The sequence below is a fragment of the Amblyomma maculatum genome, unplaced genomic scaffold, assembly GCF_055883805.1.
Source record: "Amblyomma maculatum isolate TAMU_Amacu unplaced genomic scaffold, ASM5588380v1 scaffold_20, whole genome shotgun sequence".
Lineage (NCBI taxonomy): Eukaryota > Metazoa > Arthropoda > Arachnida > Ixodida > Ixodidae > Amblyomma > Amblyomma maculatum.
This window is the reverse complement of record NW_028146745.1, coordinates 3,143,603-3,215,691: the sequence shown is the minus strand read 5'-3', so window position 1 is coordinate 3,215,691 and position 72,089 is coordinate 3,143,603. Positions and strand designations below refer to the sequence as shown.

Genomic DNA, 72,089 nt, shown 5'->3' with positions numbered 1-72,089 from the left:
CACAGTAACGCGTGAGATGATCAACGCACACGATGACCCAGCGATTGCCTTTGGACGAGCGGGGAAACGGGCCTATGAGGTCAACACCCATTTGCTCATATGGTGTGGTCGGTGGTGTCACCGGATGTAAGTGGCCCGGCGGAGAAGTGGTGGGGAGCTTGAACCGCTGGCACTGCACACAGGAGTTCACGTAACGCTGAGCCGTTCGACGCATATTTGGCCAGCAGAAACGTTCCTTAATGCGCGTAAGAGTCCTGGCAAACCCCAAGTGCCCAGCTGTAATGTCATCGTGCATAGAGTGTAGAACAGAGGAGTAGAGGCTAGCCGGAACGACTAGCAGAAAGCGTGCACCGCCAGACGAGTAATTTTTTCGATACAGCAAACCATCGCGAATGCAGAAAGGGTTCGCAGATGCCGGATCATGAGCTTTTTCAAAAAGTGCTACGAAGTCTTGATCTTTTCGTTGTTCTCGCTGGAAAGTGGCAAGATCCGGAAATTATACGGAAACGGCGGCAAGATAGTCGTCAAAGTTGTCATCGCAGAGGGTAGTTCGAGAGGCAGCCGCGAGAGGCAGTCAGCGTCAGCGTGTTGGCGGCCACTTTTGTAAGACACTGTAAAGTTGAACAAGTTGAACTCCTGAAGGCGCAATGCCCAGCGGGCCAGCCGACCGCAGGGGTCGCGTAGATTCACCAGCCAGCAAAGCGAATGATGGTCGGTGATGACTGTAAAGGAAAGTCCATAAAGGTACGAGCGAAACTACTGTACGCCAAAAACGACGGGCAAGGCACTCTTGCTCCGTCACGGTATAGTTGCGTTCAGACTTGCTAAGGGTGCGACTTGCGTAAGCGACAACGTGTTGGTTTCCGCCATGCCGTTGTATGAGCACAGCACCCACGCCGATGCCACTTGCGTCAGTGTGGAGCTCAGTGGGAGCTGTCGGGCTGAAATGACGCAGTATGGGCCGCGAGGTAAGAAGAAACTTGAGCTGGCGAAACGCAGAATCACATTCAGGAGTCCATTTGAAAGGAATATCCTTCTGCAAGAGGCATGTGAGGGGGTAGGCTACTTCAGCAAACTTAGGGATGAAGCGTCAAAAGTAAGAGCAAAGTCCCAGGAAGCTCCTGAGTTCTTTCACAGACTTGGGCTTTTTGACGCAACTGACAGCTTCAATCTTCTGTGGGTCAGGCCTAACACCGTCTTTGTCAACCAAATGCCCAAGCACAACGATCTGTCGTTCACCGAAGCGGCACTTCTTAGAGTTCAGCACAAGACCCGCTTCCTCCATGCAATTAAGGACCACAGCTAAACGGCTGTTATGCTCGGCGAAGGTCCTCCCGAAGATCAATACGTCATCTAGGTAACACATGCAAATTTGCCTCTTCAGTCCACGCAAAAGAGTGTCCATAAATCTTTCAAAGGTGGCCGGAGCGTTGCATAGGCCGAAAGGCATCACGCTAAATTCATACAACCCATCGGGAGTCACGAATGCCGTCTTCTGCTTGTCTTTCGGATGCATCGGTATCTGCCAATATCCGGATCGTAAATCAGCAGATGAAAAGTAGGAAGCTGAATAGAGGCAGTCAATGGCATCATCAACACGCGGGAGCGGGTAAACATCCTTCTTGGTGACAGTATTGAGGCGGCGATAGTCGACACAAAATCGCCAGGTGCCATCTTTCTTTTTCACGAGAATCACAGGGGCGGCCCATGGGCTACATGATTCCTGAATGATTCCTCTTTGCATCAAATCACGGGCCTGTTCGTCAATTATCTTACGTTCTGAAGGTGATACACGGTATGGCATCTGTCTAATCGGGTGTGCAGATCCAGTGTCGATCGTGTGATGGGTGCGGGAAGGCGGAATCGGTGGTGGCTGATCTCGAGCAAAGTCGAACATGTCCGCATGTTTCATAAGAACCTTCATCAATATTCGGCGATCGTTGGTGGGTAGCGATTGATTTATCATGGACTGAAACTGGGAATCAGCATGATCTGGACGTCTAGTTGAACGAGCAACGCCGTCACTGAACGCGGCGATATGCATAGAAAGGCGTTCTTCAAAGTCGGCGAGTTTCAAACCACGCGGCAATACGCAGGTTCATTCGTATGGTTGACAGTCCAAAGCGTGGCACGGCCCTCGTTCATTCGAACAACGCTGCGGGGTACCAACACACTCTTTTTAGCACCGGAAAGGGAAGCGGGTTCCACCAGAGCGTCGAAGGCATTGGGAACCGTGCCCGAAGACACAACTGGGACGAAGATGGCGGACATCGCCGGAACGACGGTATCCTCGAAGACAGAAAACACTTGGACAGCCCGCGGAGAGCCGTCTATGAGGGCCGATCGAAGGCTGGGGCTTATTGATATCTCGCCACTGTTGAAGTCGAGAGTTGCGCCACACTGCTGTAAAAAGTCAACTCCTAGAATAACGTCGTGCGTAGAGCGAGGGAGCACCGTAAATTCAGTTCTAAACTCGTGTCCAGCCATCGCTACATTTACATAACAAATACCAAGTGGAACCAATGATTCTCCCCCTACACCTCGAAATATAACAGTTCTATCCCAACCAAACATAATTTTGCGGCCGAGACGGTTCTTAAAATCTAAGCTCATCACGGAAACTGCAGCACCCGTATCCACTAACGCCATAACACAAACACCATCCATTAACACTTCCAAGCGGTTCTTCAGCATAACGACCGGTAGAGGAATTGGCAATATCGATGACCTGGCGACCGCACCTCCATCGGCCGCACACGCTAGTTTCCCGGTGGCGGAGAAGATCGGCGGGGAGAAGGCGATTGTCCGGAGCGGCGGGCAGGAGGTGTCAGGCTGCGATCAGAAACTGGTGAGTGGTTGCGTGGTGGTACGTAACGGTAGGAGCCCGAAGGAGGGGGATAGGTCGTGTCACGGACATCTGGACTCACGGTAGAACGGCGATTCCACAATTGGCGCTGGTAGCGTGGTGGCGGGTTTCGGCGGCGGCAGAATCTGGATATGTGGCCAAGCATACCACAGCGGTAACAGACGGGTGGTTCACGAGCACGGTCCAAATAGTCCTCGGTAATAGGATCGAAGCGATCAACAAAGTCCAGCCGCTGGGGTTGTTGCGGAGGAGGTGGCGCCCTGTTGTGGGTACGAGCTGGGAGAGCAGGGCCATATGAGTCGTTTGGGTGGTTACGGATGGGAGGAGGAGCGGTAGAACGCCGAGAAGAGCGCTGGATGGGAGCTGCCTGCAAGGAGCAGCTATCACAGGGGATTGCACTGCGGTTCACATCTTGATGGCGGGAGAGCTCATCACGGACAATTTGGCGAATCATGTCGGCCAAATGCGGGGGCTCATGTGAATGCTCGTGAGAATCCACGCTTGCAACAGTGGTCACGTTAGGGAGACGGCCGAATTTCGGGGTTATGCGACGCAGCTTTAAAGTTTCGAACGTACGACAGTGCTTCATCACGGCCGTGGGAGAATCCAAGTTTTCTTTTGTAATTAAAATGTTGTATACGTCCACCGCGATGCCCTTTAAGAGGTGGCCAACTCTGTCTTCGTCGGACATGCTCGGATCCACCGCTTTGCAGAGTTTTAGGACCTCTTCTATGTACATTGTGCATGTTTCACCAGGCCCTTGGGCTCACTGGAATAAAGTCTGCTCAGCGCATTTCCGTTTTGCCGTGGTGTCCCAGAAACAATTACGAATCTCCTCTTCAAAACGCTCCCAGCTCGTTAAGGACGCTTCATGGTTCTCAAACCATGTCAGGGCTGTGGAGTCCAAGAAAAAAACAACATTTGCCAGCATTACAGTGGCATCCCAGCGATTGTACTTGCTCACCCGCTGGTACTTGGTGAGCCAGTCGTCCACGTCTTCGCCAGCCTTGCCAGAAAAGGTCCGCGGCTCACGGTAATGCTGCCATGCGGGTGCCGCTGGACCTGGCTGCCGTGCATCGCCGTCTTGAATCATTGTGGGTGTCAAAGGGGGGAGCCCAGCGAGTCGTCGGCTCGAACGAGGTAGAGAGGTATCCGTGGTGATCTTTCAGCACCTTCCACCACACTGTTAAGGTTTATTTACAGAATGGTTCTGCACCTTAGCCTGATATGCTAACCAACAGATGGTGAGCTTCCTCTTCTTCCACTTCTATCCCGGAGAGCCTCTTTTTGCACTTTGTTCTCTTCTCTTCGCATGCCTAACAATATATATATATATATATATATATATATATATATATATATATATATATATATATATATATATATGCATTTTAGACTCCGTGTAAGATCTTTTACATGTTCACTTCCGAAGCTACCGTTTGCTGAAGAAGGTATTTATATTTCGGAGGTTATTGTGCTCTAAAAACTCAGCTACTATCTGCCCCTAGTATTACAATCAATGCAATAGTCACCATTTCTAGGTCTCCAGCTTTTTCCTTATCTTGGCAACGATTTCATTTATTAGTAAAGTATGCTGTCTTTAATTTCCCCGTTGCCAAATCTGCATCTTCGTAGAAGTTTTCGGCAGCTTGGCAATCGTGACTACATGTAGGCTCGTAGGCCTGTATAATCTTCAGTTTATACTGCCTAATAGGCTTAATTTCGATGCATGTCACCGTCTCAATAATGCTATAGAGTTCCTCTATATTATCACCTATATTCTCATTGAGAGGGAACCCTACTCCTAGTTCTCGTCTCTCCGGTAAACTTCGCTAACGCAATACATGTCGGCCATACAGTATAGTATATGCCTCATTTCGCCTCCTAACCTCACTGAACCCTATCACCACACCAATTGTTACTCTCTAGTTCCTCAAACAGTACTGCTAATTCCCGCAAGGGCACCTTGTGCAAACTAGGTGTTGGTGCTTGGTGCCACCACGGACCCTGAGCCTCCATACCGAAGCTGTAATCCGTACCGTGGCAATAGGTTGAGAGGTGAAGGGAAGAAACCTTGAACGGTGGCGGTCGAGGCCATGGTCAAGCCTCGGCCGATGGGCTCCACGCCTGTCCACCAGGCGAGGGGCTCCGGGACCTTCCTCTGCGTATAAGGGTGAACCAGAGGCGACATATATTAGGACCCCTTAAAACAATTCATACTGCATGGAAAAACTACCTTTAAAAAAACCTGATCGACCCCAGAAAAGGAGTCGCACCGAAGTGACGCAAAAAATCAGTACACCAACTGAGAACTTTCCAAAATTTCTTGTCTTGCACTCTGTAACCGAATCTCAACCAGTAAATGCACTGTCAGTCTTTCTGATTGCCAACTCTCTGAAGGCCATCATTGGGGCAAACTACAGAGCGAAAAAACTAGGATCTGGTGACCTGCTAATAGAGGTATCAGACAAAAGTCAATCTGACAACCTTCTCATAACAAAAACGTTTGCTCACCTTGACGTTCAGGTATCACCCCACCGCAGCCTTAACAGCTGCCAGGGAGTTGTCTCTGAGCGAGACCTCCTAAACAAAACAGAATCAGATCTCCTTGAGGGCCTACAGAACCAAGGCGTAACAGCAGTACGAAGAATAACAATCAGGCGAAAGAACGAAGAAATAAAAGCGAAACATATTGTTCTCACCTTCAACCAGAGCACACTTCCTAAATTTGTCAATGTGGAATTTATCCGATGCAAAGTTAGCCCGTACATACCAAGCCCCCGCAGGTGCTTCAAGTGTCAGCGGTACGGGCATGGTAGCCAGACATGTCGAGGACGCCTTACCTGTGCAAAATGCAGCGCGCATGACCATGCAACCGATAAATGCAGTGCAACTGACTACAAATGTGTGAACTGTGAGGGCACCCACCCTGCATACTCACGGTCCTGTGCAGCCTTTCAGGCCGAAAAAGAAGTAATCAATATACAGATAACTAAGAAGATAACATACGGAGAGGCCCGAAAAAAGCACAGAATGCTTTCCTCCGCTCCCTATGCTAACGCAGCCCGCAGAGGGGCCAGGCCGCGTCTAGTAACGGTGGGCACGCAGTGCAATGCTGCTGACGTGCTCCCACCACGGCTCCTCACTAAGCAGCCACCGGCTGCACCAATCTTTGCAATCCCGGAGGTCACTTTCCCCCAGACGTCCGGGACACCAAAGACATCTGAGGGACTTTGTTCCTCTTGAAAAACCTCCTGCCTCCATGCCTTCACCAGAGGCGATGGAGGTGAGCACAGACTCCGCAGCGTCAGCGGCGCCTAGGGAGTCCTCCAATGAGAGGCGGGGCCTGCTGGACCGTCTCAAATAAAAAAAAAACATACACCAGTTAAGCCCCCTGATAAGGGCGGCGAGTCCTAACCCTATTCTATATTCCTTCCACACCTACCAAAATGGCTACCGAGAGTATCATTTATTGGAACTGTCGAGGACTCCTAAAAAATCTGGATGACGTATATGAAATCCTCGCCGAACCCCAACCAAACATAGTTTGTCTGCAAGAAACGCATCTGAAACCAACAGACACAAGTTTTCTCAAGCAGTATCGTATATTCAGGAAAGATAGGCAAGGCAGTACTCACCCCTCCGGTGGCGTTGCCATTATAACACAAAAGTCAATCGCTTGTCGAAACGTCTCGATTAACACAGACTTAGAGGCAGTGGCATTACAAGCCTTAATATTCGGTAAAATAACAACGGTATGTTCGCTGTATATTCCGCCAGATCATAGGCTATGCAACAAAAATTTTGAAAAGCTGATTGACCAACTCCCAGAACCATGGCTGCTGGTCGGAGACTTTAATGCCCACCACCCATTATGGGGATGTACAAGAACGGACTTCCGAGGTGCACTAATTGAAAAGTTCTTGTTGTCCTCAGGATCATGTTTACTCAACTCAAAACAGCCAACATACGACAGCTCAGCTCATAATACGTACACAGCCATTGACTTAGCCATTGGCTCTCCGATGCTCTTGGCAGCTACAGAGTGGGTTGTTATTGACAATCTATATGGAAGCGACCATTTTCCCATCTCTGTGAAGTACACAGGCAATAAAAATGTAAATGCATCTAGTCCCAGGAAATTTAAAGAATATGTGGCCAACTGGGAGATGTTCAGGGAACACTCAGCTCTGCCCTGTTCATCAGTTACTGGCTTAGGCGTTGAGGAATCTCAACTCTTGATCACGCTGCACATTATAGATGCTGCAGAAAAACACATTCCACAAACATCAAGTAAGCAACGAAACAAACGAAGGCCCTGGTGCAATGCAGAATGTAAAACTGCCTGTGAAACACAAAACAAGGCTTGGTCGAAGTTACGCCGATACCCCACGGCTGGAAACCTAATAGAATTTAAGCGCGCAAAGCCAAATGGCAAACGTGTTCGACGCATCTCCAAGCGAGAAAGCTGGTCATCATTCCTTTCTTCTGTGAACTCTTATTCTGATTCTCACAAAGTATACAACAGAATAAGAGCTCTCAAAGGAAATAACACTCTCCCAACACCCCTTGTCAGCACAAGTGGTGACTCTCTTGAACACCAAGCAGACACACTAGGGCAACACTTCGAATATGTATTCAGCTCAGCTCACTATACAGATTCTTTTTTGCGGCACAAGGTAACTGAGGAGAGGAAGCCTATATGTGATAAAAGACCGTGCACAGGAGGGTACAATAGCCCTTTCACCATGCAGGAGCTGAAGATTGCACTTGGCACATGTGGGAACACAGCACCAGGTCCTGACAGGGTCACATATGGAATGCTCAAACACCTGCATACGGGCATGCTTGAAACCCTACTTTGCCTGTATAATAAAATATGGGCCACAGGACCCTTTCCTAAAGCATGGAAGGAAGCGATCATTATCCAGATATTAAAACCCGGAAAAGAACCCACTCTTGCTGCCAGTTATCGGCCTATTGCTCTAACCAGCTGCTTATGCAAGCTTTTTGAAAAAATGGTAAATCGCCGCCTCCTACATTTCCTCGAATACAATGGTCTTCTCCATCCAAACCAAGCTGGTTTTAGAGCTGGGCGGTCAACTGCTGATCAGCTCATTGCATTCGAGTCATATGCAAGGGATGCTTTTGTACATAAACAGCATTGTTTATCTGTCTTTTTCGATCTCGAAAAAGCATATGATACCACTTGGCGTTATGGTATCATCCGCGACCTCTTCTCTCTTGGCATCACAGGGAACATGTTGAATACAATTCGAAGTTACTTGTCTGAGCGGGCCTTCAAAGTTCGTGTTGGCAATGCATAGCCAAAGCAGTACATACAGGAAAATGGTGTCCCTCAAGGTGGTGTTCTCAGTTGCACACTTTTCATAGTCAATATGAACTCTTTAAAAAGTGTGTTGCCAAAAACCATTTCTTGCTCTGTATATGTTGATGACATCCAGATAAGCTTCAAATCTTGCAACATGGCCATATGTGAAAGACAGATTCAGCTAGGAGTTAAGAAACTGTCCAGGTGGGCTGATGACAATGGGTTTAAATTTAACTCTGAAAAAAGTGTTTGTGTACTTTTCTCTAAGCAGCGTGGCATAAGACCTGACCCCAACATTACACTGAATGGTCAGAGCCTTGCCTTTAAAAAGGAACATAAATTTCTTGGCGTAGTTGTTGATGAAAAACTCTTTTTCATTGCCCACATAAAACAGTTGCGACTGAAGTGTCTCAAAGCAATGAATCTGCTAAAAATTCTCTCTCACCGGTCATGGGGTACAGATCGCGACTGCCTTCTGAGCCTTCTGAATAGTGTAGTTCTATCACGCATAGACTATGGCTCGATGGTCTATGGGTCAGCATCATCCTCTGCACTAAAATTACTCGATCCCGTGCACCACCTCGGCCTTCGCCTCGCTATGGGCGCTTTCCGAACTAGCCCAATTGCTAGCCTCTATGTCGAGGCGAACCGATGGTCACTGCAACGAAGGAGACAATTTACTTCTGCATCTTATGCTATGAAGGTACTATGCCAACTGGACCATCCATGTCGTCGGCTTCTGCTTGACAAAACTGGCACAGCACTTTTCTCAAAAAACCATCTCTAACACCACCATATCCAATCAGAGTTGCCACGCATATTGAATATCTGAATGTTTCGGTTACCAGTCTTCATACAACTTCCATAAAAGACCTAATTGCTCCTTGGAAAATGCACGGTGTTAATTGTGACCTGTCGTTTCTTGAAGTGGGCAAACATACATCCCCTATTGCCATACAGCAGCACTTCATGTCACTTCAGGAGAAGTACACTTGTGATGAATATTACACTGATGCTTCGAAGTCTGCTCAAGTCTCCTGTGCAGCACATGGACCACAGTTCTTACAGTCAAAAACCCTGAACAGTTATACTAGTATATTTACCGCTGAATGCCATGGCATCCTTTTAGCTGTGAGACACATTATAGAAAATAAAATACAGACATCAGTCATCTACACAGACTCCCTCAGTGTTTTAACATCCCTATCCTTTTGGAAATTGCATAATAAGAACCCAGTCCTGAACTCTCTTTATAACACCCTTATGTTTGCCCATGAACTAGAAATTAAAATTACACTGTGTTGGGTGCCAGGTCACCGCTTTATACCGGGTAATGAGGCAGCTGATAGGCTAGCTGCGTCAGCTGGCCTTCGAAATGGCACAGACACTGATAAGATAACTTATCATGACCTCAAACCACACATAAAAAACATGATTCGACAACAATGGCAAGAGGAATGGGACGCAGCATCAGAAAATAAACTACACACAATAAAGCCAAGGATAGGCAGATACACCACAGAAAAACAAGACAGATTTAAAGAAGTAGCCCAGTGCAGGCTAAGAATTGGTCACACATACATAACCCATACATATCTTTTAACCAACTCTCCTGCACCGCACTGCTCGAGATGTGGTGATCGGCTCACTGTTATTCATGTTTTAATCATATGTGTACAACTGGAACAAGAAAGAAGACGTCATTTTCCCTCTTTGTTCACTCATCAAATACCTGCACACCCATCCATTTTTATTGGCGACAACCCAATGTTTCCTTTAAACCAGGTGCTTGCATTTTTATCACAAGTAGGCTTTTTACATGAAATTTCTTATCGACGTGGGTCTCAGCCCGCTCCTCCTTAAGAGGACGGATGAGATCCTTTAAAACATCTACTTATACATTGCGCATCCATTATATATCGCAAATGAATTTTAGGCCCTATACACCATTGCTTTTAGCAATTTTACAGAGCGAATACATTTTTAGGCCCTATACACCACTGTTTTTTATTCTTTCATGAAAAATCACAACTATTCCATTATATAAACTTGAGTACACCGTTAACCTTGAATCTGGCGCTCTTTGGCCTGAGTCGCCCTTGCGCCATTAAAAACCACCATCATCATCATCATCAGTACTGCTAAACTAGCCTGACTAGATAAAGTTCTAGCGTTAAACTTTGCCAGGGTCAGTTTCCATGGGGTGACCTATCCGAGCCATACATTTATAGCACCTTTTGCTGCGTTATAGCTTGGACAGCCGCCGTGGTCTGTTGCTTCCCAGCCGCTCTGAACAGAGGAGCTGCGTTTTTTTAGGGTATTCACAGGAGGTTGTGGCGCATTGCTACATTAGGGTGGCCGAATGCTGTTCTGGTGATCGAGTGCGTTTCTGGAGGCGTTCACCGGTTAGCTCGCACTCTAATCGAATGAAAAGTCAATAAAACTCAAAATAGCACTTGAAAAGGATGTCTACCAAGTAAAATTTGCAGATTTATTTCGCGCGTTTATGTCGTAAAATCTACTTTTTGTTGCAGCTAAACTACCAGAACCCTGGTAATGAAACGGCAAATAGTTTTGTTTATAACGCTACAATGAAGAATGCAACACTTTATGGAAGCATATATTGCAATTCGTCTTTCTTCGCTAAAACACATTTTATCTTCTAGAAATCTGAATTAGGATTCAGCCAGAAAGTTGCATAACTCGACAAGAAAAAAGGCTGCGAAGAGGCGAACGTGTGCGAAGAAAGCACACGTTCTTGGCACTTGCTGCACTCTTTGATAACCAAGATGCTGGAGGAATACTTAATATCTCTTCTTGCCGTTGCTGGCTATTTTCTAGGCCTGGCGACGGAACCATAACCATGGCACAGCCCTCAGCTCTGACAGCGGGCAGCCTTAAATCTGACAGTACTTGCAGCTCTGGTGCGACTCTCATTGCCTGTTCTCAAAACGGTGAGCTGAGTATTTTAAGGCGAAAACGTTTCTAGGCTCACAAAACGAAATGCCATGCGCGGGAGTTGTGCGCGACATATTTTGAAAGCTCCACAAGATCAGTTCTTGTCTAGCTTTCCTCCCATCTGCAATGTCACACTTCAATGCCCTCCACGGAACGCCACCCGACAGGAGCAAAGGCGTGCCGTCCAAACTCATATTTGCGGGAGAAAGTGTGACAGATACTGCACATTCCCTTTTCTCTAAACCAATTTTAATTATATATAGCAGTGCAACGAACACCCATATGAGGCCGACAATGAAATGAAAATGACCGGAGAGTAAGGGCAGGCTTTCGCCATTCATATCTTAAAAGATGTTTAAATCACCACCGAACTTTGCAATATGTTCTCGTGTAGGCGCACGAAGAGTAAGCGTCTTACAGAGAGTGGCTTCAAGAAATTTTGATGCCAATTTCTAATCCGTTATATACCCGCAAGGCCCCTGATCACTCAAATGCACCCAATCCCTTATACTTCAAATCATGCGGTTTCGCACAACGATGGCTGCTTTGTCAATAGCGAGAAGGCGGCATAGGATCACCTGATATGGCCACACGCTGATTCGCCGGCTGCCTAAGGAATTTAAGGATTCCAGGTGACATGAAAGGGTTAGCAGATATTTCAGCCAAAACTGGAATATATTTTGTAGTCCCTAAAATATAGAAACATCACTGACAAAAGTCATAGTGATTATCTATTTGACATAACTGCTGTTAACAGGAGGCTGATGGAGAAATGGATGGAGGCAATTTGTATTCAACCAAAGAAACAGTACGATTACAAAAAACAATATTTGCACTACTGCTAAATGGTAAGCTTTTGTTTACATAGTTGCAAATTGCTGTTTCCAACCAATAGACTGCGATAGCGTTCTAAGTGCTTCGAAATGAATCAATCGCTTTAAGCGCCTTGCTTGCAACCTTAACACGAGATCAATAAGCGATATATTTGTATTGCCCCATCTTTCAATAAAATACAGTGGATATGGTTGAAGGATAGAGAAACATGATGTTTTTAGTGTGTCATTCTCGAAACAGTAGCATGCCCGCGCTAATATACTACAGTAATACGATACTTTCGCCTACGGCATCAATGTATGGCTTTATGGCTAAATGTTTAGCCTAGATCACTCCTAGATACAATTTATAGCTACCTGCTATAGCTCACTCCTTTCAACAAGCAACCTTACGCGACGACAACTATTAATATTCATAGCTTCTATAATATAATAATGCGTACAAGTATTCTTTACAAAATTATATCTAATTTTCTCTACTGTCATCTATGCTAATGCGAGCATCGTTGCCTCGTGTGTGACATTCAATGTTTCGGTTTATGGAGTTTAACATCTCAAAGCGAATCAGGCTGAGAGGCGTTGTACTATAGGATTCCGTGCATTTCGACCTCGTAGAGTTCTTTAAAGCGCTATGACATCGCGCAACACACAGGCGCCTTGCTTTAATGTGGTTGGTGCAGGTTTGAGTAAAAACTTCTTACATCTATGCATAATACCTCGCATGGACATCTTCGCTCTGGAATCAATTATAATTGTTGGGCAAGAGGTCATTGTCACTTATGTTCTGAAGCTTTTAGAACTATGTGTTCCAAGCGTTCTCCATGTCAAGCTAAGAGTCGTAATAGTGCGAAAATTTCCAAATCTAATTTCTCCCTTAGCTTCATTTTGGACAGTACTTTTCATTTTTTGGGAGCGAAGGACTAACCCTTTTTTGCCAGTATTTGTTGAAGTACTTCGTGATTATCTTATAGACGCATCTTCTAAATTTCTGTGTCGTTGTTAGGAGCCCTCTTGCTTTTGAGCGAAGGAAGGGTTTATTAAGAGACATTGCAAGTATTTTTTATTTATATGCATAGCCTGGTGCGTATCTCGGTGGCATTCTCCTTACCGGTAGAAATAAACGCCGAAAAAATTAACATTGGTACTGCAATGACTCGCACAAACTTTCATCCTAGCACAACTGCCTGGAATTAAGGCGTATCCGAATTGTATTACTCGGGTCGTAGGACTCATTCAACGAGAATCTATGCAACTGAGGAAGGTTCTAGCGATAGTTACCGCGACCGCACCAAGAAAGGAATTTCAAAGTCATGGTTAGACAAGGCAACGTTTCTTTCAAAAATTGTTGCCATGAATTGCTGCCATAATTGTTCAAAACCATCGCTGATCAATGAAGCGGAGTGTGTCAAAGTACTAAATCGTAAACTATCTATGTATTCATCAGCCAAATGTCGCTGTTGAGCTTGATGTGCACTTGTGTACTTTCCCTCCCAGTAGCGGAGTAATTTCTAAATGGCTTCCATGTTTGTATCTGCGTTTTCACATTTGCGTCTCATTAGCCTCATTCATGAATCTCGATTGCTGATGGACCCCCCTAACTTGCAGTACCAAACTTCGAACTATAGCAGATAGCTAACATGCGCGGAAAAGCACAAATATGAAGTGAGACATTTATGTCAGTGAACACTTCGATTGTCCTCTACAGTAGCGCAGTCTGTTTGTACCTCAAAAATATAAAAACACGCGCTACTGAAGGCCATTGAAATATCAAACCACGAAAGCCCTTACAGCGCTACCAAGACACTTTAATTCGGATAATAAATTGGATGTTAGATTAAGCGACAGCAAAATTTATCAGTGTAATGTGCAGTATAGAGCTTCTTTTCGGGCTATAAATAGGTTGGTATGCGCTACACCGTTTATTCGCAGACTGAGAAATGGATCCTTAAATCATAGCTAAAGTACTAAGTGCCGCTGCTTTCGCATCCAGGATATAACAAGAGATAGCAGATGGTTACCGGGTATGAAAAAGCACTGAACAAGGGTTTAGGGGGAGGTGCAGTTAGTAAGACGAAATAACGTTTAGACAAGCGGTCTTGTCCAAGGGAAGATAAATCCCCTTCGCGATGTGTTGCCTCGGCTGGCGAACTGCGGCTCCTGTCATATATTGCTCGTGCTCTTTCATGCTGTTTTGGCATTTTATACTAAGTGGTTCTGTTCAAAGATTAGCTTGCTTAGCAGCGCAACTTAGGAAGCTTTTGGTGCCGAGGATGTGAGAACTTGAAGATTTGAATTGCATTGGGAGGCATACGTTACGTGTTTTAGAGAAGGATAGCCCAAGCAATATAGCCATCCGGTCTGGTATCGAGTACCCTACGAGCGCAGTTGCAGTGCGAGGTTCCTGCATATGCGAAAGTCATGCTGGTACCCTATGGCGGCCTTGGGATACTTTATATATAACACTGAAAGCGTGTAGCTCAATATCTGTAAAATGTACAAAAACAAGAAATGCAAAGTTATCAGTTACGAACGCTTTATGCACTTGCTTCGTTGCACGTGCGCGCAAATCCCCAACCGATGGGTCATCTGTTTAGTCTATTTAAGCTCCAAACATCACAGGTATATTGAGCGCAAGCTGTAAATAATAAAGAGTGAAACCTGTCTGAGAATACAGTGCGCCTGCATCTATTATACGAACGCCAAACCGAGCCATAACTGTCGTACCGGTACAAGCGCTCTACGGGATCAGGGAATTTCAGCTTTTGACCGAGGTTTAGGCTTTTCAAACGGAACCGGCATCTAACATCCTCATCTCTATAAGGTTGCTTCCTTCCCGACATTCTTTTTTGTGGGCAATTATATCTGAAGTCTGTATTGGTGGATCTTTGGTTTATACCAAATAAAAAGAATGACGTTTGAGAATGGCTATGACTGTTACAATCACTTCAGTGAACGCGTTTACTGCGACGATCTTATTTCAGATTTTTGATTTGCATCTATTTGTTTAACTCCGTTCCGGACTGATGGGCACTACTGTATAACACTGTATAAGGTGAGCGGGTACGTGTAATAAAGGCCATGAGAGAAACTATTCAATAGGCTCAAAATTCTATGGCATCAAACCGATATTGAAAACTGAGTACATGGTGGTGTCCTTTGAAAATTTAAGTGCCAGCGCCATGTTACTTCAACCGCATTAAATCAACAGATCCGCTGGAGTGTACGAAGAGGAACAGCCCTAGCAGCCTCTATTTTAAGGTGATACACTGTAAAAACAAAAACACCTTATTAGGTGTTTTCCCATGTCTATAACTAACACCCATGCACCCTTGAAAAAAAGTGGCTTCAGAGTGCCAGTACACCCTCAAAGATGGTGCTTCGGTTGGTCATAACACCCTTCTATGGGGGCCTAAGCACTGGGGTGTTTTCATCACCTTTACACCATATTGCAGGGTGGAAGCAGTGGCATTGCACCCTTACACCCCTTGATAAAAATCAGTGCGGATAACGTCCATATATTGCATTCCCTAATTAGGAATTATTTTTGCCACTACACGTTCCTTAATGCTTTTCCTATGTGCACATTTGCAATCAAGCTTAATGGTATTCCTTTTAACCACCTGTAATGCCAAATGAGCATGTAAAGAGATGCTGCATGCCATTATTTTGATATCTCGAATGGCCCATGCCAGTATGATTGTTTTTTCAAATTCACAGAGCATGTTACAAAAAAATGTCACACAGAAGGAAACTGGAAGTCTTTTATTCGGCATAGAAGGGTCAGGGTTCGGGCTAGTGGGTGCTCGGGTGCTGGTGGAGGGGGGGGGGACAGGGGGGCACTTGTGTTCTGTTTCTTCATTGATGCGCGCTATGGAACCTCATTTATTTAACAATGCTGCCACTCTCCACCGAGAGCCTAGCAGACGGGCAAAAACATACATGGTATGTACGTAAATACCTAAAAAAATGAAAGCTAAACAGTTCCAACAAATGCAGACAACAAAGTATAAAATTTTTTTCAAAAACAGAACCGAACAATGAACACAACAGCATGGTGACATTTCTTAAAAAACAACAACAAAACTTTTAGTCGTGGGCAACAATAATCGCAGTACACAATATTAATACTATGCTTTGTCAGTGTCAACGCGTGCGCTTACATAAAATTCGGCCTTAAGCGATGAAATAAAGCGTCGTGCAGCGCATCTTGGCTTCGACACGCAGACGCCCAAAAAGAGGTGCTCTATAAAGCAGCACAAATTGTCGGACCCCTTGTCATATGTCAGATTGAACAGCCAAAATCGACCCATTATTGGAACAATACCCTAAGTAGAATCAATGACTCGAAGAAGCTTCCGCTGCTGAATGAAGGGGAAATGCTCTTCAGCTTCTTTGATGCTGCTCCCAGTATATCCGACGCACGGCGTGGCAGGCTTTTCTTCCTGTACCTTGATAAAATTGTAAAAGAAGTGCATAACAGAGCAGCTGTATAAATATGCACTGCACCTGGCAAAAAGCAAATTCAACATATTTTCTACTCTATATTTAGAATATGCCAATGCCCCTTTAGTGTACAGCAGTGTGCTGGAAAAGGGCCCTATCGGAAACCACTGGTGGATATCTCACAATTAACAATGCAGAGTATACTGTTATGGTTGGTTCAGGAGGCACAAAGCCAGCAGTCTGATCAAGTCATAAATGAGAGCACATAAGGTCAACTCATTTTTATTCATGCAGCATGCTGTTGCATGGTAATTTTAGATTATGCAAGCTATTTTATCAAACAAAAATGGCCACACTCATCAAAAGCACCTGGGTTAGAGAACTTCTATGCTGCCCCACGAACTTTTCATTTCACATGAACTAGAATGCTTATTATGATAGTTAAAAATGTAAATAAACAATAAACAGCACTGGAGCACGGTGTTTACTACTAAAATATTAACAGCTGGCTCAATTGAAGGCTTCACACAAGGCCTACAGCATACCCTGCACTGGCCAAGTAGATACTGCAGAACCAAACAAAAAAAACGCGGAAAGAGCATACTTAGTGATGGGGCACTACAAAAAAAAAAAGTGCATGTAATACATAACACATACTTCATTTCTGAACTTTTGCACGTCTTCTTGTGCTAAGTATGAACCAGCCAAGCCCTAGGTCATCGCAATGCTTCCTGAAGTGTTTACATTTAAGGTTTAGTAACAAGGAAAAAGTGTTCTCGCTGCTCTATGTGGCAGTTCTGAAACTTCATCACACATTATTCATTGAAAGTGTACACTGGAGCTTTGAGTTGAGCGACAATTACATGTGCAACAGCAGAGCATTACCAAACAACCAAACAGCAGAAACTCTAAAAAATGTCAACACTGAAGCATGGCATGTTAAAACGTTTTCCACGCATAGCACATTGTATGCATAGACATCCAGAACATCAGTGGTGAGCCTCAAGAGGCGGCAGGAAGCTCAAGAAGTTGTAATCGTTATAGCGGCAGGCAGTCTGAGCACTTTGAAATACTAAAGGTTCGAATACTAAAAATATGTTGACTAACTTGAAATGCAAAAATAACAATTTGGATTTATTGAGAATGTTTACTATAATTGAGAATGTCTATGACAGTGCCACATGGCTAATGCATGAAATGTTAGCATCTGTAGTTGAAGGCATTATATTTATACAGCATGAACCTTGAAACACAGCAGTATTTTCTCCCAACCAATGTGGTAAACCTAATCTCAGAAAAATTAAAATTATTACATCATTTCAAACTTGGCTAGCAAATTACAGCATTTTTTTAAACTGCATTACCCACCTTCAGAAGCCTGTAGGATAAGACAATGTGGCAAATATTTCTTTTGAAGCAGTCTCAGATTATATATTCCAGACATTAGGAACATGTTAGGTACTAGCATGCATGAGCAGGTTGAGAGACCCCTTTCCAGCAAATGCTAAACCCCACCAAGCTGCCTGCAAGAGCCATCTGATGAAGCACTGCTGGTCCACTGCAGCAGAGTGCTTAGTCAAATGGCACACTGCACCAATCTTGACATTACCAGTGCTTCATCAGGTGACTCTTGTATGCAATACGACGTGGTAAGCATGTGATGGCAGGAGTCTCTTAAAAGTGCTTTTGATTGTACTTACAGTGCAAATAATCCTTTCACAGCAAAGAATTCACAGTTGTGATGAAAACTTGTGTAGTATTTCTATTTGAATTATGAATCACTAATACATATTACAAGTTAGACTGTAAACCATTTTAGAAACAAAGAAAATTCGCTAATAATGTCGGTTTCAAGTAGGCTTCCTGAATATTCAAATGACAAAGAGAAAACTTACAAATGATACAAACAACATCCAGAGCTCCCGGCTGGTTCCCAATGTTTGCCAAGAGTTGCAGAATGCATACTGTCTGTACATCTACAATAGAAATAAGCAACACAACAATGGTGTACCTCCTTGCAGGTAAAAAGAGACAGCTGAGTTTTGAGGCGATTATTTATTGTCTAATTTAGGAAGGCAAATAAACAAAATTGAAAACATGTAGAGGCACGCAAACTGAAAGCCAAACATCTGACAGCAAAAATTAGCAAAGCTTGTGAAGATTTGAATCAGGTATCACCTAATTCTGTGCTACTAGTTGAACAGATTCGAAAGGCTGCACCATTACAATGGAGAACAAGAGGTATATTTAGCTAATGCGAAAATTGTTACACAGGAAGAAATGCACAGGCTAGTTATGGTTTTATTATTCTTTCTGATGCTCAGCCATGTTTTTAGTATATCTATAAGGCAATGCAAAAGGGAAAAAATGTAGGCATTTAGCGAAAAACTGCCAATTAGATAGCACATGCAGCAAACAGAAGGAAACAGCTTAATACTTACGCTTCTTTCTCCTTTCACGCATTCCCTCAGAACATACTTCGAGCACCCGGGCAATGTCCTTTTTTCTTGCACGAATGGTGTCCTTCATAACCAAGACAAGTGTCTTGTTAAGGCCAATTTCAACTGCCTCTTTGCCGTCCTTCTTGATCAGCATGTTGACGTCATGTAAGAACTGCAAGTTTGTGTGAATGGTAGCCATAAAGAATTCATTTTACTCAATGTTTCAAGTAACTGAATATTAAAAAACATTGTACAAAAGCTAAGGCAATTGATGCCTTTGTACATATCTGAAAAAAAAAAAACTGGCATTAGCAAACAGCAAATACAAATATTTACTAAGGTTAGAAAACTGCAAAAACCATCAGTATTTTGCCACTGTTCGCCAAACTGCAAGCAATATTAAGGAAAGTCTAATATAAAAAATAAAGCAAAAATTATGATCCTCCTTCCCTCAACTTTTCACACGGCTGAATGGCAATAAAATATGTAATATATCTCTAAACTGAGGGTCCCCGCTCAGCTTTAAAAAGTAGGCTTAAATTCTTAGAGACAATCTACAGACATGCATCGTTAGGATATGAAAGTCAAATTGTTTTCTGGGCCCTTTAAATCAGTAAACTGCTTTCAACACATACATTACAAATTTTTTAATAGCAGTAAGTCATAAATTTGCCTGCAATATGCGCACTGTGATGAGCAAAGAAGGTAAACATATGCGACTAAGGCTATGATAACCGCTTCATATGTACATTTAAGCAAAAGACAAAAAAAAAAGTAAACATCTGGTCAGAATCAAACTCTGTAATAGCAGCATCCGGTACAATATTTGGCCACAGAATTCAAGCTGTCGACCTCTACTTGAATGCTGAGGCATCAGTATCGAATATCCATTTATTCTAGTCTAAAGACACTACAAAAATCAAGTAATGCGGTCAAACAGTTATGTTGAAATGTGACCACAAAATTAATGAAAACTGGATGGTTTGAACCACATCAGCTGACATAGCATGTGTACAAGTGCCTTAATTGAAGTCTTGCTTAAAATAAAATACGTACCTAAATGATTCTTCGAGAGCGAAAGTAAACGCCATAACAAAAGCAGCATAATAAAAATGCAAATTTACACTCCATGCAACCGCAAAATATGGTCCCCGTAAAATGAAAAATGCTCCCATTGTTATTAAAAAAGGCAAATCCAGACGCGGGGAAGTTAACATAGGCTGATGATAGCGGCATATAGTTTACGCAGTTCGGAATAAACTATTATGCAACCAGGCCGGCCGACCAGCGCACTTCGATGCCGAGAGCACGAGCGCAGAGGCGTGCCGCGCTGAACGGCCGCCGAGAACGAACATAGCCTCCTCGAACAAAAAGTTTAAACAGAAGGGCTGCGGGAGGACGCTCGCCGAGCAGCAGGATGGTGCGCGCCTATGCTCCCAGTAAATAAAAAAAAGGGGGGGGGAGGTCGCGCCGCTCCGAGTGAAAGAAGATGACGAAGCATGAAAGAGGTTTCAGGAGAGCGAGCGCGAAGTGTAAGAGATAAGGGAGGAGGGGGGAGGGGGGAGTCGAGAGTGCCAGGAGAATTAAGGTAGTACGCCAACATGACCTTGCCGCACGAACGGAAACGGTAAAACAAAACCGAGTCGTTGCGAACTGAGCGCAAGTATCAAACTGTCAAGAAACGAAAATCGTTTCGTGAACCTCCTGCGCTTACAAAATGCAAGGAAACGTAGCACATCATTATTTCTGTTTAAGAAAGTTGAGACTGATGTTCTTGCGCGAAATCTGCGTAACTCGCCGCGGCATCTACCACATGTGCGATGTCATTTTGGCAGCCAGGTGAAAACAAGTGCGTGTCTCACGTTTTCATTTCAGCACATTCTGAAGCGTTCCGGCACAAAAAGACACAGAATGCAGCAATCCGGTAGGACACTGTTCCCACAAAGCGCAATATGCGTGAGAATAGGCTTACCTTTACAGACGATTGCGTCAGCCGCAAAGTACGCTGTCCGCCTTCGTATCAGCGGCACCGAACCAACCAGTGCGATTTCAGCGCTAGTGCAATGTAGTCGGCGCATATACCTCTTAGTCACGCAGAAAAAAAAAATTGTCCATGCCTTCTCCATTCGAACGTCTCAAACATAAAGCGGTGCAGCAGTCCTTCGGCCTGAGCAAAGCAAAAAGACGCCCGGACACTTGCCGACACGATAAATGCCCGTTTGCGTTAAACACCACATGTAGAAGGCACTTCACAAGCGTACACACTTCTGTAACACATATGCATGGGAAATGCAACACATTTCACGAGGGTACACAATCGAAGAAGCACATTCAGCATTCGCCGAAACGTGGTCGAAACGCACCCCACAATGCTAACGGCCATATTGTGAAATTTGAAAAGAGCGTTCGTAGCTTCCGGCGGCCTCCTGGCGGTGAAATTTTGTTTCAGTTTCTGTTCCATTTTTAGAAAGCACTAGTGTGTACTTTTAATTTTCGCCTTACTTTTGGTGCTTTATTTAGGTGTTGGGTTATATTAGCAGCGCCGCTTGTGTATAAAAGGCTACGAAGTTACGCAGCCATATACCCCCAGCATGTTAGGTGATATTGCTTACCCGTAACACCCTAAGGCATTCTCCAACCAAAGCACCCCTTTGGCATGCAAGAGGTGATTTCCAATGGCACGAACACCCTAGACTCAGGGTGTAAGGGTGTTTTGAATCAGACAAATGCCCAAAAAGGTGTTTTTGTTTTTACAGTGTAGTGTTAAAGACCTCGTTACTCAGAAGATCTCGTGTTGGCGTTGTGAGCCAAAAATCACGGGGACAGGTCTGGCAGGCAGTCAGCTAAAAAGATAGTTCATCCAACCTAGCTAGGCCACTTAATATCAGAAAGCTGGCAAAAGCTGCCAACTAGGACTCCTCATTTGGGGTGAGAAGGTGGAATGCGAATCAGCCTTCCAGTGCTCTTGGATATGCCGAATCAGGTACGCTACACACAGGCCGTCCAGACACATTATTACGGCGTTGTTAAAGCGTTGATTTAAATGTTTGATGTTAGCGTATGCTTTATGTCATACACTTATAAGTAATTCCTGTTAATTCATTTCTTTTAATTTACATTGCATAAAAAAATGAAAAATGAAAGGAAAGAGGGTAGCTAGATTTTCCTTCAATAACCGCTGATCTGTTATAGCATGACGCATGCATTTCTATTTTTACGTTCTTAAAAGGTTCAGCGGTACACATTAAATATTTTGAACTAAGCCTATACGTATGAATGCAGTAGGTAAGCAGTTGTTTGAAATGATGACCTGTCGAAATCCTACTTCAAGTTTAGGAGGTTTTACTATTTGGAAATATTTTCTCAGGCTAGTAGGGAAATATTTCGCTACACTCTCCAACACAATGAGCAAACATTCTGCGTCGTAAGCAGTGGGCATTAAATAATAAAGATTGCTAAGCCCCGTGGAAAAAATGGCTTTTATGGGTTTCAACTTCGCTACATTTGAGACGTCACAAAATATTCAGGTGTCCGCGGACTCCCTGTCTACAGTCGTTTAGCTTCATCTGAGTGTATACGGTTCCTTCAGCCCCAACCGGCATGAGAGAAAGGGAACTTTGTTTTGTTTTGCTTTCAGATGCACCCTGGAAAGAAGCCACTATCGATACAAGCTCACTGAAGACAACGTACGCCCTTAGACGGGTGCTATTGTACTTGGGGATAGCACTTGTTTGCTTCTATATTTACATCGAGACGCTGCCGTCAGGACATGCTAAAACTGGCCAATACTTACAGGACAATACGTTTTCCTTCAGAAACATTAGCACTGCCCAGCGGCTTCCACGTATCATGATGTGGACGAAGTTCTTTGAATCCTGGTATGGACAGCTAAATGATACCACTGTTCGTGAAGTCATAATTGATAATTGCAGTGTCATGGGCTTCGTCACCAACGACCGTCATCTTTTCGCCGCTAGCGAAGTCGTCGTATTTCATGTACGTAACATGAAAATTTCGGATTTCCTGTCCAATCGTTCGACCAATCAAAAATGGGTCTTCTACCTAATGGAGCCTCCAGCAAACACGGGCTTTTCTAATTTCAGTTATATCAAGAACGTGTTCAACTGGACAATGACATTCCGGACCGACTCTGATGTGTATGTACCATACGGCAGGGTATTCCGCCAGAATGCTCATAAGATTCCAGATGAAGATTTGTACGAACTCTGGAAGTCTAAACAAAAATCCGCTGTGTGGATGGTCAGCAACTGCATGACTGCAAGTAGGAGGGAAGCGTTCGTCAGCGAACTTAGGTCGCACATTGAAGTTGATGTGTATGGCTTTTGTGGCCCGTACGAATGTCCCAGGGCTAACGAAACACCATGTTATGAAACCTTTGAGCGCAAATACTTTTACTTCTTTTCCTTCGAAAATTCTTTTTGCGTAGATTATGTAACAGAAAAATTTTTCAATGCCCTCAAGTATAACATTATACCTGTAGTGCTTGGGGGTGCCAATTACACGGCGATTGCACCCCCGCATTCATACATCGATGCGCTTGCGTTCCGGTCACCGAAGCAGCTCTCAGAGCATTTATAGCCCTGTCAAAAAATTATACAGAATATTCTGCCTATTTTAAATGGAAAGAAAATTACGGGGTTGAATCCTGGACTGGAGGCTTTTGCCAGCTTTGTAAAGCAATTCACAATAGGGAAAAAATGTATCGACGCTCCTCGTACGGTGACATAGGGTCCTGGTGGTTAAACAAAAGTCGTTGCAAACGTTGGGGTCGTTAAGTGCCTTCAAGCGACAAATGTGTTTCGAGCAGGTTTCTCTAAATTTGCTTTTAACTTGCCATGCCTATATTTCATTGCTCTAGCTAGGAGAGCTGACGTTGCCTGACCGTAAAAGAAGAGCTCTCATTCATGGGCGGATTGCCAATATTTTTATTCAAAATACACGTGATAACATATAGCTCATCACTTTCGCGAAGAAATGTTGGAAATTGATTAGGGATGTGACTTTAGGGCGCAAACAACTGCACAGTAAATATATATTCTAGGTGAGGCTAGGGAGGCAGGACTGCTTCAAAGGATATCATATTTCCCAAGTTCAACAAAAGTTGTCTGTTCATTTTGGCATTCTGCTATTGGAAACTTTTCCATGCCGGATACAGCGATTCTTGTTGAAGGGGTATTTGCCGTTCTCGGATGGTGGCCTTTAACATATGTGAAAAATGAGCACAGCAATATCCGCTAGAGAAAGAAGACGAAGCGTCGCTGTGCGTCATTGTTGCTTCATGTCGAGCAAGATTCCGAGTTTATTCAGTAGTTCGTGCCCCCACAGCGGCCATGAAACTCCTCAAGAAGAGCGCAAAAGCCAAAAAACCTGTACGCGGCAATAAGACCTCAAGGACGCAGTCCTCCAGGTAAGAGCTGCCAAATGCTGACGCGGCTTGGCTGCTCGGCTTACTCGCGCTGGGCTGAGCCTTACTGCTGATGATGGCCTCGTGTCGCAGCTGCAGCCTGTGCGAGTACAATGGCAAGTACCACAACAGGCATCTATTTGACCACCGGAGGCTTACACCTGCAACGAGCACCGACACCTGGAACGGGCACCTCGCCCCAGAACAATGTGCACGTCTAGTCCAACATGAGAAAGCGCTCGGGCAACTACACGAAAATTCCTTGTAGGCTATGGATATGCTACAGGAAGTCACCACTGACACTTCTCAGGGGACATCTCGGCCGATGAACCTCTCTAAATTGCCAGTCAACGCACCAACCGCTAAGGAGGTAAAGGCCGCCCCTGATAAGCCGGTTTCTACTTATCCAACCCCAATGTTGCAGTACTCCTTAAGAGTGCATATCAGACCTACAGTGCAGTACAACATCCCGAAAATTCTAACCAAATTTGTAAAGCGAGTTATAGACGCAGCAATTGGTATAGCCGGCTACCAGAGATTTGTAAGCCACAAGACATCTGACAGCATCATAATGAATTTAGCCACTGTTTAGGACTTCAGCGGAGTAGCTACCAGTACAGAGTTACTTTGCATCGTCTGTGGCCTAGACTTAATGATTCCCCGGCGACGGTGGAAAGAGACCTCATATCAGGAACACATACTTTGTTGGCCGCACGTCGAAGAGGGAACAGAGGCACATTTCTAATCACGTTAAATGGTCCTGATACTTTTTTAGATAAACGGCTGCATAGTGTGCCCTAAAATGTACAAATTTAAACCGCGGTTCTGTTACCGATGTTTGAACGGACATTTGAAGAAATTCTGCTGAAACCAGTTAATCAACACAGCGTAGCTGAATCGGGCGAGACAGAAATCAAGCTCGGAATATGCATACCAAATAATCATGATATCACTTCCTCTCAGCGCCTGGCGATAAAGCGAATGCTCGAGCTAGGAAGCGCAGGCCGATGGAAACAGTTTGCACCAGTAGCGGTTAAAAACAGATATGATGCCCTTTCGCAAGAACTGCTTGATGGTGGGACTGAAGAAGAAAATTTTGTCACATCGGATGAAGAGGACTACATCTTTCGCTTCGTTACTGGGGGCTAAGCGACGCCCAAAATGCAGGACACGGGCATTCACTGCTGATGAGTTTCCGGAACATGAGGATTTCACAACTTAGGATTCAATAGAAAAATAAACTGGAGATGCTTGCAGCAAAACTTACACAGCTGCATCAGACAAATGCTCGTATAGTCGAACGGCGAAAGGAAAGTTAACAAAAAAATAAGGTGGCTGAGCCTTTTACGGCAGCAAGGTCAATGAATGGGCCTAACTGTAGACCTGCAGCTAGCATAGCAGTATATGAGAAGTGGTGCTGACACAGTTACGCAACTGACACAACTTCTTCAAAGTACTATATTTATCTCGAATAATAATAGCCGAAAATATCGGCCGGGAATTTCATAACAGAGTTGTTGAGGCCTCAGTATTGATTGTATAAAAATGTAAACAAGATTATTATATGGGAAGCTACATTTCTGGGCGCTCTTTAAATGGGAAATATATCGTTTTTGTCCAATAGCAGGGTACACAGGGCACCAATCCCTTGAATTTCTGATAAAATAGCAAGAGCCGAGACGAAAGCTCCAGGAAAAACCGCCATCTATAATTGTAGACGTTCAGATTCCAGCATAGTGGGACTGATACGCCGACAGAGTGACAGCACGGCCTCTATGTATGACGCATAGGACTCATCGGGACCTTGACGGCGGGTAGCGAGCTTGTTCCTTGCGATCTCCGTCCGAACAGCCGGGTCAGCGAAGTACTGTCGGAACTGCTGCTTGAAAGTGGGCCAGTTTGTGGTGTGGGGCTCGCGGTTAATAAACCAATTTCTGGCGACCTCAATAAGGTAGAAAGATACGTTCAGAAATTTCAAAGCATCATCCCACCGGTTGTAGGCACTGCAGCGTTCATAAGTGTCAAGCCAGTCATCGACGTCTTCGTCGCGACGACCAGCGAACAGCGGCGGGTCGCGTTGTCGTGTGGGCACCATCGGAGGCGGCGGTGTAGCCGAGGTAGAGGGTCCGGCCGGGTCGGGACTGCTCTCGGTTGACATGACGATGGTAGTGGTTAAACGGCGACCGGAACGTAGCTCCAGCGAGAGGCAGGGCACAAGGCAGCAAGGGGATCTAATTTCACCTCCACCACTTGTGAAAGATATATATATCCACAATATATATATATATATATATATGCCTAAATAAAGGGAAGGTGCCTAAATACCCTCTTACGTGACCACAACACTTCATTGAAGGGCGCTCCATCCTCTAATCTTGCTCCGCATTAAAGGAATTGTCCGCTGAACAACCAACTGAATTGTTCTGAAAAGTCATGTGTTCCCCTTTTCAGTGAAACCAAATTTCTGTACAGACACAAAGATAACCTAACAAGAGAAATCAGTGAAGCATTTCATATTCATATAAATCATGTGTCGTGTGTAAGCATCCCTTCTGTATTTGTTCATGACTATGAATTAATATATCTTGATTCAAAAGACTGAGTTCTCTGTTTGGCGGTTTGAGTTGCACATGCGCTCTTGGTTTTGAAGAGTATATTTTGTGTGTTCCTTTCTAATAAACTGCAGTTGATAGTCAGCTCAGGTGCTGCTTTTTTTCTTGACCTTCGTCTCTGCGGTCTTATTCCTTAAACATCTACCAACTAGCTCAACTCTCCGTTTTATTGAACAGGGTTAATTCGTGATCTGTCCTGCAGTAATGTAGAATGAACCGATGCAGCCTGGTTCATTATGTATCATACTTGACTCGAGGATTAGGCAGGTTAAATGTAGCACTGATAGCGTACTGCCCGGTTGGTGGCCGTAGACTGAGAGCACGTCAACTCTGGCTAGACAAGGCACAAATTACGCCGACACTCTGCAGGAAACCTCCCCGCACAGGAAAGCTGACTTATCACGTGTAGAGCTGTGAGTGGATTGAGTTTGCTAAGCTCACATGGCTGATGCTTCTTCCGGCAGATAATCTGGTGTTCCACTGTAAAATGACTCAATGATTTCCTGAAACCGAGGGAAGTATATAAGGAATTTCTGAAGTGTGTGATGTTTATAAAGGTAAATTAGTAGTGTAATTGATATTCCTTTTTAATAGTTTAACCAGGATAGATAAACTCAAGCTTCCAGAGTGCATTAGGCGCCCGCTAGTGAGAAGGACTGCGGTGTTAATGAGCATTCACTTATTCCCATTTTAGCCAAAAGTAACAGTTTTAAATTCAATTTTTTCCCTAGAATATTGAAAGAATAAAATTTGTTAACGGCATCTGTTTTATGCTCACATATTTTTTCTGATGCATTACAACGTCTATTTACCTGATTATATTGTTTTATGTATATTTGTATCTGTGTGCTGCTAATATTGTATACTTTTATTATGTAACAATGTGAAGTCACTCCTGCTTGGGCCAAGCAATGACCTACAGTATTTTCAAATAAATAAATAAATATCATCTTTTTTCAATGATCATGAATATCATCGTGTGAAAGAAGTTTTACAGGCTTGACAAAATGAAGGACTTTCAGCGAATAGTTTTCAGTACCCTTAAAGCACCCATGTGTCACAAGGCAACAATAATGTGTCCATACCCACCACTGGTACACACACCCTCTAGGTTCACATCAAAAACTTATCAGCCGACATAGGCAGTCCCTCAATTTCCAGTTTCTTCTTCGACACCATCACTGACTGACGGCAGAAGCAAGTGTGACCATACGTCTGCATAAAGCAAGCTTCTACAATTTCTCTAGATAATATTGTATATATGAATGGATTTAAGTGCTCTTAAAATAGGTCTGCATCCACATGAACCACGATGCTGTGCAAGATTAATTGATGACGCCGAAGAACCAGTATCACTACAATTGGAGTGCTCTTGACGTCTCTAACTCATACATTGCCCAGCCTGGCCAATATACACACCACCACAAGAAATAGGCAATTTGTATACAACGCCAACAATATGTAAAATTAACTTTGGGCGATGTTTAAGGTGACATGCCTCATATTGTTCTCATGAGGTAAAGAAAACTAAGCAAATATATCTTCAATATTTCAAGTGACGCTGTTACGCGTCTTGGTATTTTATATATTTTATAAGACGCACCTCGCATTGTGACCCTTTCTAACTTCATATCTGCAAGCACAAAAGACGACATCCCCTCCAAACTGCAAAAAGGCTGTTTCTAGCCCCTCCCTACGTCCACCAAAAGCCAAATTCTTCTGCTGCACGTACAATGACTGATAACCGCATTCATAATAGTAGACCCTCTCACATCGATTCGTTCTGTCGTTAAAGCCAAAAACATCATGTCCTAAATTTCTTGCACAGGACTGCGATCCCTTGTATATTGGAAACGTGCAGCTGTCTTGAACTCGATCTACGAGGTATAATATAAAGAACATATATTAGAAAAAAAAAGACGCACTCCATATGTTGAAAATTTAGAAAGGTCTAGTTTTTAGTCTAAGTTGCTTATTTCAAGTTTGCACATAGCGGCTAATAGGAATCGCAACAAGTTAATCCACACAACGACTTACAGGCATTTTTACGCATGGTGTGCAATACGGCATCACTCCAACTACAATTCTCTTCTGATCTTTATTCTGAGTGGCTTGGCTGAAGATTATAGGTGCCCAATTTTAAAGAGAACCTTGCACTGCCATCCCGATCAGGAAGGCGTGTTTTTTTGCGAAAGCAACGCCACGCCATAGGCGGCACATTGGCCTTGTTTCACGACGTGCTGTGTGGTGGGGAATACGCAGGCGCAGTCCGGGGTCCAATGCCTTGAGGCGACGGTTGGAGAACTCTCCGGTGTTCCACGCTGAATATGCCAGCTCTACAGCCAAACAGCGAAGCCCGCTCGCTGCGTCGGCTCTCGCTACAGAATTTGCACTGGGAGTCTGTCGTTGGGGGCAGAACGGGCAGCGTCGTACGCTTGATTATTTCCTGCAATGCCACAGTATCTTGGCAACCACTGGTAGATAATGTCGTAGCCTCTGGATATTGCGGCGTGGTGCAGCGTGCGGGTCTTTGGGATATGTTGTTCATTTGATCCGTGGCATAGTGCCGCTTGCATGCCTTGAAGCGCTGCTTTGGAGTCAGTGAAAACTGACCATTCTTGGCGGAGTTCCTGGCTGATATATTCAACTGCAACCCGTACACACTAAACAATTTCTCACCCTTAAGGGTGGAAACTGGCTTGTCCCCAGACGCTCACCCTTTCTTGCCTAAAGGGTGCAAACAATAGGGTGCAAAGAATAGGGTGCAGATACCGCACCCTTAAAGAAGGGTGCCCAGCTTAAAATTTTATAGGGTGCGATGGTTGCACCCTTGTCTAAGGGTGCAGTTTTTCCTTCGCACCCTAACCAAATAGGGTGCTAAAAGGGTGCTCCACATAGATTCAATCTGAAGTAGAAACCTGGGTTGATGCGTGGCGGGAAATGTGTACACAAATATAGAATTCTGTTGGCCCATATTCTTAGTTTGCATTGTTTTCGCTTTAAACTTATTGGTAAAAACACAAAAACTGCTCGTCTATGCTGACTGGCAACCAAACACACATATCTGCAATGCTTTATCCAGTGCAGGAGAAAGTGTAAATGACATTTCGGACAGGTCAGGGATGCAATAAAGCTTTGAATATCAGTTTTCATGCACCCGTGATCTGTCCGAAGTGTCATTTTCACTTTTCCTTGCACTGGTTAAAGCATTGCAGAGAAGTCTGCTCGGTTGCTAGTCAGCATTGACGAGGAGTTCCTGTGTTTCTATCAATAAGTTGAGGGCAAAAACAATGCAACTAAAAATATGTGGCCACAGAATTCAATATTTGTGCATGCATTTCTTGCCACACAATCCCAGGCTTCTGCTTCAGGGCGAGTCTATGAAGAGCATCCTATAAGCATCTAACAAATACTTTCCATGTTTAGGTATATAATTTCAATAAGGCACAATGACGTGTATACAGCTCAATTTGAAGGTCTATCTGTGCATGTCATGGAGATGCTTGGCAACTGTTCAGACAACCATGTTGAGCAAAAACATACCAAAAAAAGGGCATGGCGATTCCTGAAACAGTAATGGGAAAAAGTGTGTGCAGCAAAGTTACTAGAGGCAGCTTTACAATCATATACAAGTGACACCTAAAGTTTTGGTAGCAAAGTTTATTCACACTATCAGCAAGTTATCTGGCTGGTTTATAGGGTTGGACAACTCAAAATTACTTAGGCTGGAGGAATGTCTACAATTTATTACAGTGCATATCACAATGTTATGACATGACAGAGTAAAAACATTGCATCACTCATTTAGTGAATGGTACCCTCTCTTACAGGAATGGCTAAGAAATGTGTCGATGTACAAAAAAAGGCAAGTATATTTATGACAAGACAGCAGAACATGCAACTCCCTGTACATTAAAATTGAGATTACTTAGGTGACTGTTCAAGAACTTCATAGCCACCACTCTAGGTACAATAAATGCATAATAAAGAAGAGGCGCTCTAGAACATGTGTAAAATAGCTTGCGGTCATACTGGATGTTGGCGGACAAAACAGCTGCCAGTCACTCCAGCCCACTTGTTGCAGAGAACAGCTTTTCACGGTCCACCTTGATGCACAGCAGGTCGACATCTTCAATGTTTTCCCCAGAGTATATGCTGACAGGAGTAGCTGGAACACGAGTCCTGCAGTGGCAATAAAATATTGCATTGGGTGCCGATTGCTGAAGAGGTATTCCTTCAACGAAAGGTAAAAGCGCCCCGGAAGACACACTCGAGTGAAGACGACACAGAACACACACTGTCCTGTGTGTCCGTGTGTCCTGTGTTGTCTTCGCTCGGGTGTGTGTCTTCCTGTGCGCTTTTACCTTTCGTCAAGTTGCAACGCACCACCTAACCCATCTTCAAGATTTGTTAAAGTATTCCTTGAAACCCACTTTTTTTTATAGCTACTTAAATGCTACAATTTATCTCACTATAATACAAAGAACGTTAACAATAACAATACAAATGAGTTCTTTGATATTTATGCACACAAAAGTTGCTTAAGCCAAATGTAAATTTTTGGGCAAAAGCCAGCAAACCTACAATGTCTAAACTGGCAGCTTTCGTATTTTTGTAATTATTCCAAACTTACGTCAATATGTTTGTAATTTATATTAAACACTGATGAAAAGTAACATGACACAATTTCCTTGCCAACTGTAATCTGCAAGTTATTTAGAGATGTCGTTAAAAATGCATTATGAAACAGAAAAAAAGTTGCATTAGTGCAGGTGGAATGCTGACAATAAGTATGTGGGTGAAGACTGCACATTTTAAAACTTAGCCTTTAGTTGAAAGCAGCATTTCAGTTTTTTTTTTCATGTTGTATGATTGGGAAACCGCTTTACCTGCAGATACAGTGTGCCACCCGCTCTTGCTTACAGTTCTAGGGCTCTTTGATGCTTCTGTTGCTCTTTACCACCATAGCTCTAAAGGAATTATTTTCTTCTGCACAATACAATTTGACATGCTATATGGTAAAGCTTATAACAAATCCTGAAGACAGTAAGCTGCGGAATCAAAATGACATTCAGCAGCTATCCAATAATATGTTTTTAGGCCTTTAGATCACCTTTTATTTATGATTTTACTTTGCATGTAGATTAACAGGACTACTGTTAGTCTTGCAGATTATAGACTCCCTTTTGGGCGGTAGAGGCCCATAGAACTGTGGCCATTACCTGCACATATACATACTACTTGTTGTAAGATGATCCAGGGTAGAACAAGAGCAAGGTAGCTACATAGCATGAAAGAGAATTGAAGGGTAGCAGAAAAGCTTCAGTTTACAAGCCAAGTCAAAAGTTTGAAAAGGCACTTGTCTATCTGGACACCATGAGCATCACTGGCAGGGAAGAACCTTTTACTTCCAAGAAGAAAACTGAGAAAGGGAGGAAGGGGAGGGAAAGAGGGGCACAGCAAGAAGCGAAATTATGTTTGCCTGATTTGGTCTGGGTGGTCTAGCACCAGAAAAACAAAATAAAAAGATGGCAGTAGCAGGGAAAACTACAGTATGGGGTAGATAAGTCAGCATCTAATGCAGGCTCAATGCTGGCGCATGTTTTTTTGAAAGGAACAGGCAATACAGATGCAGTTAAATAGTTGTTAAGAGCTATTTGGAATTGTTCAAGTACTAGCATAGGCTAAGAATGCCATGCAAAACATAAATGAAATGCTGTGGAGAAAGGGCAACTGAAAAAATAAATTTGAGTAAACTATACCTGCCAAAAAAAGGCATTACCAGACGAAAAAGATTCAAGGGGTAACCAATGTCACCAGTAATAAAAAGGAAATGTTTACTAAACACGTTGAGCCTATGCTAGTGGAGGTACACTTGCTATAAATAAATTGCCCCATTCATGGTGCATGTGACTGCCTTGCAAACTACTTATGGTGCGGGGGGATTGTATTTAAGGGATTAAAATGTTCCTTTTGAGATATTTATTTTGCACTGCTCTAAATTCATGGATTAGAAATGGCTCCCTATAGTTCCTTTTGGAAAATTAAAGCTGACTTGAGATAAATACCCTAATTTAATCAAAATTATGACTAATCTCACTTAAAGGCTGAAGACTGCAATCAGGAATGTTTTGCTTGTGCCTGCCTGATGACTATTTAATGTTATGCTCATTAATTGCCCTGTCTCTAATTTTTGATTATAGCAGGAGCATTCTAGCCAGTAGGTAATGAATACTTTTTCTAATGCATGACTCCACGTGTTTATCCAACGTTCTGTCTTTTTATATTTTTGCTTCTTGATAACGTTTGATAATTTTTCACTAGTCACATGCGACATATAATTCTTTTTTTATCACTACACTCCTGAACATCTAACGCTGGTATATAATTTGCCGCCTCCAGAATGTTTTTCAAAAGTACTCTGCTGCTGCTGCTGTAGCCCAGCTCAGAGGAAGCTATTTAAACAATAACATTCTCTTAACCCTTAGCTCTATTCACCTTCTGTCCTCTGCTTTCTTTTTGTGAAACAAAAGCATATGCAAGCTCCACAACCAATGACCACACTGCCAAGATGAGGGCAAGTACTTTTTTTAAATGCTGGCTACTACTGGACTGAGGCTCACCCTCAACCCTTTCTTAGTATTCCTGGAAACAATGTCTACAGATACAGCAAATACAAAGGAGAATCATCATTTTATCTTCTTTTAAGGTCCTCTAGTTGAGTAGTAATAAAAAAGAAAAAGAGAGGTAACTTTGAAGAGTGGCAGTAGTCTTAGAGTTTAGATACTGCAGGCACTAAGAAAGAAAAGCCATATACATCTTTAATACACTTGAAAAATACAAATAAAAGAAAATGAAAGGCAAAATTAGCATGTGTTCATGCTCCAAGTGAAATATAAGCTGCCGACTGAACTTAGAAGGGCCGCATTAATTGGGAGAGTGGTATAATATAATGAATTCTTTTCATCAGTGACAACATGAGAACTCCATGTGAGAGCTGCAATGATGCTCATAGGTGGCAGTAGAATTCCCAAACAGCCAAAAAAATGGTTATAAAATATCTTTAAGTGAGGGATTTCTCTTCTATGTACTGTTTTCAGGAGAAGAATTAAGATGATTTATTTATCTTATTTCTGTACTGTTTGCCAGGCATGGGTAAAAAAATGGTTGTAGTAACTTTCCAAAAAGTGGGCAAGGTAACCTTATAAAGTGAAATAAAAATTGTGGTTCCAGTTACAGAAATAAGCATAATGCATAATAATAAGCCTTAGCAGCCTATGTGCCATAACGTCTAATACACCAAAACAGTGAAGCCGGTTAAACAGCTTCATGATTTACTGAAATATGAAATAGCTGTCATTGAAAAAAGCAATCTACAAAATCTTAGCGGCGTATTCAGATAAGAACTGTAATGGAGGTCCTATGACCATTTTTTGTTTTCAGTGAAACTGTTATATGTGGTGGGCAATTGTCTCGGCACAAATATGGGCTTTAGTTTTGCAAGGTGTGGTGTAGTTTCCTTGGGAAAAAATCGTATATCACAGGTGAAAAACGCAGTTTTGCTATTTAAAAATGTTGAAAGTTTGGAGACCTGCTGCTAGCATACTAAAAGTTTGTCAGCTATTCTTTTTATCCATTAAATGAAAATTTTACTTTTATGGGAGTTATTAAAAACATGTTTTGTTGTTGCCATTGTAGTGAAACATCCGGAACTTTGCTCCATTTTCAACCTTAAATAGGGGAATGATGGATCATATTTCTTTATGAAGCCTTTTCCATTCATGAATCAGATAATTTCCTTATTTTCAGGCAAAACAGAGAGCTCTAGACTGCTCTGTGTGTTCTCCACAACAAATAAAATTTGCCCAAGATTTGAAAACCACAAAAATGCACAAATTTGATTTCAATTATTTTTTAAATATCATCATTGATTTTCATGAAAATTCCTCTCAAGAATCCTCAATACTTAATAAATATTACGGCTTGAAAAAGGGTTGCATTCTATTGTTTAAAATTATAAAAGTTCAAAATTGAGCACTGGTTTTGAAGCTTGTTAATATTCATCCCTACACTCTGGCACAACTAAATAAAGTGTTGCCACTAAAACTCTTTCTGCACATTACCCTGACCTAGTTCTCTATTTGTAGAAAAATTTGAAGTTCTAGACTTGTTTGTTCTTTCTCCATATCATCTTGCATTCGGCAAATATTTGAAATTACCAAAAACAGACAACTGTGACTTGAATTTAAAAAACTACAGCATCTTATTTTTCTTTAACTGACATAAAAACAATCCTAAGTACTTAGAAGTATCAAGTATAAAAATGTGTTCTGCTATGTAAGCTAAAGATATAAAAATAAATATACAACTGAATGTATATTCTCTCTGTAGATGTGCTTATGGCTTGTTCTTAAGAAGTAGGAGTCAAAAGTTCAATTTATTATTTGCTGGAGAGGCGCTGCGATCGCCGCAGGTTGCAACCGTGTGGCACCTCGGCTCTTCAATGTTTTTTGAACTGTGTGCGGAAATATTGTTCTTTTGTGTACGAAACAAAGGACAATGACCCAGCGAGTACATCCGGTGAGTGCGGAGTGATTTTCGTAGATCTGAAGTCATCGTTTTTCCGCCTGCAACAACGTTTTCTGCGACAGACTGCTAACCCTAACAACACCCAGACGCAGCTCAGCTGCTGCCCTGGCCGGGCTGTCAGGACGCACCATGCCGAAGCCGGCGCCGATTCGCTCACACCCGAGTGGCGCAAGTGCGGGAGCTGTGGGTTCATCAAAAAGTGTAGGCACCAAAAAAACTGAAAGCAGCCTCCAAGAAAAGGCGTTCCGACGCCCAACGCGCGATGGAGAGGACGGAACGCATCAGCTGCCGAACGCGGACGCTGAGAGTGGTCTTTCTGTGGGACTCACTAAGACTAAGGAGCAGCACGCAAGCGACCAAATGGACACTGAAGACGAAAGTGAGATCGTCGGCGACTACGGCGACTGGACTTTAATCAAGAAACGGAAACCTCAAATGAAAGTGAAGCCTGAACAGCTTCGTCTTGAACGGGTAAGTCGACCCCTCTTTCCACTCTCGATCAGGCCACTCAACCGAGTACATGTGCATGATATACCCAAACAAGCCATTACAGAGGCGTTAGAAATGACCGCAAAAAGTTGGGAATTGGCAGATTTGGCTGCTTTCTGCTACGATGTGGTAGCAAATCGCGTCAAGGTCACTGTTAGAGATGAGGAACACGCAAATAGGCTCACCGCATTAACGCGACTGGCCGGGAAAGTGAACGGACGCGTCTGCACGTACGAGGTCACGATTGAACGAACGCCAACACGAGGCGAGGAAAAAAGTCGCGGCGTTATCAAGGTGCGTCCTGGTCAAACCATTGAGTACATCAAGGACCACCTAAGATGTGAAACTGCAACTATTCTTGACGCGCGTCTGCTAGGAAAGACAAACATGCTGCTGTTAAAATTCGATACAGAGCAGCTACCCAAAAGGCTCGTTTTTGATTACGAAATCACAAGGGTCTACGAGTACAGACCGAAAATTATTGCCTGCTATAACTGCCACGGACTGGGACATATTGCTAGGTATTGTCCAGCAGAAGAGGTTTGTAAGGAATGCGGACGGCTGCACTCTAAAGACACAGAATGCGATCAAGAGTTATTCTGCGTCGCCTGCCAGAAACCGGGCCACATTTCAATCAATTCGGCTTGTCCTAGTCGTGTACCAAAAGAGCCTAAAGAAAATAAGCAGAACCCTGATGCAGTTAAGGGAGAAGTTACATGGGCAGACAAGGCGCGACAGAACTCGTCGACAGAAACTGCGCTGCCCCCTGTTTACCAACAACAACTGGAAGAGTTGCGAAAAGAAAATCAGCAACTTAGAGAAATGCTGGAGAAAGTCCTTGCAAGGCTACCACCGGAACAAGACGTTCATGCATCTCAGACGCAGCGGCAACATGCTTCAGCCTCGCCCACTGGGCAGATGCAACGCGTGCGTTCGAAAAGCCGGCCCGGACGGTCGTCCAGTCGTAAAACAACTGCAAACTCCATAAAGCACCAACATACCGAAACATCACTGACTCAAACGCCAAAGACTCATCAGACGACAAAGGCACTTACCGCACAAGACTCGGCGTATGCGCAAATGCTGAGCATCATGAGGCAAGAGCGACACAACGAGACACAGCGTCTAGAAAAAAGCCTGCGGGATGAGTTTCAAACGATAACAAACGCGATACAGACTCAGATTGAGGCAATTTTTATAGAGTTGCACAAAAGCATCCAACACCAGAACGATGAGCCAAAGAGACGTAAGCCCGCAGAGGCGCAATAAGAATCAGATCAATATGTCTACAATGGAACTGCAGAAGTTTCACGCAGACTGGACCTACCCTAAGGGAACAAGTTAGAAAATTGAAGCCTCTGGTCATCCTTTTGCCAGAAACAAGAGGACCTTGCACTATTCGGGGTTACCGTACATTTCAGCAGCCTACCATACTTCACCAGAACAGAGGAAACCAACATGCACAGGGTCAAGCTGCTCTCCTTGTCAGAAACGAATGCACAGCAACCGAATTACAAATTCCTGATCTAAGTAATGAGTTGAGAGAAGTAATCGCTGTTAAAATGTGTCCTCCTGGGCAGCGGCCCATGGTGGCAGTCTCCGTGTATTATAGGCCTCTGACTGGCAGTCATAATACCGACTCATACGGGTGGCTCGCCAAAGTCCTGGCCCTGTCAGGAAGCCTCCCCATCCTGGTGGGAGGAGACTTCAATGCTAAGCACCCGACTTGGGGCTACGCCACAGCTGACCCAAGGGGACGCATGCTGCACGACACTGTAGAAATGTCTGGTCTGTACATATACAACACCCCGGACACACCAACGCGCATAGGACTACACGCCCGACAACGAGATACGACACCAGACCTGACGTTGGCCACACCAGGATTCATCAGGCAATGGGAAGTCGAACAGACAACATGGGGAAGCGACCACTTACCAATTTTGATCACCCTTAACCGAAAAAAGATTCGTGAAAAAAGGCAAACGGTTACCATCGACTGGGAAAAGTTTCGGACAGCCACTGGCGGCAACTTCATGGGCTTCGCGCAATTCAGTGCCATGGTTGCGGAAGCACGGCCATGGTCCCGAGACACAATAATATGTGACGACACTACCACACACATGGATAGGCACCTTGCCAACTTGTGGCGAAAGGTCAATATCCTTACGCAACAATACAGATATAAAGGAAAGCGCCACAGGGATCTCATGAGCCTTAAGCGCCAATATCGACTCATCAAGGAGTACCAACAACAGCTCGAAACAGATTCATGGCACAGCACTTGTGCGACGCTCGGACGCAAACCCGGCCTTAAAAAGCTGTGGGGAATTCTACGAAGCCTGCTGGGGAAAAAGAAAAGCACACCACCACTGGCAGAGCTGTTCCTGCGCGAGAACCCAGCTGCACTCGAGGAAAAGGTGATCCACACGTTCTTCCCGCATGCTTCTGAGATACCCACGCCACCATTGCCGGCGATCACGATTGACAACACAGTGATGGAACTTGAAAAACCATTTACATTTGGCGAACTATTGGCAGCATTAGTCCACGGCAAACCGAAATCGGCTCCAGGACACGACGGAGTAACATGGCAGGAGCTCAGAAATCTTAGCGATGAAGCCCAAGATCAGCTCTTAACTATCATAAACGATTCATGGGAATCAGGAGTGGTGCCAGATGCACTAAAGCTATCATTGATATATCCCATACCGAAATCAGGGAAGGACCACACAAAACCAGAGAACCTACGGCCAATAGCTCTCACATCCACTATCTGCAAATTGATTGAGCGAATGATAGCCGCAAGAATACAGCATTATATCGAATACGTACAGCCTGGGTTGCATCCAGCCCAGGCTGGATTCCGTCCGAATATGGGCACGCATGATTGCCTTTGGCTGCTCCGCAGGGTAATCAACCGCAGGTCTCGCAAACAGACACCAGATTACATCCTCGCGGTTGATATGCGCAAAGCATTCGACAATGTAAACCAACAGGTAATCCTACAAGAATTAGCAAAAAGATATCCCAGCCAAAAAGCATACAACTGGATATGCAGCTTCCTTCAAAGTAGACCTATTAGGCTTCATGGCAAAGCTTCGGGATGGAGCCCCAGAACCTATTACTTGGATAGGGGCGTGCCCCAGGGCTCTATCCTCGGGCCTTTGCTTTTTAACTTGGCCATGACCCGCGTAGCAGAAGCGCTCGAGCGAGACACTTCGGCCCGCTTCACCATCTACGCAGATGATGTCACCATATGGACAGAGGCAGTGGATTACCCAAATGAAGAAGTCATGCAGACGGAGCTCCAAGCAGCAATCTTCAGCCTCACTGACAGCTTGGAAGCATTGGGGCTACAGCTCTCACCTGAAAAGACACAACTCATAAGCATAGACGGCAAGAATTCTACAAACGCCAAAAAGCAAATTACACTGCATCTTGGACAACACAACATCACGTCTGCAAATGGGCAGACAAAAATCTTGGGGGCACAGATTTCTAGTTGCAACAGTCCTCGTAAATGGATTCGTACATTGCAACGTAACTGGACCCCGATGTTGCATATGATTCGCCGGATTTCAAACAAATACGGTGGAGCCCGGCAAAAATCGTGCCAAACACTCTCTAGAGCGGTTGCTGTAGGCAGGATTTTGTACGGGGCACCTGTCTATGAGTTTTCTAATCGCGACGTTAAAGACATCGAAAAGCTACACATGGCCACTCTTCGCACCATTACTGGGCTTCCTAAGCACACGAGAAATGAAGAGCTGCTTAAAATGGTCAGCATACCACCCATACAAGACATTATAAGAGAAGCAAAAATAAGAATGCGATCCCGACTGGAAAACACGACCCAAGGGCAGCAGATCAAGGCATGGGACAACCGAATCAACATTGCTCCGAGGCCCCTGGGGACAGACACTTCACCCCCGTGGGAGGCGCCGGTAATCGCACTAAGGCCACAACGACCTATTAGTAGACGGAATGTGGTAGCTAGGCAACTTTTAGCACAGAGAACTGCCCTCACAAGACCACTCAATACAATAGACATCTACACTGACGCTGCAATTAGAAATGAAAGGGTGAGTGTGGCATGGGTGTGTGTGCCAGCGCCTCAGCACAACGGACAGCACACGTGCCACCTACCTGGAGGAACAATTTTACACTCCGAGTTGCTTGCCATATGGGGAGCCATAAATACCATTACGACCGCTGCAGCCAGAAAAGATAACTTCAATGGTTATCGAATTTTAACCAAATCATATGCAGCGATTGCAGAGCTGACGGCACCAACTACAGACGACGCAGTGGCCAAGGACATCAGAAAGAGGCTGAAGGGAATGCGGGAAGTTGGAATAGAAATTCAAATTATATGGACACCGGGACATACTGGCACGGACGGGGGAAACGCAGCCGCGCAAGCGGCCGCCGCGCAAGCGGGTGGGCTTGCTGAAACGTACAATGCCCCACACCCCAACTCCATGCCTACACCGACAGACCTAAATCCTTACCAAACAATGCTCACTAAAGGCTCCTCTGGCAGATCGATGATGCACTATGTACGCACAAAAATAAAACACGACAGTAAGCTTAGATTACATGAAGCGACACCAACGCCGGTGTTTGAGGACACAAAAGGGCTCACTCGACCACAAGAAATATTTCTCAACAAAGTAATAACAAACGCTGCTTACACACCGCACATACTTGACAAGTGGTTTCTCCGAAGACACGAAACACTCAAACACAACATATGCACGCACTGTCAGGAACAGTGTACAGCAGACCTAGAACATCTTATATGGCAATGTCCATCGTTTTCACAAGGAAGAAACAAAATTACGCATATTCCACACGACGACATGCCCACATTAGCAGGTCAGGTTATATCAAGCACCGAAATACAACACTCCATTGCTACATACGGCAGTGAGAGCGGCCTGCTTCGAGTAGTGTGAGAGAGGTCGACTCACAGCGCGAAGATCGGCCGCATGGCAAGCAACAAGCAACAGCTTGAAGAACCGTTAAGACGAAGAAGTTACACTCCCATCCCTCCTAACTCCCCAAGAACCCAAACAGCGGCCGAGAGCCATCCCTTCCTTTCAATAAAGGCTTCATTCATTCATTCATTATTTGCTGAATTTAGTTACATTTTATCTTATGCAATATCCAAAGCCTTCTCAATGCTTATAAAGTCACTTTCTGCTTGTTGGTAGTGTTGATGATTGCTTGAAGTGGATTAAATTCGCTATTGCTTAAAATTTCATGGGAGAACGCCAGGACTGTTTAACTTGTTTTTATATGGTATTTTTTTTTCAAGGTGCTCCCAATTTTGTGTGAAATTAAGGAAATAAGCAAAGAACCTGAATAATAAACAGAAAACGATTTTAACGCTAACGACATAGCACATCATGCCCGTATTTAAGTTTGAAAATGGACTTTTTTGTAGCGCGCTGTTTCTGGAGTAATTTTTGCGATCTTTTACTAACTCATGTGCAACAGAAAAGCAGGCTTTCAATCATTCTCATAGCGGTAAAGGCTGCATAAATTCAGTGGGTAAAAAGGGATGGATGACAAAATTTCTGTACGCTAGCAGCAAGTCTCCAAAGTTGCAACTTTCTGTAAGGGCAAAAATGACATTTTCCACCTGTTTTTCACAGGTATTCAATTTGCCCAGCCTTTTTTAGTGCGCCAGCACAAAATGGCCAACAGCCAAATGTATCTTCAATAGAGAAGGAAATAAGAGTGAGTTAAGTGAAGATTTTGTATTCTGTAAGTTCCAACTACAATAAAACTTTTCAGATAAATTGCACGGAATGCAGGCAGGCTGCTATGTGTGGTCTATGGTTTAGTTCCACGTCTCCTGATAGGCTATGTAGGTGTATGAATTACGCTAATCAGCAACAAATGTCAATGGTAAAGAAGGTGATATATCAAAATTAAGAATTGTTTACCAGTCTCGTAACTAACCTGAGTTGAAAACGTGACTGCATGACTCCATTCTCTCTAGTTGCACATCCCAAGCAGTTGCAGGCGGGTGATGGCTTGCATAAATATGCCAGAGCTCAGAGGATGTGCAGCAGGGCAGTCGACAGGCAAGAAATGTTCTGAAGCTGGATCCACAGAATGCACTGCAGCTTGAGCCACCTTGTCCTTGTCAGTGATGAGTGGTGACATAGAAGAGGGTTCCAAAGTAGCTGCAGGTAAAGTAGACAAGCCTGTATTACAAAAGACTGATCAGCAGTAATAATGGCATTGGCATGCCCTAAATTGCAATCAGATTTGGCAAAACAGTATTCTGAAACATGTAAAAGTAAGTTACATATTCAGTTATATAACCACTCACAAAAATATACTCCACAGCGTGCAGAGAGAAACTGGAGCACATTATGCAAACGCTGATGCCCCATTCTGCAGAATATTCCTCCCTTTGCTGAAATATTACAAGCAATAGCTTTTTGATTCCCAGAAAAAAAAATCAGAAATAGTATTTGCCACAAATTCTGCTAACTTTTAGCAGGCGTTTTGAAGCTACATGAGTGCCAGTACAACACAGGCATTGCCAGAGTTCTAACACATGCAGATCTTAGTATACTGGACCACAGAAGGAATGAAAAAAAAGAAAGCCTATTCAAGCCTATTATTTGGTGTTTAAGAAAGTTGTTTTTAAATATCTTGGCAGAAACTGTGGAAGGAAACCAATTGATGAGATGTCATCCATTAAGTTCGAAAAACAATAATGACAGCATAAAATTCAATTGTGAATATGAAACCTTACTTTCGGTACAAAAAGAAATGGAGATGTGAATATCGAACAGTATGAATGGGATCTAAAGAAAATCTAGCAAAGGCCACTTATCAATGGGGCTTGGTATACTTCCTTTAAGAATACGGTGCGTACTTATTTTTATAAAAAATCGTTCTTTATTGCAAGGCATACTATCACACGAAAGAAAGAAAAGAGAATGCCAGCCATAAAACCGAGGAGGTTAAGTTTTCAAAATTTACGGACTAAACAAAAATGAAAAAAATCTAGAGAATATGCATTCCATTTTTTCTGCTTCTAGAGCGGTTTGTCAATCTTAATCTCAATTTGCTCGCAAGACTCGTAAAGCGATGTTTTACTTACTACGAAATCCATAGCTTGTGTCGTGCAAGAACAGCTCCAGGAAGAGGACAATTTGAAGCCATGACTGCGATCGATCGGCCTGTGCCCAAAGCAAGCACAGTACGAAAACAAAACGAAAAGAAAATGCTGATTCAAAACCAAACGCAGAAACTGGAAACAAAGAAACTAGCTGGCCTACATTATGGCTCTTGTAACAGGCAAATAGAACTTCTCCAAATAGTATATTTAAGGAAAAGAGCAAAGAAAGTGAACATTTGGTCAGAACAAAAAACATAGCAACACTGTAACAGCAACTTACTGCACGCTTTCTGGCCTAGAATCCAAGCTGTTAGCTTCTACTTGAATGCAGAAGCATCACCTGCAAATATCCATTCATTGTAATGCCCACTACCGACAACACAAAATATAAAGGACTGTAGGAAACAAATGTAAAAACCATAAGAAAAGCATCACAACCCAAAAGCAAGACTTTACACTCCAGGCAAGCGGATACAAGACCCTCACGATAAAAACAGCTTATGATGCGATTTTGGAATTGGTTTATTGATTCCTCGTACAAGCGAGAGGAGGCAGGGACTAAAGGCTATGTGAAAGCCTGACAGAGGTCCCTGCCTCCCCCCCCCCACCCACAGAAATTAAATATGTAAATCCTGATGGGGAAAAATAACATTGGTTGGGCATAGTAGCGACTCAAAATGGTTCTTTGTAAATTATGCGGTTTAACGTCCCGCAGAGGCAAATGGGATATGATCATAAAGGATAGCTAAAGAATATTTTTAGACCTCAGTAAATTCGCTACGCGCACTCACAAGGCACCATAGCCCCCATGTGCTTCTCCATTTCACCTCTATCTAACATGCTACCTAGGGATGATCAACGGAGAGGAAAAGCCGCGATAACGGATGGGAAAGTGGTTTGAGTTCCTACGTCCGCAAAGTGCTAGCGTTATCTCGAAAGTCAGCTAAACATTTTATGTACAAACATACTGTGTTTCCTTTACTTTGCCCCATAACGTGAACTAGCACGAATAGAAACCAGTTTCGAGGCCGAGAGACTTTGACAAATCAGTGCTTATCACCCAACTTCCAAGAAAATTTCGTTTCGTGAACCTCCTGCGCGTAAAGCAAGGAAGCCCAGTACGCTTATATTTTATTTTTTTTTTTTTTTTGTAAGGAAGGAGTCCTATTTTCTTGCGGCAAATCTGCGAACATAACCGCCGCGACATCCAACTTCATGAGCGATAACATTTTTGCAGTCAGCTGAAATCAAGCGCGTTCCGTTCCCGCCCGTTCTGTCACGTTCCAAAACAAGCGACAAACAGTGCAGCAATGCGGTAGGCCATTGTTACTGTTCCCGCACTGCCCGCCTCGGAATGTGATTGAATATGTTTACCTTTACGGACGAATGCATGAGCCGTGCTCAAAGCTGTTCGCCTTCGCACCACCGATGCCGAACCAACGAGTGTGGGTTCAGTTGGTCACGCAGAAAAACATTTCCACGCCTTCTTCCTTCGAACCTCTAAAACTTGACAAGGTGAACCAACAAATACGCTTGAGCAAAACAAAGAGCACGAACACTGAAAACTAACCGGCACGACAAATGCCCGTTTGCCCGAAACATCACCTACCGACGGCACTTCACAGGCGTACACACTTCTGCAACAATTATGCACGCGAAACGCAGCACATTTCACGACGGTTCGCAATCGATGCTGCAGATTAACGGTCGTCGAAACGTGGTCACATCAGCAGCGTGCAAGCGGCCATGTTGGTGAGAGGAAGGTAGCCTGGGTAACTACCGGCGGCCGCCTGGTGGTGAAATGGTAAAAGCATAGTTCGTTTCTGTTTCAGTTACGTTACAAAAAAATGAAACTTGAGTGTGTTCTGTTTTTTAGTGTTATTTCTAGTGCCGTATTTTGTCATAAAGGCATAATAACGGCAGCAGAAATCAGTGCAATACCCAGGAAATTGCCATTTGGGGGCAATGTGAAATAACGACCTGCTGCTTGCTTTGCAGTGAGTTTGAAAAGTGCACGTGCCAGTTCAAATGACATTAAAACGATTATCTTTTTCCGGTGATGGATTAGCGAAGCCGAACAAAGTGCACATGAAATTTTGTTGTAGAAAATCAGTAGTTTTGAAAAAGAGGCAACTGTCTGAAATATATAATCGGCAGCACAGTAAATGAAGCAGCAGAATTGGAACCCGAGTAGGAAGTCCGTTGTCTAGGTATTGTGCGCAGCAGTTTCTCGCTATGCGTGCAGGTAATACGGTGCTGAACAAAGCTGCCTGGTAGATGTGCCGACAAAGATTAGAAGACGCAGATAACTCTCTCTTTATTTTTTTAATCAGCACAATTTTTCATGCACTATCTAAACCAGTACTGATTGTATTTTGCTGATGCAAAGGTCATGTAAATGATATGTGCATGCTAACTGCAATGCATTTTAAAAAAATTGAACTAATCAACTTTCCTAACTGATTAAATATCTATACAAACGTTCAATATTTTCTGTGGTTACCGTCGCTCAATTCCACTTTATTTTTTCGTGATACATATTAAGAACGGCGCTTTGTGACGTGTACACCATTCGAATATATTATTATTTTATTTTATTATTATTTATTGATACTGTCAGCCGTAAGGCCGTTACAGGGTGAATACAAATACATGTAATTAATTGCAGCACGCATTTGTTGCCGCACCCTTTCAGAGCCGTCGTTTGCACCCTTTTGGTAACGGCCCGTTCTGCACCCTTAACATAGGGCGCATCGGCCGAAATAAGGTGCAATTTTGTAGCGCACCCTTTTTCGCACCTTTAAAGATGAGATACTGCCAAATAAGGTGTTTCAAGGGTGCGCTATTGGGTGCAAATAGGCGGCGCACCCTTTTTTCCACCCTTAAGGGTGAGAAGTTGTTTAGTGTGTAGGACAGCTAGTTCCGCGCCAATCGAAGCGGTCAGATGTGTAGTCTTTAGGTTTATCAAGACGCACCTTGCCGGTACTCTCACTGACCCCGCGGAACTGGCTGACGTAACAAAGCCATTCGTGTACAGTCGTGAGCAGCCTTGTCTAGAGCGCGCCGACGGGGCTTTGCGGAGCAAGTCAGCGACATCTAACGTTAGGCTCTGGGTTTGAGGTATGCGTCCCGTGCGCGTGCGCGGCAAATCAGAAGGATGCCTCCTCATCACTTCCTCATCCAGCCTCTGCTTTGCGAGTACCATTTTTGCCACTAGGGTCGCATTGACTGCATTTGTGATAGGGGGCCTCGATGCGCGCCCACTTTCTGCATCGAGGCACCCTAATTTGGGAGGTTGTGACGGTCGCCAGAGCGTCGCGATGACGCCGTGTTTCTCGAGTGGAAAGAAACGGCCAGGCAAGCCAGCGCGACTGACAGCGGAATAATGCGCGTTCCTGCATACGCACCAATCATCGCCCCTCTACTTTATCATGGAAGAATTCAAGTTCCTATATCTGTAGGGATGCCAAATGCTGTGTCCCTTACAGGTTATAACCCGGCCCAAAAAGACGCCATCAAACGAGACGCCTGCAACGCATGGAGCGTGGTCGTAAGCTTATACGGACAGGACGAAAACAAACAGCCAACTAGGCCCAATTCTCGCTCTATTTGTTATGGTGTTTGAAGCGCGCAATCACCCGCTGTGTGCTATCAGGTGAACCGAGCGAGCCCTCGATATCACATTGCACTTGCCTAGCCGCTTCGTGATTCGCGCGAAACGCGTCGGTTTTCAGACCGCTGTTACATTTATTAAGCGCGTACTTGGCGGCATGAAGCCCTATCACTGAATGGAAATGAGGCCGGGAACCCACGAGCAGGCACTGCTTTATTTTGACCACGCATGCACATTGGACGCATAACTCAAACCCAGATCCTAACGTTAGATGGCGCTACCTTGCTCCGCGGAGCACGGTCGCCGCGCTCTAGACAAGGCTGCTCACGACAATGCGCATGTATTCGGCGATTGTGCTTAGAGTCAAAGTGATCCAGCATTATTTGTTGCAAGGCAAGCATTGGTACTCCAGCTTTCATCTTTATACCAGGAATTGATAAGTTAATCCGAGGTTCATGTAGGTTCCATATGAGTGCGCATGGTCATGGAGATGGTCGAACTGCGAGGGAAGATAAGTGCGGTGAGCCTCATCACTTTTGGGAAAGGCAGTACATGGTCTAGTTTCTGGAAGATTTGCCAGGTGGTGATTGGGAACTCGTGCAAGGTGTGTAATGTGTGTTCTCGTGTTCTCGACAGCAACATAGGCAATGACAGTATGTTCCCCGGCAAGAAGAATAGTTGCTGACTTTGAGTTGCATTTAGGCAAATCGAGGCAGATGCGGAGAGCTTGCGCTTGCACACTTTAACGAGTCCGAATGTTCGTCTTCGTGACAGCCCTGCTTGTGAACGTTGTGGCGTTGATGAAACAATCGAGAACCTTCTTTGTGATTGCCTGTTTGTGAAGCTGAACGATATACGCTGCGTACTGCATTGAATCGTCTGGACGCTCACCCCTTAAGAACGGAAATTTCTTGAGACCATAGCCACAAAAGACATCTGCGCTCAAAGCCTGCAAGGCACTTCGCTTTTTAAGAGACTAGCCTGATTGACAGACTGTGACTTTCTCACCTTCCCTCCTTTTCTACCCTCCCCCTTCAATCCCCCATTCCCCTTCCCCAGTGCAGGGTAGCCAACCGGAATTCATTATGTCTGGTTAACATCCCTGCCTTCCACCCTTCGTTTCTCCTCCTCCTCCTCCGACTTGCACTGGATTATTACTGTTGCATCACATCAAGGTGTAGCTGTTCGAAAGGTGAGGCAGTAAGCTTCCTTACGTGTGGCACTGCGAAAACACTTCTCGCCTGTGGTTGGTCTGCTGTGTGCCACAGTCAGCAAATGTATTTGTTTGTGTAATATATGATATTCCGCCACTACGGAGGCGTGTTCAGACATATCTGGATATGTAGTGGTGCTACCTTCATTGAGGTGCTGTGATGTCAGATGGTGTAACCAGACTATGGCAAAACACAACTATAAATATGCTATGACTATTATTGACTGTTTGTAATAAGTTCATAGTTAACATTATTATTGTAAGTGGTTGATTCCGTTATCAAAATATGGATGACTGAAAGATGCGAAGGACGTTTTCAGGTCCTTCTTTCTGATGACGCTTTCTGGTCACAATTCAGCGCCGCTGTGGCTCAGCGATTAGGGCGTTTGACTACTGCACTCAAGGACGCGAAATCGAATCCCGACTGAGGAGGCACACCATCGAAAAAGGCAAAAAGCTAGGCGACCGTGTGATGTGCAATGTGAGTGCACAATAATTACTCCAGGTGTTATAAATTTCAGGAGCCCTTCACTACGACGTTTCTCAAAGCCTAAGTAGCTTTTAGACTTAAAACAAACCCCACTAATGAAAGGAAACTTTTGGGGTTACACGAAGCCTGAGACAAGGAAGGGTTATGTCTGAAACGAACTTTGTTGGGTCATCGTTACTGGTCGTCAAGGTTGCAGCATGATCGTGAGTCGGCGTCGTTAAAGGCTAATCGTCCTTTTGTTAGAACCAAACACAAATCTAAAGATTCCCGCTTTAGTTTCAGTGCGGCCACTTGAAGACTGCCCGCCTGCGTCCGATGAGCACCGTAGAGGTGATGCAAACCCGGCAAATCAGTGGGAAGGCGAAGAAAACCAACTGCACTAATACTCCCCCTGATGAAGGCAGTCAATTTTACAAGGTCGCTGACTTAGAACTAAGCAAGAAGCGTCAAAGTGAAACCAAGACAGCGAATCGTTTTTTTATGGACAGTACCAGAGAAGGGCCGTCTTCACGGCAACAAAAAAAGAGTTCACAGTTTTTGTCAGCATCTAGGCGCAGCATTGCCAGGGGATTTTCTGCTGCTATCAGGCGGGCGGTCAAAGCTAGAATGCGGCTTTTGGAACATTCTGTTATCGTCTAGGGCAGGAGAAACTGCGTCGAGGTGCACGACGGCGCACTTCCGCAGCGGATTGCAGTCGATGTTGACGAGCAGCGAAGCACGTGCTGAAACGCCTGATCTCTTTGAGATGAACAAAAATGACCTAATTTAGCCATTGAATATTGTCTGAATCATCGACTGCGCTTTGTTTTTAATAATGGTGGTAAATATGTTCAAATACCCTTTTTGTATGTGTCCTAATCAATCAAAAACTTAGCTATTTTCAAATCAAATTGGGCAGGTCTATTGCACAAACCTCAAGGGGATTAAAATGTTTACCTTGAACTCTCACGATCTGCAGCAACACAGTCCTCTTTATAGCTCAGGCACGGGAGCACTATGTTTTCTCCAGAGCCTATCACATCTCTATGTAAAGCAGTAGCATAATTAACTACACCGATTCCCAAATAAAATACATTTTCCTGCGTTAAACTGAACACAATGCATCATTCATGTTTCAAAAGCTAGGTAAGTACACTTATATATATAAGCCATCTTCCTGAAAACGGACTGCAAAAGGGCCAGACAGGTTGACGAGATCATCGAAGAATAAGAAGCCAGGCTAGCCCTTACACTTTGGAACACACTGGATAAAGGGACCAGCTGCTACAGCATCTTGGAGATAAAAATTATGACATTCTGGAGTTGTAGCGGCGTTAGTCTTTAAATAAACTTGAATTAATATATCCGGGCACCAAATATAACAACAAGAGTTGTTGGAGCTCTGCTTCGCCTTTATTATTCCAGGGCTGAAATAGATGCATTCCGCCATCTGTTTTCATGCATTCATGGCAGGAGTGTCAATAAAAAGACCTTTCAATAATCGCTTTATGCCGTCAGTATTGAGCACTCGCGTAGAAACAATAGTAACACAGCATATAGGTCATGCCTGTTTAGTCCTGCGTGCTTCGGTACAAGTATTATATGTTTTGATTTTAAATTTTTCGGCAAAATGTGATTCCAAATGAATGAATTTTTTTCTTACGTGCTTGGAAACCTGTGCACGGACAGACTTGGGGATAGGCTCAGCTTTTTCTTTCATTCTAGCGCCTTGTTATTAATGTGAAAGCATTACTGCTATGTTCACAGATTTCTGTCGGTAGAACGTGTCGGTAGAGGACGGTAGATTTCTGTCGAAAGAAGTGGTACAGGTTAATGAGTGGTGTCAATCGATAGACAGTAACGTAAGTTTGTGTCCGAAAAAATAAAGTTATTACGTTTATTAGATAAATAATTAGAATAACTGATTCGCAGGAAAGGAAAGGCGAAGTATCTGTCACACTTGTTCTGTAGACACCTGAACCGCGCTGTTAGGGAAGGGAATAAGGTGGGAGTGAAAGCGGAAAGAGAGAATTAGGTGCGGTAGTGGATGTGGTGTCCCGCAATCGGAAGTGATTTGCGCGCAATTTTAAAGTACCGAAGTCTAAAATGAGTAAACAAGTAGTTAATGTGACGTAGAGGATGTGACTTCACGCAACCAAAAGTAAAGCCGAAAAAGGGCATAGGAAGTGATTGGTGCGCAATTTGAAAGTACCTAACACTAAAAAGGGCAAACAAGGAGTGAAATAAGCAACTAGAAGCAAACAGAAGCAACCAAAAGCAGCATCCGTGCTTTCACATTACTCCAATGCAGATACTGCACTGCTCTTTATTTGAATGTGTATTTGCTTTTTGCATTTGAAGTTTCTTCCCAGGCTTTGTTCATTACCAATTCTACACTTTTTTGCTTACACATCTAAATGATCTATTATAGACATAGATTAACTTTGTCACTTCAGAGGAGCAAGATGCCTGTTCTTAAACAATGTCACAAAACTGACACTCGACAAAGTACATTGCTTGGAGTTCATAAAACAGCATTATCTCTTTTTGCACCGTTACAATAGAATGGCACCAAGTTTAGCTACTCTAAGCAGTGCACCTGGCACACGTGATAACCTTTATAAGGTAGCATGTAGTGAAGCCGCAAATACAGTGAAACTTCACTTGAACGAACTTCAAAGGACCTCAGGAAAATGTTATTGAAGTGAAAGTTCGCTGAACTAAAATAGGTGCGTGGAAGCTTTTTCTATTAGCATCAAGAAGCCGTTTTGCGGCAAATATAATACTCGTAATGCAGTAGCCTTTTTCAGCATTTTTCAGCTTACGACTGCAGTGGTATTGGCCTCAGTCACTGTGTGCAAGCTCTTGCGAACCGCGTCCGGCACAGCGGTCTGCTGGGCAGTAGAGGAAATCATTTCCTCCAACCAGATCTTTCTTTCGCAGATCACAATTAACCAGCATGCATACGTACGCCTTTCTTGGAGCTAAGAGGCTTTGTAGGGCTTAAGTTGTGGCTATGGGTGGCTATGACTGTGGATCCAATTAAACATGCAAAGCCAGCTAGTGGTTCCGAGGGATACAACCTTGTTTAGATAGCCAGTTACGCTTAGAGCTAAATGACGGCCAGTTTTCGTCAAGTGCTAATAAAATATGTTTCTCAACGTACAAATATTCAGCAAAAAGTGCACGTTGTTCTGGTTGTATGACGTCGGATACACAAAATGACACTATAGAAAATGTTCGTAGAGCTGAAATGAGCAACAATTGAATTTCGTTAAAATGAAGGGCGTTTGCATAGCGTTCAATGGAGCTTCGGCGGGAGAATTTAATAAAGTGCGTAGAACTGAATACTTCGTTTAAGTGACGTTCGTTCAAGTGGTATTTTACTGTACTTGGGAATAACGTGAGGGTGCCTGAATAGTATGTTGCTCACTGACGTAGCTCCACACCGAACCCGGCAAACAACGCATGCTGGTAGCACCACTCTTTTGCCTTCACTAAGCCTTCCCAAAATCCACTTCCGGAACAAGCGGTTGGCTATGAAGCGGTGCTGCCTGAAAATAACACGCGATGTAGTAAACGGATCACAAAAGCTATGCGCATCTATCACGCGACGCTGCCGCACTATCTCCTTGTTTACATCTCCGTTCGCATCGATGAGTGTGGGACACGCCGTAAGCGGCGGGGGCTCGCCTCCCACCGGTGATTGAACCTGTTGTAGGCCGTCATTGTATCTGCAACCACCTTTGTGGTTGACTACGGCTGTTGCGACATGAGTCTTTTTCCCCTATCTTCTTTTACGTTATTTCTTGTCTATTTTACAGCGAAAGCCTTTCTAGGGGAACGAAATCCCGTGCGCGAGATTTCTGTGCCATATCTGTCGTATTAAGCGAGATATCGCAAGATGTGTTCTTGTCTAGCATTCCTGCCGTCTGCAATCCCACACTTCCCAATCCCACAATCCCAAATAGCTTCAAGGAACGAAACGCGATAGGAGCCATGGTGTACCGTCCAAAACTCAGACTTATCGAAGAAAGGGCGACAGATACTGCGCCTTCCCTTTCCTGCAAAATATATACTATATGTAGCACTGCAAGAAACGCCGTTAAGATGCAAGTTATGGGAAGATATTCATAGGAAAGGACGTGTAGAGAGGGTAGAGACCCTCTAATGCTTGTTTTATATTGCGGGGCATCGGCGTGTATGAGTTAAGGGGTAGAGCGAGGGGAGAGGAGGAGCATCATTTTTAGTACGGAGTATCTGCGTTGTTCAAGTAGTTAGCCTAAACTTTCTTGTGCTGTACTGAGGAGTGACGGAATAGCGAGAACTCGTGAGGCCTTCTAAATCATGGCTTCTAGCTTTTCAAACGTCCTTTCACAACCGAGCTACGTGGGTGGCTGTCCAACCTTATACTTTATCGAGTATTAATGTCGCCTATAACGAACCCTTAAGATTGTTCACTAGCACCATCGATCTACAGCGGCGGACGTGGAACGTCCTGTGTACCACGAACGTAACGTGGAATGTGATACGTTAAAATACATCATGCGCAGCAATTAATACAAAGACGACAAAAGCCGCCAGCTCGCTCGGCATAGATTGTACAATTGGCGTCATTATCTGTATCGCACAACAATAATTTGGCGTAAACATGCTGGAAAGTTTAAGGGTCGACATCCTAGAGGCGAGACTTCAAATGTTTGATTGTATTGTCTTTACTGAAAGTCACATGCCAGGGGTTTTTGTCTTAATCACAAAATTCCGGGAATTATGGGCGATGTCATGGTCTTCGAATGCTAGATCGTATAATCCTGAACCGAACGAAAGAGTCTTCTAATTAGAATTTCAGGGGACTTTAATCTCGGAAGAATCTTTGATGGCTCCATTTTGCGTCTGAAAAAATTCGTTGGGCTCATTGCGTTCTACAATGACAGTACCCTCCATCCCAATTCCAGCACTATTCGCACATGTGGGATATTGTCTGATGCCGTAGAAAAAAGAGCGAGGTGTAAGGAACGTATTTAGGTGTATGCGTCTATAAAAATGCGGAATTGCGTCCTAACGGGTCTTGTTTTACAGCAAGGGCGAAGAGTTTCTTTAATGTCTTAGAGAAGATTGACTTCTCTATTGCAGCGAAGAATACTGTTCCACGCGGGTGTTAACGATAGAGAGTTCTAGACGCCTGATGATCAGCCGACGCAAACATTCTAAAACACGACACACAAGCTAAAGACACAACATAGAAAAGGAGACGCGCGAACAATCGTGTACTATATCAAGGGGAAGCATTTAATGACTCATGAGTGTGCGTTCTCTGACCGCAGAAAGAGTCACGTTCAACCTTTTCATCAAATGGTGGGGGCCTGCTTTTTTTTTAAGAAAAAAAAATAATCACCGATATTCCAACTTCTACCCATCCGAACACCAGCCGAGAGCGTTACGAAAATAAGCCTCGCCGGGCTTGTTTTTCTTTTTTGTTGGTCATATCAGTACAGAACAAGAAAACAAGACACAGACCAGTTCTAGAAGTGAACAGAAACACTGGTAATAAAAGATAGAAGCAATGCTGCACGGAAACTCATACGTCATAAGAAAAATTGTTCATGAGAAATATATCTTAGTTCTTCTTGTCTAGCGTCATATCAACTCTGTTGCCATTGAGACCGCTACTAATGTCATGGCGCATTCTAGCACCAATGTAACGTCGTGAAAGCGGGCGACGATGTGGTGATATTGAGGAGAGAGTGTTGGCGCGATGAAAATACACGTAGAAAATTCTTGCGCGTCGAATCCGCTTTACACACCTTCTGGCTTGTGTCCGTGTCACGCGGGAATGAGAATGCCGCGCGATTCTTGAACCATACATTTGAAGTAGCACTGTAACGAACGTGCGCCAAGGAACTCCAAAGCGAAAGCCTTTATAGGATCAATGAGTGGGGAAGGACTCGGCCACTACCGCGATATAAATGCTTTCGCCTCATCGCAATTCAGCGCTCCCAATCCCCCTTTGCATTTTTAAGAAGAAAGCCTTTAATGACTCATGACTTTCCAGCGTGTCGGTTCGTACGTGCATCGACAGCGAGCACCCACGGCATATCTAAATCACCCTGTTGACGTCATGACAAAATAAGAAACCTCCTTTTCACCGATAATCCAACCTCCATCCCTGGGATCCCCAGCCGAGTGCTTCGATCAACTGCGCCGTGCCCAAGATTGTGAAACGCACATCGTAACTATCCTTGTGTACCGTGAGGATTAAGTACCCGTGACAATAACGCTCAATTAGTGGTAATAGCAATTATGACAGTAGCAATCATAATGACGGTGCATTTAGATGATAATGATAATCGGAGCAAACGTGACGCACTGCGCGCAGCAGCAACGCACCGGCGTTTGCATTTTCGCGTTGTAAATTCCACAGTGCTTCCAGAAAAATTGTTGTTGCCGTTGCTGCGACTGTAGGAGGGAGGAAAAGAAGATATACGGGCCGGCCAACGGACTCCAGCTGAACCATTAACCCTGCACTGAGCGGACAGAAAAGGAAGAGAGAGAGAGAGAAAAAAAAAAGAAAGAGAAATTGGCGAGTCGCAGTTGCAGCCACCGGCACTGAAGCGGCGGCGAGTGCAATGACGGCATTCACAACAGAAACATATTACACCGGTGAAAAAAGAGCCTCCGTCGCAGTGGGCGAAGGCACCAAATTGGTGATTTATTTAAGGGCTCAATCCATTTCATATTAAAAGAACGCAAGTGCGCAAGGTATATATGTGCACACGCATCGCGCCCTAAATAACATAATCAAAAATACTACCATGCGACCTTTTTTGTACACGGCCGGTGGCCCGTCACAAAAAAACTTTTCCGTCTTAGTTAAAATACTTCCAAAATTTCACGTGCCATGAAACTGCTGACATTGCTAAGAATTGATGTACTGAAGACGTGGGAGAAATTGCCATTTTGTTGCATGCAACAGAAACGGCTGTATCCGTCTACTACTATGTAGACCTTTCCACGTGTGAATACTTCCGAGCAAACCAAACCTGCCGCGCATTTTGCAAAACGCTTCTCACGCTTTTTATCACAACCACTTCACATTTGTTAAACTTTGCCGTACAAGCTCACAGCTGGTGAAGCCTCTTTGGGGCCAAGAACACAGAGTACGCACCCATTGGCCACTTTATTAAGGTAGTGCGCGATATTGTGCTTGTACGGTGACAGCCCCCGCACCTTTGTAGCCCTGCGTGAATGGTACGGCTTTATTTAGTCCTTTGAAATACTCTAAAATATCAGTCCTTAAGTCAGGGACCTTGATATCACTCTACATTTTTGCTAGAATGAAACAAATCATCAGCATATTTCAATATGTTAGATCTCGTCAACAGCAGTAACAAAATGTGCGCCAAACTGCCACTACAGATTATCCAATACCGATACCGCGTTGTTGCAAGTTTCACGTGTTGTAAAAAGTTTTAAAGTTGCTGTTATGATAACATTCAAGCTACGTGACAAATTTGTCTCCCTGCATCGTTGCTGAGTTCTGAAAGTACAATTTTTTTGTCTTTTACAGATATTTTCACTAAGGCTAAGAGGTAAGCATGAGGGACCTATTAAATGGTCCTTAACGTCTACAGAAATATCAACCGATGCTTTGACTTCTTTTAAGGTAAGGTCCGACATCCTTTTACTTCTTTGTGAAAGCAGATTCTTTACTTTAAGTTTATGTTCTTGCTTTTGTGATTAAAACGCGATCTGATTTTGCCAAGAAAAACAATATTGGCAAATCTATATCCGACAAATGTAGGGAATGTAGGGAATTTGACAATAGTGCTGCGAACAATTCAAATCTCTATTTATTGTTTTTAACAGCAGCCGGCATGCGGCCTTATCATAATGTAGCGCACGGTCGGGTATGTACACTTTGCTTGTTCATGCTCGTTGTCATGAGACGCGGCTTTATAATTTATACTAGTTTTATAATATTATTCGAGATGTATCTGGACAGATTCTTGCTACACGATTAGGATTCTACAATATTCCAGGGTATCCAAGTCACTGTTTACTGTTTTATCTAGTTCTTCTCCGCCTTTAATTCGAGCACGCACGAGTTAAGTGGGGCGTTTCTTTGCGCTATGGACGCCGAGAACAATCGTTGCAATCGCCGCCGCCTATTGCTTAGTTCTTTGCGGGCGCAAGTAAGTTCAATAAAGAGTTTATTCAATGGAAGTTGAAGACTCCTCATTTCATTCACTGGCATTGTTACCCCGACATGTCATTTGGTAAAGGTGCTGCCTTCGTGTAGCAGTTTACCCCTTCAAGCCGAAACCATGTCCCTGTTCCTGTCGCCCTGGGGGAGAAGCCAAGGAGCCACCGAACCAGCCGCCTACTTCAAGGGCTCCAAATCGAACACGGTCTGCTGCCGAACCCCGCTCGAGACCGCAAGGCATCAAATTTGGCAATGCCTCAGTCAACAGTACCGTTTGTCTTCGCGCCGCCCCAGCAGCCCTCATTTTCCGAGAGCTGCCACTAAAGATGCGAAAGACATTGGTGGACCATTTCCACCGTGTGGCGGCATTCAATGGCTGGAACGACGCTGCGAAACATAGCAAAGTTCACTTTGCTCTTCAAGGACCTGTCCGAGTCTGGTTCGAAAAATCATGGGACTTCTTTAAACGATTGGGAGACATTCAAAGTGTAGTTTCGGACTGTCCTTGCAAGTTCCATCCGAAAACAAAGAGCCCAAGCCCCTCGTCCCATCAAGAGTTACGCTCCCTAGTAAGCCAGTCCTGGCCTATGTTGCCTTTTTCCGCTCCGCCGATTCCGGCATGACAGAGTAGAGCAAGGTGAATTTCTTGATGCCCGTAGTGAAAGATCAGCTATTTGAAGTTCTTCGCCAGGCGCCAAAGTCTGTTGCCAAATTGGACCAGGAAGCAGCTAATAATAAAGAGACCCTAAAATCAAGGACACAACTCTACAGCCGGCCTCTTTAAAAGCTGTCTGCAAGCCACTATGATCAACCACTCGAAGCGGCCTGATCAAGTCACTAGAGCTGCGCATCTGCGAGCGGAGACATCCTTCCTGACTTAATTCGAGAGATTGTCCGAAACTATCGCCGATGGTTGCTCCAATCATCCCAACGACCACTGTTCGCGACGCGCGTGGACGTCGTCCGTAATTAAGTCCAGCAGGCACTGGGTGTTCCTCAAAAGACGTCGCCGAGCGATTCAGCGTAAGAAACATCAGCAATGAACTAGGGTGCTAGATTACATCGTCCTGCGCAGCGAAGTTATCTTCCAAGCCCTCGCCTTACCATCCTATTCGAGAATGCCGCCCCTTGGCCCCCGCCGCCAAGCCTACGATCGACTCTCAAGTTCTAGGAAATAAAATGTCTGGTGGACTTCAACACTCGACTCCTATGCTTCCATTGTGGTGTGGCTGGACACCATATCAGTCACTGCACATACGAACGAAATTGCCTCCGTGGTTTCGGCATCAACGCCCCACGACCCCGTCCTGGCGAGCGACCAGAAACAATCTAGGACCCTCTGAAGGTACGTGCACGCGTCACCAACACGTCTATCACGCTACCATTGCCGTACAATGACCTAGTTGCGTCGCCGGGCAGCGGGTAGGTGCAAGAAAGGTGCCTAGCCCGCATTAAAAACTAAAAGCAGCCAGCTCTAGAGGTCAGCTTGCTCAACACTGAAAAACCGATCCTCCGCCAACTACGATCAGACATGACGGCACCACTTTTACGACAATACACATTAGTAAGAGTACCTCGATGGTCACGTGTTAAGGCTCTAAAGGGATATCGCCTCTAATACGATGTCAACGCGACCAGACTGTGGCTGGCACCACCGCCCAGTAGAGTGATAACCGTGGCCGCAGCACCGACCTCAGCACACAACGAAGTAAAGATCGAACACCGAAACTAACATGTTATACGAAGATGCGAACAAGTGAGCTCGCAGTTGCCGTTGACAGTCGCACTGTTATCGTCTCAGTTGACACCGGGAACGACTATTTTTTCATCAGTGGAGAGTTCGCCACCAAGCTCAAGGATGTGACGGCGACTTTGGATGGCCGGCTGGTCAACATCATTTGGAGCAACCTTATAACGCCGTGGTAACGATGCACTGCAAGAGTGAAAGTGAATGGACGCAATTATCCTACCAGCATTGTGATTCTGCTGGAGAGCTCCCGAGACGTCATTTTGGGCACGCATGTTCTGCACGAGCATCGGGCGATCATCAGCCTTCGCTCAAAACTCATCAAGCTCTCGACGGACAACGCCCTACTTTCCACGGCGACATCGAAGCACCATTTTGTTCTTAACGTCTTCGACAGAGACTTGACCGTGCCACCGCGATCAAGTGTCGTTACTGTGGGACAACCCAGACATCGCGTCCACCGAAGACGTCGTCGAAGGAGGCACCCCGTTACTCTTGGAGCGTGGACTTAGAATAGCAAGAGGCGTCACACATTTCCGTCATGAATAAGGTCAAGTGCTGGTCACGAACTTCACCAAAGAATACCGGCACCTGAAGAAAAGCATGAAGATTGATTTCCTCAATGATCCACCATATATGTCTTCGCCACCCCAGCCAACCTAAATACGATGGATCCAACACAATAAAGCAGCCCCGTTAGACATCAACGCAGGACTACTCCGAGACAGGAAACATGGGATTCGCACTCTTCATGACAGCTGCAGCGAGTGCTTTTCTCTAGCTCCAAAGGTGCGTCAACCTCCGTTGGCAAATCACCGCAACGTCACGGGTGAACACGCGTGACCACTTTGTCCAAGGCCCTACCGTCTATCCCCGCGACAACGCCAGGTCAGACGCGATCAAGTTGAGGAAGTGTTTCGTGATTGCGCAATTCAGTCATTGAAGAGCTGGTGGGTGGTATCAGTCGTTTGGTGAACAAGACCGCACACTACGCTTCGGTGTTGGTTACCGCCGCTTTAAGAGACACTAAATACATCCAAATATGCTATGAAAATCTAATAACCTACATTTCATGACACTGTCGCCGCATATCCGGCAGCAATAAATCGAATAATTGCTGAGATGTTGCCGTAAGAAGTTGAGGTTTTTTTTCTTGTTCCCGCCGGCCGAATTCAAACTGTTCCCTCCGACTACGTAGTCGGAGTTGAGTGACGCACACTATGACGTAAGCGGAGACTCCGTGATAGCTAGCGAGCCAGCGCAGCCCGCGGCGTCGCATCCCTCAGGGGCCAACATGGCAACAGCGTACTCGCAATGACGGCCACAACTGGAATAAATAAAACGATGAAGAGAGTAATTTACCGAGCGATGGGCCCATAAAGGAAGAAAAAAAAACATAGAGCACTTGTAATACACAATACTTTACATGTTTCTCAAGCTTTTGCGCTCCTTCTTGCACTGTGTATAAACAAACCGAGCCCTCGGTCATCGCAACGCTTCCCGACATGTTTACATACAAATCAGATTTAGTTACCAGCAAAATATTGTCCTCGCTGCTGCGCTTGTCAGTTTTGAAGCTTCGTCGCACTTTTTTCCTTCAAGGTTTGTGCTACAGCACCGTGTTCAGCGAAAATTACGTCCACGGTATCAGAGCATGACAGAAGAGCCGGCGCCACTAAATTTGCCAACGCTGTGAAATTCCACATGTTAAAATGGATCCAGTGCACAATACGTGCGCATAGGCATATAGAACATTAGTTGGAAGTCGCGAGAGCAGGCAGCATGCTCCGATGGTCAAGAAGTTGTAATTTTTTGACCGGCAGTAGAAATATATTGTTGTAAATACGGCCATGACATAAAATGGAGAAATGTGGCACTGCGTAGCCAAGCGTTTTTTTTTTCTCTTTTTTGCACGTTACGAAGCACGCAGGGGTGAGTTGGAATGTTACCGCTGCTGGCGTTTTTTTTTTCTACAAATCGATTTTTTTTTACCTTTTGTAACGTAATTCTGGTGCTTCGTTATTTTTAGTTTTTACTTTTTACCCGAGGCCCTTCTTTTCGCCGGGCGACGAGCGCAATATATCGACGCTCTCCTTGGTATGTGCGGCAAGTATGCCCCTTTTCTTTACGATGCCTGCAAATAGCACGTTGAAGGTCTCGTTGACGCAGTATGTTGGTCAGATGTGCCATGATTTAGTAAACACTTGAATGATAATGCGTTTTTCCTTCGGTACTTAGCATATGTATGCTTTTCGTGGCGTACGTAGCTGCAGTCGAGCGGTCCGGTCAGGATTAACGGGAGCTCGCAGTCGAAGCGGCGACGGCGGCGATATGTTGTCGCAGAAGTTGAACGAAGGAGCGTGTCGGCGGCAGCGGGCGCCTCCGAATGCTCAAATGAGAACGAGCCAGGCGCACCTGCTGCCCCTAGCTCATAATTCAGGCGCTGCAGGTTCAAACAAACTATCCGAGTGCGCACAAAATGCCGGAGCCGCAACATAACCAAAACTGAAGTGGGCGCCTGTGGCGCCTCCAAGTATATTTTTGTATTTGCCTTGCAACGTTTACGTTGTCTTTTCGCCGTCGTTTACGTATGATAAAAGCGTGTTATTATATTCGAGACAAAACCTACGACCGCATAAAAACTGGCAACGTAATTCGCATTTGTCAGCCTCCGTGATTCCTAGCGCGCCACGTGATTTGTAGTTGCGAGTTTCGGCTGTGGCGGCGATACCTGTATTTCTGTTCGTCCTCTTTACTACCTTATAAAAGCTCTGTTTTCAGTAAGAGTTGATTTTTTGTAATCAGGAATTGGCATTCTATCAATGCAAGCCCACTTCAGTTTTCTCTTTAGTGTCCCTTTAATAGCTTAATGAAGAAGGATGTCTGCCCGCCGCCTCACATCGAAGACACACTGGATCGGCTCTTCAACGCTAAGTACTTCTCGTCGATCGACGTGAAGAACAGGTGCTGGAAAACAGAAATCGTAGAAAGAGATCGCGAGAAGACCGCTTCATCACGCCAGAATTTCGTTTCGAGTTCAAGGTTCGAGCCAATCGGCCTCTGCTCCGCGCCAGCCGATCTCCAGCGTTTATAGACACTGTACTAGCTGGCTTGAGATGGCAAATCTCTCTGGTATACTTATTTGCTGTCTTCTCTTCGAACCTTGAAGACCACAAGAGAAGGGTTCAAAGAGTGCTTGACTCAATAAAGTTGTCAGCATTAGCTTTGAAAGTTGGGAAGTGTCACTTCGCTTATGAGGAGCTGTTATTCCTGGGTCATATCGTGAGTGAGGATGGCGTTCGCCCAGACCCGGCAAAAAGTACTGCGATCATCCAGTTTTTTCAGCCTTCCGAGAAAGACGTAATGTGCAGATTCCATGCATGTGTGCTTGCAACCGCCGATTTGTGCGGAACGTTTCGTGCGTTGCCGAACCGTTGATACAACTTGCAGTTGCTGATTTGCCTTTAAAATGGGAAGCGCCGCAATCGGAATCTTTCAAGGAATTTAGGTGCCGTTTACGGACCCCTCCCACCTCGGGTGCTAAGACGAAAAAGCCGACAGAAATACATTCCGGTTCAAGGAGCGTTGTTCTAGTTCAGTTCAGTTCAGTCATTCAGTCGTGTCCGACTCTTCGTGACCCTATGGACCATGTCACGCCACGCTTTCCGGTCTCTATCGTCCTAACATCACATAACTTCATCTGCAGTGCCTCGAGGATGCCATCTAACCATCGCGTTCGCTGCCTACCTCTTCTCCGGCTACCCTCAACCTTTCCCAACATCAAATCTTTCTTCAGCGACTCCTCTCTTCTCATAGCTGAGCTTTAACTTTAGAATTTGACCCTCCAATGAGCAGTAAGGGTTTATGGTCGACATATATCGACTGATTTGATCTTCTGGCAGTCCAAGGAACTCTCAAGAGTCTCCGCCAGCACCACAATTTAAACGCGTAAATTCTTGGCCGTCAGCCTTTTTAACAGTCCAACTCTCGCATCCATACATCACAACTGGAAAGACCGCACGAGTTATACGGATCTTGGTTGGCAGACTAATGTCTCTGCTCTTTACTAGGCGGTCAAGGCTAACCATTGCTTTCTTTCCCAGAAGCAGGCGTCTCCTAATTTCATGGCTGCAGTCTCCTTCCGAGGTAATCTTGGAGCCCAAGCAGAGAAAATCTGTCACAGCTTCCACCTCTTGTCCATTGATGCTCCAGGACTTGATAGGGCAAGACGCCATGATCTTTGTCTTTTTGATGTTAAGTTTAAGCCCAAACTTCTCACTCTCTTCTTGTAGACGCATCAGAAGTCTCTTGAGTTCCCCTTCACTGTCTGTCATTGAAGTGGTATCATCCGCATATCTAATGTTGTTGATATGTTTTCCAGCAATATTCACTCCAGCTGAGGACTCGTCCAGACCGGCCTTCCTCATGATGCACTCTGGATATAGGTTAAATAGGCAGGGCGACAGTATGCAGCCTTGCCTCACTCCTTGCTCAAGCGGCGCAGTTCTAATTCAGAGAATATAAGGCCAAAAAAACATTTAGCGTGCACCGGCCGTTCGGTGTCGAAAGCCGAAGCGAACTATTCGACGACCGAGAGTGCCCGCGAGCATTAAAGTTCTGTTCGTACTTATACGCCCGACGACAAGGTGGTAAGGAAAGACTACGCACCCTGCTGGCTGGCAAATATGAAAGAGCCCTCCGTCCGCCTTGCCTGGTCCAGCCTACGACTTCATCAATTTGATGTGACTGTAGTATAAAAGTCTGACCGCAAGAAGTGTGACGGAGAACGCTTATCCCAAGATCCCGTCGTCACTCCCCCGAGAGAGTCGACGACGACACCTTTTAGGACGTTAAGCGCAAGCACGTTTGCAGAACAGCAGCGATGAGACCTTGAGCTGAAGGACCTAGCTGATTACCTAGATATAATGACCGCATCTTAACCCGCTGTCTTCAGGCGTCAGCTGTCATTCTTCGCGTTGCGTTACAAAATAACATAATTGTGAAGAACCTTGCATCCAACAGGACCGCACACCTTCGTGCTGGGCGTGCTGGGCGTGCTGGGCGAGCAATCCACAGAGAGGAAATTCTACAAGCGCTCTGCGCTGAGCCAGCGGCAGGACATCTCGGCATTGCACGTACTTTGCACTGAATCCGCGAAGAGTGTTATTGCCATGGTTATTTGCCGATGTCGCCCATCAGGCCAAAACATGCCGTTAGTTTCAGCGACACAAGACAGCCCTGACGAGACCTGTTAGGCTATTTAACTCTATACCCCCCCCCCCCAACCAAACCCTTTAAACAAATAGTGATGGACCTCCTCGAGCCATTCCCAAATTCATCGATGAGAAACAAGTGACTTATTGTGGCCACTGAATACATGACCCAGAATGCCGAAGCTAAAGCCCTGCCTAACTGTTCCCTAGCGGAAGTCGCCAAGTTTTTGTTCGAACAAATTTTCCTCAGAGACGCCGCCCCTAGATGTGCTTATTACGAATAGGGGATAATATTTACAATAGAGCTAACGCAATCCATCTTAACATACAAGCCACCGACATAAACCCGCGTACCACCTTCTGACGGAGCGTCTGAACAAAACTATTGCAGACGTGCTTGACATGTACGTTGATGCTGAATAAAAAACATGGGACTGTATCTCGTCTTTTAGGATTTTCGCGTATAAAACCGCCGTCCTGGTGGATACTAGGGCGACCCCCTTCCAGCTATTGTATGGCAGGGATCCTGAAACCACGCTTCGTGCCATGCTGCCGTAAGATCGACAACTACCGCAGTTTCGCATTAAGTACCAACAACACACCGACGCCCGATGATAAAACTCGCGACGATGCAACGCAGAGTACGAGCCGGGTGACCAGGTCGCCTATCGACGCCGATTCGCACATTGCGGGCTAAGAGAAAATTGTTTACGTCGATATTTTAGGCCATAAAAAGCGTTCGCCGCATCAGCCAGCTGGACAATGAAGTCATTCCCGACGGTACGACAGCATCACAAAGGCCAGGCGCGCCCCGAAATCTTACATGTTGTACGTCTGAACATTATTACGCGCGTTGAAATATTCTGTTCAGTTCAGTTCAGGCGTTCAGTCGTGTCCGACTCTTCGTGACCCTACAGACCATATCACGCCACGCTGTCCGGTCTCTCACTATCTTCCTAACATCACATAACTCCATCTGCAGAGCCTCGAGGATGGCATCTAACCATCGCGTTCGCTGCCTACCCCTTTTCCGGTTACCCTGAAGCTTTTCCAACATCAAATCTTTCTCCGCCTCCTCTCTTTTCATCAGATGACCAAAGTAGCTGAGCTTTAACTTTAGAATTTGACCCTTCAATGAGCAGCCAGGGTATATGATCGGCAATATCGACTGATTTGATATTCTGGTGTTGAATCTGTGGTGTTTAAATGTGAGAACGTTTATGTTCACTTCATCTTTATTTTTGAACATCGAAGAGACATTTTGAAAGGGGGAGGGGGAGGGGAGAGTAATGTCGCATACCATTCAAACCTTTATTCGTTGTTTTTAATAGCAGTCGGCATGCGCCCTTATCAGTGCGATCGTAGTTCATTGATCGATTATATGCTCTTTGTTTATGGTCGTTGTTGCGAGACGCGGCTTTATCATTTTCTTTGTTGCTGAAGATTCTCCTAAGCGTATCGTGAACGATTCTACCCACGTGCGTGTGTTTCTATGATATTCCAGGGTATGCTAGCCACCGGTCTCTGTTCTATTTCGATCTTTCTTCACCGCCTTTAAATCGAGCGCTGACGAGGGAAATGGTCATTTTTCGTTCGACTCCGCCGGGCACGATTGTTGCTATAGCCACCGCCGATTGCTTAGTTATTTTGTGGGTGCAGGCCGGGAATGAAGTTTTTAAGTGAAGTTCAAGCTTCCTCATTTGTTTCCAACGGTATTGTAACTCTGCTTGACAATAGGTTCTACTTTCAATGTGTTGGAATCTGTATTGGCTCGCGTGTGCCAACGTTTTATATAATAACCAAAACTTGATCTTTGTTTCAGAAGGTATGAACGTTTTATATGTATCCTGATATGTGGATGATTTTTTAAATCTAGTACGAATGCCGAACGATCAGGAGTTCCAGATATTCATACTTGAGAGCATTTCAAGTGACTAGGTAAGGGCTTGGCTCTCACGTATTAAGTCCCTACGGTGAACACATTACCTGTTTTGGACATTCAAGAGTTTGAATCCGCTTTTCTTATTACCTCGAAGTACCACTCCAGTGTGGCGAAGGAATAAAAACCAGATATGTACATTGGCCATGGCAGGGTACTAGTGTGCGTTCCGGACGGGGATGTGTGAAACCCTGCTCCAGAAGTTAAAATAAATAAAGAGCGCAGAAGTGTTCCTAAAAATTGTGCCAAAATTGTTGTGGTATCACATGCGCAGGATCGCTCAAAACCTGAAGGAAGTAACGAAAAAGTGAGCTGTACCGTTGGCTTTTTCAGCATTGAAGAAGCTATGCCAGCGTTGTTCACGCAAGGCAATACTTAAAGAAAAGAAGAGAAACTTGTCCACTTAAAACGTTTTTTTTATGTGGAGGGGTTTAGCTTGTAATGTCGCAAAGCATAGTGGCGCTCCTTAAGTTCTTTGTGTCCTTTCGAGAGTCCTATATTATAGCGCATGTTCCCATCAACAGTGCAGTAATTCCCTAACTAGCCTAGCAAGTAATGTTTATGCACTACCTAACTTTCTGTGATTCCAGTGTAACCAGGCACCCGCCTGAGTACGACTGTGTAGGTACGTAGTTTGGTGAAAGCAATGTGTAGGATATTGTGTAGTTTGGCACGAATATGGTCGTATAAAGCTCATGTAGTTTCTATTGAATACATTGATATGGCATTTGTGAAGTGTTAAAGGGTGCTAGAAAGAGTTCTTGAAAACTGGCGATTATTTGTAGGTTTTTTCAATAGAAGAATCAATGTAAGGATCAGATGTGTCCGTCACCGCTTGACTATAGCTGTAAACTGAGTTATTATATGCTCTAATTTTATTTCATTGTACATCTGCAGATGACTGTCGAACTAGTATTATGGACATAATTTCACAATTTTCAGGTTTTCGGCTAGCGGAGAGAGTGGCGTAATTGTAGAAAGATCAATATGTTTTTTTTTTTTCTAAATTTCTGAAGTATTGAGACTCCTTGGTTATTTCCTTGAACGTCGAGGAATCTGCAGGTCTCGATGTTGCTGTATGCTGTCTCCGAGGGGACAGCACATTTGTGTATACCATAGACGTTCAGAGCAAGTATATATGGAAACGTTACCAGTGGTTAGCATGTGTTAGCCTTGTACAACGTATGGAGCGGGCTCTCAATATGATGTTTTTAGAGATTGGTTAGCGAACGGAATGGAATTGCATCTAGAAGTTTACTAAGTATTAATGCATAGACTGGCTATCTGACATGGCCATTTCATAGCATACATAGCCTGTTTATAAACAATGAAGTGGACTAGGTGCCTGAGCTGATTAAGTATTTTAACTTTCCCAGAAAAATTGACCTTATTATTTAAGATATGGATGGGAAGGCAAGTAGACTGGGGAGAGGTATGCTAGGAGAGGTACGACGCGCCGTCCTAACTGTGATTAGATTATGTTCCGGCTTTGACAGTGCGTTTTTGCATTGAATAGAAATTGAGATTTTTCTTGTTTAACAGATAGGCTTACTGCATCAATATCATGCTCCAATATCATGCTTCATAGAGATTCAGACCTGCATCGAAGGATGTGGTCGTCTAGATCGTTGCGGGCTAGGACACACTCAGGAGAAGATCGAATACAGGGTAGGATCATACTCAGGAGACAGACGCATACGGAGTAGGATCACGTTTCGAAGACATTTGGTAAGATGGAGTCCAAAGACAGACTCTTCCCGCACCGTTAATGTATCGTGGGTAACACTCTGGGGACAATCACTCCCTCACCACTGGCTTCATCGTTCTTTTCTGCATGCTTCCTCTTGTCCAAACCCCTTCCCGACGCTTCATCTTCTTCGCGCCGTAACACCTTTCCACCGTGGCGGGAAGGGGGCGGGGAAGTCCAGGGTCCAGTTAAAGTCCATAGATTGCCTTCCTCAAACTTGTGCAGATCGGCTGCTTTCGCGAGGCACTCCTCGACACTGGCAGCGAAAAAGATCTGTTTGCTCTTTCTATCTTCTTTCGCGCTTCTGCAGCTGAGCTCTGCACACCGACACTCGTGCACAGACGCTTCTACAGGTTCTGCAGACGGACACATGTGGACGACCGCTTCGTCCGCGAATTGTTCTGAGGTGCGGTGTTCTTGACCCGCCCGAGAATGAGGTGATGAAGTCGGACTGCAGCGCGTGCATGGTTTTGACAAATATGCGCACTTTGTTTCTCTTACCGTCGAGTTCCTTCTACAATCAAAGCAGGCTCTCTTACATCAACGTTGCATCTCCGCGGAGAAGCGGCAATTGTCGCATAGCGTTCGCTGCGTCTTCTTGAAGCGCGTCGGGTTGATCTTGGGTGGTGTGCTGCACACGTTCAGCCGGAGGCAATTCTTCGTTGACGCTATAGCGCTGCGGCTTCACTATCCCTAATGCGCTTGTGGATGGCCATGACATGGCTATCTAGTTCCTGCCGCGACGCACTAACGACTTCCAGCTCCGGCCGTAATCTTAAAGAAATAACTTTAGATTTGCTTTGTGCGCTAGAAAAAGATATAGGGGAGCCATTCCGAGTTTGAAAATGGCTGGTGATGGAACAGCACCTCATATAGCACCACGCGTGTGAGAAGAATGATTGAAGACATAATCAGTTTACAGGTATATATATGATCGTGTGATCGGCCAGAAATGTATTGATTAGTCTTGCATCTTTGGACCGGAGCCAGCAGAGGCATGTCTAAGAGAAGATCACGGACAAGGTTATCAAAGGCCTCACAGCCATCAGGGTTGCAGCTATGGCCTATACCATAGAAGAGGGAGGAGGGTGAAATTTTTGTTCATGAGAAAAAAGATTTTGTCGCATGGCCACTTCACAGTGCTTGATGTAAAATTTTGCAGGGAAATGTTGATGGTGGAATTATATAATAAGGTAAAGCTAGAGGGTTTGGAAGAGGAGGATAGTATCCTCAGTGCTGGAGTTCATAGGTGCGAGCTGCTCTTGCTCGTTCCACACTCACACTGACGTACGTCGCCAGCGCTGGACAGACCATTATCACATATCCCCCGCATTGGCTGAGTTATGATATGGTTTTTCGCAGGCCTTTAACACATGGTACAGGCCTACATTTTCCCCATAAAACTTTCATTTAAAGCCATGGAATCCAGTTTTTTTTTTCTATGATTAGGAGTGCTCAGTAACGTACCTGTCTGTAGTCTACCGAATAAACATGCTTGCTAAGACTTTTGACACGTGGTGGATACATATGCCGCACTAGTCTGCGGTCAAGTGTCTCGTTGTATGTTGTGAGTTGGTTAGCCCAATCTCACTCAGAAGGATAGAATTTAATTGAACTGAACTTTATTTATTTTCAATTCGATAGTGAAAGGCCTCCAGGCGTAAAAAGCTGTCTTATGACAGCCTAAAAAGGGCCTAGAGGCCCATACAAGGCAGCCGTTGTCACAGCATAAATTTCATTGTAAATTCACAATTCCGAACAAAATCATAAGCAAAGCACCTAACACAAAATACCAAGCAAACATTCATCATATATCAGACTTCCAAGAAATTAACAATTGTATTTTATAATAAACAAGGGATAACACTATGGCTCTGAGCGCGAATTTCATCGATGAGAATGAAAATGTGAACACAATTTTGGATGTACTAGTGTATCGTGATATTGGGATATGTAGGAAATAAAGTTTTACCAAACCGAGACCAATTACTTTTTGTTGAAAGCCTCTAAGTATTTCTTTATTTGAATAATTATTTAGAGTGACCGGAAGCAGGTATTGCAGGGATTGACAGCAATAATGATTACGTCTGTATAAGGTCGCGCCACATTGATACATTGCTCAAATCACTTTCAGCAGCTGCGGGTGCGCGCGTCTCTTTTCTCGATACTCAAATTTACGAAACTCTTTAAAAACGTTTGAAGAGCGTTCTCTGCAAAAAAAAAGAAAATAAAGCATGCATTAGGCGCAATTCTAGATAATCGCTTGCTTTTATTATTTTATACTTGGGAAAATTTTCCTGTGTCGGATGGTAGTACGATACATTAGCAATATTACGAAGAGCTTTTTTTTTGTTGAAGGAAAATTACATTATTATTACTGGCTGTTGTTGTGCCCCAGACAAGCATGCAATAATTTAAATGGGATGAGAATAACGCATTGTAAATGGTAACCTTTGTAATTTCGGGGAAATAATGCCTACATCTGGCAAATCCTCCCGTAGCTGCTGAAAGTGATTTGAGCAATTAATCAATGTGGCGCGTCCATGTCATATCAGCCGAAAAATGTCACTCCTAGGATCCTGTGTTCGTCTAGAAGTTTATTGGCAGCAGTACCCGCTGTTAAATGGCGATATAAAGCAACCTGTTGGCCTCTTGGTTTAAATATTATGGCCACAGATTCTGTGTACTGCTCTTTAGACCATTGATATTGGTCCAATTGATCAGCTTTGTCAGCTGAGTTTTCGATTTTGCAGCTACCTCTTCTATGTGAAGACCAGAAACAAATATGCTGATATCATCGGAATAAAGAATATAACAAGCATCAGCATTGGGTGGAGTAATATCATTTACTTATACATTGAAAAGCAATGGTGCAAAACAATTTTCCTTACGGCGCACCAGAAGAAATGTTCTTAAAGGATACGATGTAATCCCGTATACAGACATACTGCGTCCTAGCAGTCAGGTAACATTACATCAGTTTCAAATATGAACCACAGACATCATAAGTAGCAAGTTTGCTCAGCAGAATATGGTGGTTTAGTACGTCAAAGGTCTTGCTAAAGTTTATTAAAATGCCAATTGTAAGTGTTCTGCATTCAATATGTTTATATATGAGCTCTTTCATTGTTAGCAGTGCTTTTTCAGTGGAGTTGCCTCGATGGAAACCATACTGGTAATTTTGTAATAGATTATGTTCGCAGAAAAACTTTTCTATGCGTATCTGTATTATTTTTTCTAATCGCTTGAAAAACACAGCTAACAAAAATATCGGCCTATTGTTAGTAGCATCATTTTCTTCGCCGCCTTTGAACATAACCGTTATTCTTGCTTTCTTCATGCGACTTGAGAGACTACCAGTTGGAAGAACAAGGTTATAATATATACTAGATTTTGGCGCGATAACATCAATTACAGATATAACAAGTTGTATTTGAAATCATCGACATCAACTGAAATTGAGTTTTTCTGGTTTAAAAATGCGCTAAAAATTTCCCTTTCATCTGTTGGTTCCAGGAATACGGTTCCGCTTTGTGCGTATGTAGGTGTGGACTCTGTTTCGTCACAGGTTGCTCTTGTGCTTACAAAATGTGCATTGAGACGTTTAGCTAAGCAGACACCCGAAATACGTTTGCCATCATTTGTCAATTCTCAGGTGCCGCACTTCTGTCGTTTTCTTTCAAGGACTTCGTTGATAATCTTCCACACTTTCTGAGGCCCATTTATGAATGCATTACATAAGACGTTATTATAATAAGCAGCCTGTTTTTCTTAACTCTGCAGTCAATTTATTTCGCTAACTAAACTCTGTATGTACGGTTGTTTCTCTCGTACGCAAGAAGCCTTGAAATAGCTTCTGCTTATTTTTAATCATCTTCAAATGGTTGGGTCTTATCATTGCTTTCTTATTCTGTTTTTGTTTTTACTTTCGCTTTCTTATATGGAAAACATTCGCCATAGAGGAGGCAGACGATTCGCAGGAATATGTTGACGGCTTCAGAGGCATAAATCTCGTTATAAATGGGTGGCTAGTTGTTATGTAATAGATGTACAAGACAACAATCCATATTATTATTCGACAGTCCTATATAAGGATTTATTTTCGCTTGCTTTTTCTCGTGGCATAAAACTGGAGTTCACAATAAAGATTGGACAGTGGTCACCCTTGTCGTCGCATATGGTTCCAGCTGTATCTGTGGGAGTTTCTGAGTTCAAAATAAAAAGATCAAGGACATTTCTCCTATCTCGGTTACCCAAGTCGGAGTGTTGATAACAGAATGGAAACCGAAAGCCAGAATTGTGTTACAGAACTCAAGAAAATGCCAGTCATTTCCAACTATATTAATAATGAGGTCGCCTTTTAGAAGAAAAAAGTATTTATGAAGGGAAGCGTACTCAAGCATTTCCTCGATGAAAGCTACAAAATGACTTTTTTCCAGAATGAGGGTGGTATAGGTGTCCCGAGGGAGGAAATCTTCGGTTGAGCTGTGGGCCGACACCTTCCTTTGCGTACATTGCTTGACAGGTACCCGAACCAGTTGCTTAAATATCAGTGTGGGCTCGTCCGGTGTGGAGGATCAGTTTCAAGAGACTCGTTCGCTAGAGGTCATATGCGTTGGGCATGACATGGCAGCCATAATTTCTGCTATAATCTTTCGATCATTTTTCAATTAATTCGAAGCTATGAATTTGAAGATGATGACCAGCTGCTATAGCGCATTACATCGCTTGCACGGTTCTTTTTTCCTCTTTAATTGTAGGAAAGGCGTTGAGATCACTTATTATTAACTCGTTCATTGCATGATTG

At 44.3% G+C, this 72,089-nt stretch overlaps 1 protein-coding gene and 1 long non-coding RNA gene across 2 annotated transcripts; one reads left to right on the top strand and one right to left on the bottom strand.

Moving 5' to 3' along the window:
• Nucleotides 1–22,938: 22,938 nt before the first annotated feature.
• LOC146171529 (alpha-(1,3)-fucosyltransferase C-like) lies at nt 22,939–23,472 on the top strand. The gene has a single exon (XM_084586494.1). The coding sequence runs from the start codon at nt 22,939–22,941 to the stop codon at nt 23,470–23,472; it is 534 nt and encodes a 177-aa protein (XP_084442620.1).
• A 7,090-nt stretch (nt 23,473–30,562) lies between these two features.
• LOC146171528 (uncharacterized) lies at nt 30,563–44,962 on the bottom strand. The gene is made up of 6 exons (XR_014702864.1): nt 44,748–44,962; nt 44,513–44,638; nt 43,419–43,478; nt 43,121–43,199; nt 41,962–42,188; nt 30,563–31,092 (listed from the first exon to the last, which is right to left on the bottom strand). It is a non-coding gene; the product is annotated as an uncharacterized LOC146171528 (long non-coding RNA).
• Between the last annotated feature and the right edge of the window lie 27,127 nt (nt 44,963–72,089).

What these genes read in the sequence shown, in the direction of transcription:
- LOC146171529 (XM_084586494.1), top strand. Translation starts at nt 22,939, where the DNA reads ATGGAGCCTCCAGCAAACACGGGCTTTTCTAATTTCAGTTATATCAAG.